This window comes from Podarcis liolepis (genome assembly GCF_965112155.1).
Source record: "Podarcis liolepis genome assembly, chromosome: 3".
Taxonomy (NCBI): domain Eukaryota; kingdom Metazoa; phylum Chordata; class Lepidosauria; order Squamata; family Lacertidae; genus Podarcis; species Podarcis liolepis.
Window position 1 is genome coordinate 103,690,727 of NC_139557.1, and position 72,089 is coordinate 103,762,815.

Consider the following 72,089-nt stretch of genomic DNA (forward strand, 5'->3'; position numbering starts at 1 on the left):
TCAGGCGTGTGCAGTTACATATAACTGCAACAAGTTATGTGTAGGGCTGCCTCTGAAGATGGTTTGGAAACTTCAGCTGGTGCGGAATTTGGTGTCCAGGTTGCTCACCAAGCTGAGATGGTTTGAGCATATAAAGATGATCCTGGCCCAATTGCACTGGCTGCCAATTAGTTTCTGGGCCCAATTCAAAGTGCTGATTTTGATCTCTAAAGCCTTGAATGGCTCAGAACCCCAATACTTCAAGGAAGGGCCTCCTCTCTGTATATGAACCTACCCAGACCCTGCAATCATCATGTGAGGTTCTTCATCATGTGAGGTTCACTTCCACAAGTGGTCTGGAGGATGGCCACATGAGAATGGGCCTTTTCTGCAGTGGCTCCTCGTTTGTGGAATGGTCTCCCAAGGAAGGTTCACCCAGTGCCTTCATAATACACTTTTAGGCACCAGGCAAAAATGTTCCTCTTCAACTAGTCCTTGGGCTGACTAACATCCTATAGAGTATATCCTTTTAAATTTGTTTGTGGGAGGGGGTTAATGTTTGTTTTCTTTTTCTTTTTATTATGTGTTCTGTGTTTTCATCTTGTTGTTGTTTTTTGGGGAAATTCATTTATTTTATTTTTCAAATTAAAATTTTACAGAGATATATCAAACACAAATCATAAAAACAAGATTCCAAGGAATCTTCTGGACTTCCATCCTCCCCTTTGTAGGTCCTGTTATTAATCCTTTCCTCCCGCATTTTTTATGATAATCCAAATCTTTTACATCTCCATTATATCCAAAATTCAACCTTAAACTACAAGTGTCATTCCAGTCCTACCAACAATTTTAACTGTTTACAATAGCCTTTAAGATAAGTTATAAATTTTCGCCATCCCTTATTAAAATGTTGGTATTCCTGGTTTCTAACTCTTCTGGTCATTTTAGCCATTTCACCATAGTCCATTAACTTCATCTGCCATTCTTCTCTGGCAGGAACTTTATATTCTTTGCATCTCTGGGCCAGTAATATCTGTGCAGCTGTCATTGCGTACATAAATAGTCTTTTCTGCTTCTTTGGGATTTCGACACCTAGAATTCCTAAAAGGAAGGCTTCAGGCTTTTTAACAAGGGTTATTTTAAACATTTTTTTCCAACTCATTATATATCATTTCCCAAAATCCTTTTACTACTTTACAATTCCACCACATATGATAAAAGGTGCCTTTCCCGCCCTTACATTTCCAGCATACATTTGAGCATGTGTTATACATTTTTGCTAATATCCTAGGAGTTAAATGCCATCGGTACATCATTTTCATATAGTTTTCATTCAGCGTATAATATCTTGTTTTTTTATACTGTGAACCACACTGAGATCTTTGGATGATGAGTGGTGGTGAAGAAGAAGAAGAAGAAGAAGAAGAAGAAGAAGAAGAAGAAGAAGAAGAAGAAGAAGAAGAAGAAGAAGAAGAAATGACCCAGTAAATGACACCCCCCCAGTAGTGACCAGTTACCTCTTTAAATCTTCTAAGCTGGAACATAAAGACCACAGCCCGTCCCTTCTGTATGTCCTCATCATGAAGAATTCAGAGCTAGGGCAACTCTGAATCTGGAAGTTCCATTTTGCTGTGGTGGCAGATAGCTACTGATATACAATGACCGACCACAGCTCACTTGTCATTAAGCTATGGGAATTTTATTGGGGGTACAGCTCCACAGCAGAGGAAGAGCAGCGAAGTCAATAGAACAGATGCTCATATGTAATCTTATTTCAATGCACACCACAATGTGCCTGGAAATCTATTGTTTTATTATCAGCGTAATGGGATGAAATCAAGGCACGCTCACAGCAGTGTATCCTCATATAAAACATCTATAAAATTCCATATAGTACAATAATGAGAGGGAAGTATAAGCAGCCGCTGTTCAGCCCCTATCCCTGGCTTCTGAGACTGGCCACACCCTTTGCAATCAAAAGCACTGTTGTTGTTTAGTCGTGTCCGACTCTTCGTGACCCCATGAACCAGAGCACACCAGGCACTCCTGTCTTCCACTGCCTCCCACAGTTTGGTCATGCTGGTAGCTTCAAGAACACTATCCAACCATCTTGTCCTCTGTCATCCCCTTCTCCTTGTGCCCTCCATCTTTCCCAACATCAGGGTCTTTTCCAGGGAGTCTTCTCTTCTCATGAGGTGACCAAAGTATTGGACCCTCAGCTTCACGATCTGTCCTTCCAGTGAGCACTCAGGGCTGATTTCCTTAAGAATGGATAGGTTTGATCTTCTTGCAGTCCATGGGACTCTCCAGAGTCTCCTCCAGCCCCATAATTCAAAAGCATCAATTCTTTGACGATCAGCCTTCTTTATGGTCCAGCTCTCACTTCCATACATCACTACTGGGAAAACCATAGCTTTAACTATACAGACCTTTGTCAGCAAGGTGATGTCTCTGCTTTTTAAGATGCTGTCTAGGTTTGTCATTGCTTTTCTCCCAAGAAGCAGGCATCTTTTAATTTCATGACTTTTGACTTCTAGTCAAAAGGACTAGAAACTTGTAAACTTAAGATGTTCCACAGCAGTGGAAACGGTCCATTAGGCCCACTAACTTCAATCTGCCCTCAGCAAACTCCCACCTGTCTGCATTCTTGCTTACAACCAGTCCTGGGGATGGCACAGGCTGCCATACCTTTCCTCCTTATCCACAGCATTGCCCTTGTAGAACTCAGCACAGAGGATGAGGGAAAACTAGAATTTGTCAGCTCCGCCTGCCTGTTCAATGGCTCTGGCTCTACCTACTGTTAGACTCCCTGCCTTCTGCCCTACCAGTTCAAATAAACACCAGCCACCACTGATCCCTTGTTTAATCTGACTGGCAGCAGTTCTCCATGACCTCAAGGAAAGAATGGCTTTCCCCTCCTGACCCTCTTAAATTTGAGGTACCACGCAATGAACCCGAAACTTTCTTCATGCAAAGTATATGCTCTGCAACTGAGCTATGGTCCTTTTCCTGTGCCACACCCTTCCCTAGCCTGATGCCTTCCAGATCTTTGTAACTGTTTGTTCCATAATAATCATAGAAAAAGATATAAAAGGAGAATTCCTGGATGCCAAGATCCAAGCACCCTTTGGTGAGAGAACCCCATCAGAGATTTAAAGACACAAAACATGCAGCAAAATAAAGTGTAGAATTATAGGCTGTTAGACCTTTAAAATACAGTCATACCTCGGGTTACAGATACTTCAGGTTGGGTTTTTTCAGGTTACAGACCGCCAAAACCCAGAAGTACTGGAACGGGTTACTTCCGGGTTTCAGCAGAACCGCTAAATCGTGCTTTGTGCATGCACAGAAGTGCCGAGTCACAACCTGCACCTGCGCAGACATTCAGACGTGGGTTGCGAACGCTGCAGGTTGAGAATGCACATCCCGCATGGATCATGTTCGCAACCCGAGCATCCACTGTATGCCCTTTAAAGTGAGTTCCAAAGTTTCTCTCTTTCCCTCGAATAGACAAAGACTTTGGTAAGTTACAGATTGTTTACGTACAAACTCTCCAAAGGTCAGGTTCATGTGCTTTTTCCATACAGCATTCAGAAAAATGTTGCGCAGGCAGTTGTGATAGGAATTTTGAGCTCTTAGATATATGTTAAATGTTCATAAGTGTACTGTCAGGGAACTGACATCGGAGCTAGAGGCGGAGGGAAGGCTCTCAAATGATGCTGGAGAAGGGCCCAGCAGGGAGAGAGACAGCTCCGCAGATGGGGAAGCAAATCAGCGCAACACCAGGGATATAGAGGGGCTGATGGGGGAATCGGCGAGAGGGCTCCAGGACTCTTCACCGGACACCAGCGGGGAGAGCCCGGGTCCTCCGCTACCCACGCCCACCCTGTGCAGAAGACTTCTGCGCAGAGAGAGTAGGAGGTGACTGGGTGTCAAACAACTTTTATGTTGGAAAAGATTTAAGAAACACCCACTGACGGATTCTGCTAGCGACTGAGGCAGCCACGAAGTGAAGGGCTGCCCAGACTGAAAGGTTTAGCAAGGCAACAAAGCCTGGAGAGGTGGCAACTTACGCACGAGCAACCCATACACATAACATGTACCAACCAAGCACATACATAGATCAGCACAGGAAGACCGACCTGGAACCATTTTGATTTTCAAACTGTCCCAAATTGACCAAATGTTTTCTCTGCAAGGTCAAAGGAAAATGGAAAAGCCTCCCCATTGTCTTTTCCTTCACAAATCCTGTCTTAAGGGTATGTCTGTGTTTGAATAGGGAAAAGGGCAATTTTTGTTTACAACACAGTAAAGCTTAGTTTAGTTCCATAGTGCTTTAATACTTTTTGTAGACATGTCAGCAACAAACTAGAAAGCCAGTGTGGTGTAGTGGTTCAACTGTTGGACTAAGACTTAGAAGACCGGAGTTCGAATTCCCACTCAGCCATGAAGGTTTCACTGGCTGACGTTGGGCCACTCTCAGCCTCTAAGCAGAAACTACCTCACAGAGTTGTTGAGAGGATTAAACGAGGCGGGCGGACCCATATACACCACCTTGAGCTCGATGGAGAAAAATGTGATATATAAATGCAATAAATAAATGTAAATAATAAGAATGTGAATGTTAAGGACTTGTATATCGATGCGAATTGGTTTTAGCATGTCATCCCGCCCCCCCCTGCCCCCGCACACCATGTCTCATTTCTGACAGCCCCTTCTGTGCTCTGGGATTGAGTTACACAAGGCTGTGTGTGTAACAGATATCGGCCACAAGCTCCTTGCAGCCGTGAAAGCTCTCCCACCATACCCGGTCATACCTGTTTTCTTCTGAATAGAAACCAATGAAAGTTGTGCTTTGCTTTCCTTTTCCTTCTCCTGTTTTCGTTAAGTGCAGAACGGAGCCCCTTTGTTCTCCCTTAAGTCCCGGTTACAGGAGAAGGTTGGCTGTTTCGCCCAAGCGTGACTCAAAGGTGACCTGATCTTTCTGGGAAAGAACGGCCCCAGCCTCACCATCCCAGCCCAGCCCAACCAGGTCCAATCAAGCACGGGTCTGTGGCAAACAGCAGCAAGAGCCAATGTTGACACAGGGGCTTAAACTCCCATGCAATCAAAGAGTAAGTCTGAGTGGCACAGGGGGAATCAGCCTGATCCATGGGTCACATTGGGGGCTGGGTGGGTCCTGGCTGACGCAACTCTGGTTCTCTTCTTGTAAGTTGCAAAGTTCTGGTGTAGGTCTATGTCCTAGGGCAGGCTATTGTCCTGCTAGGATGTCATATCTGGAGCAGCGATGTAAGGATTCAAAGCCCCAATGTGCCACATAACTTACTTGCTGATCTTGGGGCAGACTCACTCTCTCCCTTTCCCCCACCCCCTTCTCTCTGCCTGATCAACTTTAACAGGATTGTTGTGAGGATCAAAGTGGTGGGGAAATTGTGTATGCTGCCTTGAGCTTCTTTGGGGAAATGTGGTATAAAACAGAAACAAGGGAGCTACCTTAAATGTATTCAGGCCACTTGCTCATCCAAGCCAGCAGCAGTCTCAGGGTCTCAGGCCAAAGACTTCATTGAACCTGGATGCAATACAAGGACATATGCATGATGTTCACACAGAACATGAGTGTTCTTTGTACTTCTCTTTATTAATAGTAGTAGTAGTAGTAGTAATAGCAATAGCAACATTTATTTATGTATGTATTTATGTATGTACACTTATTCCTGCCAACCTAGCAGTTCGAAAGCATGTCAAAGTGCAAGTAGATAAATAGGTACCACTCCGTCGGGAAGGTAAATGGTGTTTCTGTGCACTGCTCTGGTTTCACCAGAAGTGGCTTAGTCATGCTGGCCACATGACCCGGAAGCTGTATGCCGGCTCCCTCAGCCAATAAAGCAAGATGAGCGCCGCAAACCCAGAATCAGCCACGACTGGACCTAATGGTCAGGGGTCCCTTTACCTTTACACACACACACACACACACACACACACACACACACACAGCCCATCCGGCTGGATTGCCCCAACCACTCTGAGTGACTTCCAACACATATAAAAACACAAAGCAGTTTCTTGTTGAAGTGAATGGAAGCAGGCTGTGCATATAGGGGCTCCAGGCAGAGCTTTGGAGCAAGGCAACCCATCTGATGCCACCTGATTAAAAAAGAAAAACCCACTTTCTCCTACATGATCCTCCTGCCCATACATTTAGATAATCTTCAGAGGCTCCATTTCCTTTCTGACCAGATGTCAGGGACTGGGCAGAGGAGGAATGGTGGAGACCGCCTCCCCAGCCCGACCCCTCCAGAGAAGAAGGAGACAGTTCAGATTTACAACAGGTGTTTGAGGGAGATCACAGCTCAGAGGAAGATGAGGGGAGAAGTTGGGAAATAATGGGAGAGGAGGCAGAGCTGGAATAGTTGGCTGACACTTTATCACAAGAGAGCATTCCAGACCCTCCATCTCCCAGAACCTGGCAAGCCTTAAAAGTAGGAGAGCAAAGGGCTAAGAAGCAAAGGGCCCTCAGTGCCACCCATAGAAGGGATGACGAATGAGAAAGTGGGAGATAGGGGGAGGGGAGATTTACTTGGAGCAATGCCATTAATCCGAGATGATGCATTTCTAAGCCTCTCTCTGTGAATATCGAATAAAATGCTGTTGGTAAGAACTTTCCCTGGTCTTGTCCATTCCTGGCAACATGCCATGGGTTCTCAGCTACCTGACACCACCACTGGATATGCACTTAATAATAATAATAATTGCCGAAGAATTGATGCTTTTAAATTATGGTGCTGGAGGAGACTCTTGAGAGTCCCATGGACAGCAAGAAGATCAAACCTATCCGTTCTGAAGCCAATCAGCCCTGAGTGCTCAGTGGAAGGACAGATTGTGAAGCTGAGGCTCCAATACTTTGGCCACTTCATGAGAAGAGAAGACTCCCTGGAAAAGACCCTGATGTTGGGAAAGATGGAGGGCACAAGGAGAAGGGGATGACAGAGGACGAGATGGTTGGACAGTGTTCTCAAAGCTACCGGCATGAGTTTGACCAAACTGCGGAGGCAGTGGAAGACAGGAGTGCCTGGCGTGCTCTGGTCCATGGGGTCACGAAGAGTCGGACACGACTAAACGACTAAACAACAACAAAATAATAATAATTTTTAAATAATTTTTTATTTATACCCCACCCTCCCTGGCCAGAGCCGGGCTCAGGGCGGCTAACACCAGTAAAATTACAATGAAAACATAATAGGAAAAAATAGGGGGGACGGGACCAATTTAAAATACGGGTTAAAATACAATTTAAAATGCAGCCTCATTTTAATCGTAGCCCGTAGATCAAAACATAAGGGGAGGGAAGCATAAGGGTCAGACTGAGTGGGTATGCAGGACATGTCCTGCTCATCTGCAGCACCCAGACTTTGGAAATCCTTGCCACTCTTCAGCAAGCTCTTAAATATATATATATATATATATATTAAAAAACCTTCACCATGCTTATGGGTTTAAATAATGCCTTACCTACCTAAATTCTTGCTGCTATCTCTATTTTTGTTAATTTGTAATTGTGTTGCTTTGTTTTATCCATTATTTCCTTAATTGAGTTTAAGTTTGATTGTTCCATAGCCCAAAGTAGAGCAAAGCAAAGTGCATAGAGCTGTAATAACAATTATATTTGTTATATCCTTATATCTGCTCTTCCATTAGATTGCAGAGGTACATAGGAAGCTGTCTTATACTGAGTTAGTCCCTTGGTCCATCTAGGTTAGTATTGTCTACACTGACTGGCAGCACTGTGGCAGGTTTTAATTTTATTTACTACTTTTCAACTGGAGCCCTCAATATATGGATAGTGGTGTACTTCCAAAAAAATAATGTTATTCCAGGACATGGACTGCTTCACACTAAAAGGAAGAGAGACAAATTGTTCTGTTCAGTGCCTTTTGTTTGTTTGTTTTTAATTTAGTAAATTATAATTTTTGTTAAGGTTCAAACAAACGTTTTCAGTTTTGAAACAGAGAGTAATCACACACAGTGTTCTTTTGAGAATGCATGTCTCTGGAATTCCTAATAAGGCAACATATTCCTGAGTAACCATAGAATTGTAGAGTTGGAAGAGACCACGAGGGTCATCTAGCCCAACCCTCTGCAACAGGAATCTTTCAGACCCACAACCCTGGGATTTGGGGTCTCATGCTCTACCGACTGAGCCATTTGCTCTAATGCTACTGAACAGCCTAGAGCTTAGTTTTAAACCACTTACATGACACAGAAGCCATAGCCAGTTCACAAGGGCAGCTGAGAGTTTTCCCAAAGGATTATTTGCTTGTGAGACTGGGATCATCCCACTTTGTACTTGCAGGCGTGGTTTTCATATCACCGATGCCAACTCAATAAAGACAATTTGCAGATTCATTTGACAGACATCAAGTGTCAAGTTAACAATCAATCAGGTAAGGTAAAGGTAAAGGACCCCTGGATGGTTAACTCCAGTCAAATTCAACTGTGCAGTGAGGCACTCATCTCCGCTATCAGGCTGAGGGAGTTGGCATTTGTCTGCAGACAGCTTTTCTGGGTTATGTGGCCAGCATGACTAAAGTGCTTTTGGTGCAATGGGACACCGTGATGAGTGCCAGAGTGCATGAAAATGATGTTTACCTTCCCGCCACAGTGGTACCTATTTATCTACTTGCACTGGTATGGTTTTGAAGTGCAATCAAGCTGTGTTCATCCACATGTGAATCAGAGGTAAATACTCTTTCATACAAATATATATATATATATATATATATATATATATATATATATATATATTCCATTTTAATACATTTTTGATCCATAGAAACATTGGAAGTTACTTTATACTGAGCAGGACCACTGGTCCATCTAGCTCAATATCTAGCTCAAGAAATGTTTTTGCCTGGTGCCTAAACTCTTGTAATGGTGGCACCAGGTGAGCCTCCTCGGGGAGACCATTCCAGAAGTGCGGGGCCACCACTGAGAAGGCCTGTTCTTGTGTTGCCACCCTCCAGACCTTCTGTAGAGGTTACCCATAAAGAAGGGTGCCAGATGATTTGTTGTAGGGTTGAACCTGTGACCTTTTTCATGTAAAGCATATCCTCTACCAGTGAGTGCTTCCCAGCTCATCTTGCATGGAGCTCTGCTCTGAATTATTATTTTAATTTCTTCCCATCTTATTCCCCCAGCAATACTGTGACAAAGTGGAGAGGTGTGTTGGAGGCTTGACAATAATAATAATAATAATAATAATAATAATAATAATAGTAATAATAAAATTTATTTATACCCTGCCCTTCCTGGTTCAAAAACCGGACTCAGGGTGGCTAACAACAAATTTAAAACACTTAATTATAAAAGCAGCATAAAATACAGTATAAAAACATGAATAACAATAAAATTCAAAAATCAAAAATCAATTAGATAATCCCCAGGGCTAGCTGGCTGAATTTGGTCCTTCTTGGGTCAGCGAGGAGGCCAGGGGAGAATTAGATGTGGGGTCTCAGAGCGGGTGATCTTCATAAAAGGGGAGGGGGAGGGAAGGGATGGGAAATAAAAGATCAGGCTGAATTCAAATTAAAGGCCAGACGGAATAGCTCTGTTTTACAGACCCGACGGAAGAAGGTTAAATCCTGAAGGGCCCTAGTCTCATGGGACACAGCATTCCACCAGGTCGGAGCCATCACTGAAAAGGCCCTGGCCCTGGTGGAGGTTAGTCTGACTTCCTTAAGGCCTGGGACCTCTAAACTATGGTTGTTCATGGACCTTAAGGTCCTCTGCGGGGCATACCAGGAGAGGCGGTCCCATAGATACGAGGGCCCTAAGCCACAAAGGGCTTTAAAAGTCAAGACCAGCACCTTGAACCTGACCCTATACTCCACTGGGAGCCAGTGCAACTGGTAAAGCACTGGGTGAATATGCTCCCATAAGACCATAAGAAGAACCTGCTAGATCCAACCAGTGGTCGATCTAATCCAGCATCTTATGCTAGCAGTGGCCAACCAGATGTCCAGAAGCAATCTCCCCTCCCTCCCTTCCCTTCCAGCAGCTAGTATTCAGAAGCATTACTGCCACTTTGGCTAGCAGTCTTTTATAGCCTTATCTTCCATTAATTACTGTAATCCATCCAAATTGATGGTCCTCACTGCCTCCAGTAGGAGCAAGTTCCATAGTTTAAATACGTGCTGTGTGGTAAATACGGTATTTATCTCCTGTTTGTCCACCCAGGAGCTCCTCCTTTGTCTACAAAATTTCATTGGCCTTATCTTCTGAAGATTTGGCTGCACTTCCTAGCATACTTTCTCAGGAGTCAACCCCATAGAACGCAGTGGGTCTTACCTCTGTAGGATTGCACTGCTAGTTACCAGTCAAGAAGTATAGACTCAGATGGGTTACATCATGAATGGGGAATCTGCAAGCCAGGGAAGGAGAACTCTTGAGGTTGTGGGACTCCAGTTCCCACCAGCCCTAGCTAGCATGGTCAATGGTCAGGGATGATGGGAACTGTAGTCTAGCAGTATCTGGAGGCAGGGCCACGGTTTCCCTCGTCTTGCTCTAGTTGAAATTGTGACTCATCCCCTAGAGCAGTGTTGTCCAAACTTAGCTCTCCTTCTGTTTTTGGATTACAATTCCCACCATCCCTCACCGCTGGTCTTGCTAGCGAGGGATGATGGGAGCTGTTCAAAAATAAACGGGGACCCAAGATTGGGAAACCCTGCCCTAGAGTAGTGGTCAAGTATGGGGGCCCTGTGGGTCACGACCTGATCCAAGAAGGGTCACAACAGGAGCAATACCACCGTGCAAATACCTGCCCTAGAGGGCTATTTCACATTAATTGACAGAGATCAGAAACGTGTGGCCTGCGTATACCTGATGCAGATTCTATTTTCCGCTGCCGCAGGGAAGAATTTGTGGGAGACCAAAATGCCTTTTCCCCCCAGACATCTTCTTAACTGGTTTGTCTCTTGCGAGGAGGGATTTCTTAAGTTGGAAATTTAAGGATTTAATTATTAAAGCCTAGACTACTACGGGCAAACATTCCCAAGGTCGGATTTTACGCCCCTCCCCCGCCACAGAATTCACTGCTGATGAATCAGATCTTAATCCTTTAGAAATCCAAGATTAAGGACGTCACTTTCCGCATCTAAATTTTCTCTTACGAAACGCAGCGGCGTTTGCAGCGGATCAAACGCTTGTTTGTGTGCGGGGTTGCGGGTGCGGCTGAACTGCTTGTTTCAAAAACATAATTGCCAAGACAAGCGCGAGGTTGTCCTCAGTGAGTCGAAACATGTAGGGATTTTCGGCTTTTGCAACACAAAGGTGAAGGAGAAGCGGGAGGGGGGTGGAGAGAATTACGCGAAAATTTTGCATAACAAATTCTGCTATCCACCCTCACGTTTGCCTTCTTACATTGCGAAACCTGTCTACCTCGCTCTCTGGGTCGCAGCAACAACTCTTTCTGGATCTAGTTCACTGTCGGACGAGCCTTTCTAATCTGGACATCGCCCCTAGACATTCAACTAAAGCTATAAAATGCTTGCTTGCAGGTTTTCTTGGGGTTTTTTAGTGCTGTTGTGATTATTGTGAGCCACTTTGAGCTCAATATTTGTTGGAAAAGCGGGATACAAATATTAAATCCAATATAAGTTGTCATTATTATGATTATTGAGCGACGTAGTCTTCTGGCCACTTTCCCAAACCAGATCTCATCTTCTGTTCGTCCGACTATTGAAGCAGCCTCCATATTATTGAGGAGAAAGTTGAAAAATGTCTTGCTGGATCTGATTGAAGGTCTACATCTCCTCCAACCTCCAGTTTTCAGGAGATGGTATCTTCAGGAAACCCTTCCTTGCCAGGGGTGTCAACCTGAATAAAATAGGGGGGCTGCCCCGCCCCTCATAATCAGTCACATGACAGGCGCGCACACACCACACCATTTGAATGGCAAAGCCCATCAACTGGGGGTGGGGAGTAGGGACTCTTTGTAAAACTGCTAAAAATGCTAAAAAACAGAGGTCTCCATGACATATGGGGCGAAGAAAACCAGGGAGATACCAGCCACACATTCCAGTCCCGGCACCACGGCGCAGTGTCCAGACTAGATAGCATTCTGCTCACACAAGCCGTGATCCCCTTGGTTGAATCAATACAGTAACATTAAATCAATACAGTAACATTAAAATCACAGACCACGCTCCAGTAGAAGCTACCCTTAACATAGAAGAAGAAACACGAACCACCCCATCACGGTCCTTCAGCACCATCCTAACTTAGGGGGGGTCCGGCCCCCCTCAAATATTTTATTGAGGAGGGCGAAGACTCGTCGGCCCCTAGGAGTTGGCTCCTATGTCGCTTGCCGTTTGTCTCCAGCCCGTCCTATTTACAGGTGTACTGCCTATCGATAGGGAGGCTCCATTCATGAATCCCTTCCACGAATGAAGGGCAGTGGCTAATAGCTGTTGACAGATCTCTGTCTTGCTCTGAGCGTGTGTGTGTGTGGTCCTTTTCATCTTCATGGCATCTTAAGCCTGTTTCCCTCTGGGTTCCAGTTCCTCCTTGGAGTCCCTCGCAACGTCTGTACGTAACGTTGTTTGCCGCCCTGGGCTCCTTTGAGAGGGAAGGCGGCCCAAGCGGGATATAAAGGTAATATCAAATAAAATGGGGAAAGCGAGCATCCAAAAATCAAGGGGAAAACTGCGCGATGGAGTTTGGAGGATGTTCGATGGGGACTCAAAGAAGTGGACGAAATATTTAAATAAGTAAATCTCGCGTTCCTATTAAATCAGCCCATCTACCTAGGACATTTATGAAAGCCAGCCCTCTTCTCAACCCCCACCGAAATGAACGGGCGACATTTTCTCCCTTCTTCCACTCCACCGCCGCATTTGTTGCAAGGGCGATTGCGCCTTGAGATTCTGTATCCGCCCACACCGCGATGCTCACATTCAATCCCTTGAAAGTTAAGGACCATTATATAATCAAGGGAACTTTTCCGGAAAGGTATTGAGGAGAAATTCCATGAAGCAATCTAGATTTTCAGCGTCGAATGTTCGGTGGAAATGAAGGAGCAAGTTAGCAACAAATTATATTGATATCAGTGGCGGGGCCCGAGTGGCTTTCCACGGTATAGAGGAAAAATCTATTTGGGAACGCCTGGAAATATCACTGCAGTTCTAGTTACCTGCAAGGAAGCCCCATTGAACTATAGGATCCTGCTGTTGAGGTCTTTGCTGTTTCGGGTTTCAGCTGTTTAATTCAGGCATCCCCAAACTTGGCCCGCCATCTGTTTTGGGACTACAACTCCCATCATCCCTAGCTAACAGGACCAGTGGTCAGGGATGATGGGAATTGTAGTCTCAAAACATCTGGAGGGCCGAGTTTGCATATGCCTGGTTTAATTCATTCGAGTCAACGCTGCATCGCACGTAGCCTCGTTATAACTGCATTCCCTTTTATGGTGAATTATTGCCTCCTTTCACTCTACTTTCTACAACATACAGGCCAGCGTCTGGAACCTTAAAAAACATACCTTTAAAAACATTTTTTTTCAATGCTTTTAAGTAGCACTTTTCCTGGAGGGAGAGGAGGGAGAATCTGCTGGAAAGATAGCACGTCCAGACAGATAACTTGCCTGAGCTTTCTTTTTGTATGTAAATTAATAATAATAATAATTTAAAAATATCCTACCCAATGATTTAGTTCATGAACTGATTTGTTTATTATTATTTTTTTTAAAAGCAACCAAGAATCCACTGACGAACACTGCGAAGTTATTCTTCAGGATCCAATCTGACATATTTCTGTGAACCTTTCGATGGGGTAATTGCAAAAGGCAGCGAGAGCCGCTTCTAGCGCAGATCGCTTTCGCCGAAACGGTTCTGTCTCTCTCTTTAATTACAAAAGTGTTCAACTTCACGTCGGACACGAGCAGCCAGCCAGCCAAACCGACCATCAAGCACCCAAACGAGGCATTTCGGCCAGGACACACTGATTAGAGAATCCCGAATCTGAATTTTAAACTCGCTTGAGCTCCCTTGCGGATAGACCAGTTGGCACAGTAACAGCTGTGAAATACACATATTAAATTAAACCGCCCTCTGGAATCGTGGGGCCGCCATCTTCGGAGCTGACACGCCACCAAATATTGTTTTGAAATGCCGAAGCGTTTTGAATGGCAAATTCCTGGGGGTGAGGAAAATATCTCCATTAAGCACCGCGAGAAGCTAATAAGCTAATCTTATGCATGTTTACTCGGAAGTAAATCCGATCATTGAGGCTTAGCACGCAAACCTACGCACACACCCGGGAACAAGTCCAATTGAATTCAGTGGGGGGTTACTTCTGAGTAGGTATGTGTAGGAGTGCATCCTTACCCTCAGGTAAATGAGCACAGGGTTGCAGGAAGGAGGCACTGTCGTCTCAAGATCTCCGCAGGACAATTGATAGGGATCGGGAACCTGTGGCTCACCAGCTGTTAAGACTCCAACACCCATCATCCGTGGCCACTGGCCTTGCTGACTGAGACTGATAGGACAGGAGGCCAACCACTTTTGCAAAGCTACGGACTCCCCATCCTTGTAATATTATTATCTAACCGGCAGTGAGAGATTTTACTTTCTTGGGCTCCATGATCACTGCAGATGGTGACAGCAGTCACGAAATTAAAAGACGCCTGCTTCTTGGGAGAAAAGCAATGACAAAGCTAGACAACATCTTAAAAAGCAGAGACATCATCTTGCCAACAAAGGTCCGTATAGTAAAAGCCATGGTTTTCCCAGTAGTGATGTATGGAAGTGAGAGCTGGACCATAAAGAAGGCTGATCGCCGAAGAATTGATGCTTTTGAATTATGGTGCTGGAGGAGACTCTGGAGAGTCCCATGGACTGCAAGAAGATCAAACCTATCCATTCTTAAGGAAATTAGCCCTGAGTGGTCACTGGAAGGACAGGTCCTGAAGCTGAGGCTCCAATACTTTGGCCACCTCATGAGAAGAGAAGACTCCCTGGAAAAGACCCTGATGTTGGGAAAGATGGAGGGCACAAGGAGAAGGGGGCGACAGAGGACGAGATGGTTGGATAGTGTTCTCGAAGCTACCAGCATGAGTTTGAACAAACTGCGGGAGGCAGTGGAAGACAGGAGTGCCTGGCGTGCTCTGGTCCAGGGGGTCACTAGTCGGACAGGACTAAACAACAACTGTCAAGTGTCCTCATTTGGGTGGCAAAACCGAAGATGCCCTTTTCATTCGTGCCAGCTGACAGGGGTGCCAACTTGAATAAAATGGGGGGGGGGGCATGTAAGCCCTATCCTGCATGATCGATCACAAGGCGTGGCACACGTACACAATTTCAATGGCAATGCCCATCAACTTTGGGGGTCCCGGCCCCTCACATATTTTATTGGGTGGGGGCCGAAGAGACCTCAGCCCCTAGGAGTGGGCTCATACGCCAGCTGTAGTTCGACTACAACTCCCATCATCCTTGACCACTGGTCCTGTTAGCAAGGGATGATGGGAGTTGTATTCCAACTGGAGACACACGTTTGAGAAACACTGGGTGGAGGACTCCTAATCATAGCTGTTAACGTTTCCCTTTTTTAAAGGGAAATTCCCTTATTCCGAATAGGATTCCTCGCAAGAAAAGGGAAAAGATGACAGCTATGCTCTTAATCCGCATTAGGGTTTGGAAATACAGAAATGGAGTGGCAGTAGTAGTCACTATCCCGATTTAATGAATCCCGAGGAGAAGTAAACCTAACATTTTAACCTGTTGGGTAGCATGAGCTAGACTGGATGACCTCTGGATACTCTGACCTGCAAGCGAGATGCTGGTGTTTTGCCGCGTTTTGGCCCTGCGTGATCTCTCCACCGCCAAATGCGTCCGAATTCCACCTTGTCCTCAAAGGCACCGAGCAAGACACCGGCATCGATTTCTTCTGCAATCCACCCAAAGGAACACGGAGATCCTCTGCAAAGCCGGAATGCCCTTCCCTGTCCCGTGTATAAAACGATTCTGCTCCCGACACCCATGAAAGGAAAGGAAACGGAGCAGAGTCCCTGTTGAAGGAGGGGCGATTGCCTCCAAACATTGCCGCTTCACATCTTTAGCCAGGTCTCCTAGGTGACGACTGCGCCGCTTTGGTGCAGCTCGGATGCGGAGCTTGTGATTATTATCTGATTACAGTATGCGCACTATTACGTGCTCCTCTCTCAAAACCACCGGTACTGCTGGTTGTACGCGCGGATCGGGTACAAGAATGGTCTACTTACAGGCCGTTTACTTTATGAGGAATTTACGGAAGGACTGAGGCTTCATCATCAGCTTTAGTGAGTGGAAAAAATACGATTCATTCAGGGGTGCCCCCTTGAATAAAATATTGGAGAGGGGCAGGAAAGGCCCGCCCCGCATAACCGATCACATGACGCGGTGCATGCACAACCATTTGAATGGTAATGGCCATCAGATGGGGGGGGGCTGGCCCCCTCAAATATTCGTCCTATGGCCCCTATGGATCTATTAAACAGACTAACGTCAAAGGCGCAACCCCCTTTGCATTATTTTTTTAAACCAGAAAGCTGACTTCTGCTTGGAAGGATGCTATTAAAGGATATTGACTTATTTAAAAACAAGTGCTTTGCAGTTTGTGTCTTGTTTGTTTGTTTGTTTGTCTGTTCTGTTGTTGTTTGCTACTTAATCTCGAGTAAATACAAAGGGTGGATTGCAGCCTTAGAGGCTCAGCCTGCCCTATACTGTACTGTACATTTAAAGCAGCATCGCCCCACTTTAAGCAATTATGGCTTCCCCCAAAGGATCCTGGGAGCTGTAGTTTGTTAAGAGTGCCGAGAGTTCTTAGGACAGCCCCTCGTCTTCACCCCGCAGAGCTACAATTCTCAGAGTGGTTTAACAGTCAATTCCTCATCCCAGGGCACTCTGAAAACTAGCTGTGGGGTGGGAATAGGGGGTTCTCCTAAGAACCCTCAGCTTCCTTAACAAACTACAACTCCCAGGATTCTTTGAGGGATGTCATGGCTGTTTAAAGTCACATGACACTGCTTTAAATGTATTGTACCTATGAGGTCTCGTCTACTTTTAACGGGGAATCTAAACCACTTTCCCCTACTGAAATGACCTCCCTGTCGGAGAGGCAACCTCAGTTCCCGTCACTGCATTGGCCCCCAGCTGACCTTCGCTTCTTTCCCTGTCCTCTCCTTACCTTGTACTTGTTAGGTTGAGAAGCAGACACTTCCTTCATTATTCCCTCTGCTCCTGATGCTCAGGCTGTGAGTGCCGTTCATTATGTAGTAAAAATAAATAAATGCATTATCCACGCGCAGGTGGGACCCCACGTCTGGCTTGAGCGTGTGGGGGGATGCACAGGTTTTGCAGAAGGGCAAGAAGAATGAGTATTATGGAGGGGAAACAGAGTGTGTCCACTCGAAAACACCTGGACGAGGGCTCAGCATGTTCAGGGGCCACGCAAGCTGGGGAGGGTCGCAGAAAACGGGAGTGGGTATCTGAAGAAGTGTGCATGCACACGAAAGCTCATACCAAGAACTAACTTAGTTGGTCTTTAAGGTGCTACTGGAAGGAATTTTTTTTATTTTGACTATGGCAGACCAACACGGCTACCTATCTACTTCCGCAATATAAAGTTTGGTTACAAGTCCAGCTACTCTCAAGCAGTAACAGAATTTACAGTGGCCAATAAATAGATATTCCAAAAGAGATTCTAACTTTTCTTTTTTAAAAAAATCAAGCTTGATTATGAGCAGAAAGATAATCCCAGTATGATTAGCACGCCTCCATAATGAAATAAGCAGAAAGGGTTCTCGTTCACACGTGCATTTTTTATCAGCAAGCAACGTGCAAAAACGAATCCCTGCTTGTGAGCAGAGACTGAGCTCCACAGAACCGAGTTCCCACGTTGCCCGGTACAAGATCCCAACAGGACGTTCAGCTGTGGATCATCTAATGGTTAATCACATGCGCGTGTGTAAAAGTTGACAAGAAGCCCATATACATTGTCAGTTGCCCTCGCATAATTCTTAGACTTTTTGCGTTTCTGACAGTACCTAACGGACCCTAAATTGATGTGACGTTGTAGGCGCTTAAAGGGCACGTCTAGTTACAAGCTTGAAACAGTTGGACAGTCTTCTCAGGGCATCCTGGGTGAGGAGGGGGACACCTGTGCCCTCCCAGATGGCGTTGAACTACAGCTGCCATAGTGCCTGACCGTTAGTCATGCTGGCGAGGGATGATGGGAACTGGAGCCAACAACTTCTGGAGGCCACAAATGTCTCCCCCTGCCCTTCTCCCCACACATGTAGAGAAACCCCACCGCAAGGCTTCCTCGTGCTCCTTTCCTCTCAAAATCCTGTCCACCTACCGACATGACTGCACCGGGAAGTTCAGTAGGTACTGAAGAAACCTGATACAATGTCACAACATAGCCATCACTTCTACTCATGGGATGAAGGGTGTTGGGATCATAGATGTAGTATTTCTGCATCACCATCTACCAAGGTGACGGTGGTGGAAGGAGAGATACTTACACTTCAGCTCACCTGTTCCCTTCTCGCATCTTTGCGCTTGAGGTGTTGGAACCTGATGTGAATTATTGTGCTTCAAGAGTTGGAGAACAAGAAACAAAGTTCATGAGATGATATTCCCTCCCTTCAGAAGTTACGGAGATAAAGAACTACAGAACTTTTAGAAGACATCTGAAGGCAGCTTGTATTGGGAAGCTTTTAATGCTGGATATTTGATTATATATATATATATATATACGAAAGCAAATATATATATATATATATATATATATATATATATATATATATATATGCCACCCAGATCAAATGGGTGGGGTATAAATATCATGATGATGATGATGATGATGTAGTGGAGCAGGGACAACCACCACCGCTCCTTTCACAGCAGGGGGGGGGGAATCCAGCCAGATGGGCGGGGTATAAATAATAAATTATTATTATTTCTTGGGGTGCGATTTGCCAATCCTTTGCATGCCAAACAAGCTAGGCAAATAAGCTAAGCAGAGAGGCTGCGTTATTAGCAGAGAGGTTAAGTCTTAAAACTGTCTCTCTTACTTTGACAAATTCCAGGCTCCCTAGACTACGACCCAAGCTAATGTTCAACAGGTAGTGCGCAAGCTTCAGAGACCACCAGAGATCTTCCTTAGGCTGGATATTAAGGAAAGTGAGAGCGGGAAGTGACTATCCCCAAAAGCCGGTGTTGAAACCATAATTCTGTATTACTAAAAGAACAACAACAACTTTAAAAAGCGATGTTGCTGCATCGTCTCAGAAGGGGCGTGGCTAAAGGAGCTGTCACAAAGAGCTCCCCTACTTCAGAATCTAGCCCTAGACCTAAGAGAGGATTCCGTGCTCCCACCAGGCTGCATCTCCCAGGATTCCTTGCGGGGGCAGAGCAAGTCTGTTAGGGCCAGAAACAGGAAATAACAGAGCTAGAATTGACTAGCAACCGGCAGAAGCAGTGAAACGTACAAAGAACTCATTCTCTCAGGGACATTACTTGGAGGAGCGGGAAGAATCCAATCCTCTGCCTCTCCCCACCCTTTGCAAATGAAAATCAGGCGCAGTGTGATCAACCGATGTGATGGCCTTTAACCTTTGGGTAGATGTGTACCAAACAATATACCCCCCCCAGCTTCCTCTCAATCCTGCGCTAGGAGAGATCCCTTTTAAAACACACAAACACACACACCATTTTTCTTCCCTCAGCCGCGCTTCCTTTTCTACTGCACTGCCATCGCTTCCCTGCAACTCAATCCCCTCCTGTCCAACCATCTTCCTGCGTGTCCTTTCCCCTCTCCCCATCACTGCTGATTGTGCAAAGTGTACAGGTTGGAAGAACCCCCCCCCCAAAAAAACCCCAAAACAACGGCCCTCAAAACACCGCTACCGCAGAGATGCAGCTAAACAGATTACCAAGAGTGAAATCCAGCAAAACGTTTATTGCAAGAGGTGGTTGGGTAGGTTGGGGGTAATGTTGTAAAATCGTGTGTTTACAACAGTAGACGCAACAGAATGGATTTAACGTGCCGCACACGTCTGTGGTCTGCAGCCCGCCTATCAGATCCCTCAAAACCCTCCTTCCCCAAACTCTTCTCTTCTAAACTTTTGGATCCTCTGAAAGACTCTGCGGGATGCCACCTTTCCTGGGTTCCATCCGTATCTTCTCTGCATCTCTCACACATTTCTTCTTCTTTGCTAAACAGGTACATTTCTCTTCCCCTCTCCCGCTCCAGTCCACCCCTATTTCCCCAAATCTCCGGGCCCAACATAGGAAGCTGCCTTATACCGAGTTGGACAACTGGTCCATCTAGCCCACTATTGTCTACACTGACTGCCAGCAGCTCTCCAGGGTTTCGGACGGAGACTTTCCTTGTTTTACCCGGAGATGCAGATATTGAACTTGGGTCCTTCTGCATGCATGACATATGCTCTACCACTGAACAAGGGCCCTTCTCTCCAACCACTGCGGCTGCTGCCTGTATCCAACTGCATCTTTCTAAATCAACTCAATCATGTCCCTAACACAACCGGTACTTTCTTCGTTTTATCGTACCCCACACCGCAACAGTTTCTGAGTTCTTCGGGAGCTTCACACCACGCCACAATAAGCGATAGAGTCTCTTCTTTTCAAAGTGTGTGTGTGGGGGGGGGACTTTCGCCTCCTCCGCCCTCTCTCCCTCTTCTCAAGGAGGACTAGGAACTTGAGGAGTGGAAGTGGGATATGGGAAAACGCGCTGGTAAATAGATGGGAGAGGGAAATGATAGCTGTCAACTTAATACTCCAACATTCAGTTTTTAAGGCTAGTTCAGGTGATTGATTTTTTCTTTTTGTTTGTTTTACGAGTTTAGTTCAAGGATTGGTTAGGTAATTTTGAAGGAAACGGGCAGGTCCCGCCTAATTATTATTCCTGAACACGGGGTCAGAGAGGAGAGCTCTCCAGGAAAGCTTCAGTTGCTTACTTGTACTAAACCACAAGCGTCCACTTACACTGCCTAAACTGTCAAGACATCCCTGAAGATTTAGGGAAATGTATTTTTCGACTGTGGCACAATTGTCAGCTTGGATACCTTCGCCGCCTTTTGGAATTCTCATTCCCAGCAGAAGCTCCTTGAGAAAAGGCTGTGTGTGTGTGTGTGTGTGTGTGTGTGTGTGTGTGTGAATCCGTGACAGTTAAACCGGTTCCGGTTCATAGTGCAGACACGTATGCAATTATAACCAAAAGGGGGAAACGCGCCGGTTAAAAAGAAACCCAGGATCCCTTTGCACAGTAGGCTGGATTTCTCGATTTTATTATAAAATAGAAGCAGAAATATTATTATTTTTTCCAAATACCGTATTCACATAATATAAACAATACAGAGAAGTTGAGGGGGCCTCGCTGGCGCGTGATAACTTTCCTTGGGTTTCGATGAGCAGCAATGGCTTATTATAATATACACATATAGATAGGTAGAGATAGAGATATAACGCCTGCTCTTGGCCCTGTTATGATTTGAATGGGTGCCGTGGGCTCCAAGCGGGTCAGAGTCCGGGCCTGGCGCACAAGCCCGGACAATTCCGCACATTATCCTGGGTGGCCCCGCAGACTCCGAAGGGGAAGGAATAGAGGGGAATATTATTATTATGAATAAAAATATTATTAATAATAAGGGTGATATAGGCTATCTCAATGTTAAATGTGCAAAACGCTGTACAGTCTTTATCCTCACAAACAGCCCTGCGAGGTAGTTCGCCTTTGTTCCCATTTTACAGATGAGGGAACTGAAGCTGAAGAGCGTCCACTGAGTCGAGGAGCTCAACCCAGATCTCCCGGCTTCCAAGTCCAACTCTGGAGCCACTGGATCGACTTGAAGGCAAGTTCTGTGGCTTAAGCGATTTGTGGATCGCACCTTGCTTGTCCTTCACACCTAAAGAATGGCTTAAGGGAGGGGAACCACACGAAGAAGACGAAATAAGTCCCTCCCCTTCCCCACTTTCTTTGCCTAGCATCAGCTACAAAGGAGAAGAATAAGGGCTGGGATTCATAGCTGTCAATTTCCCCCTTTTCTTGCGAGGAATCCTATTCGGAATAAGGGAATTTCCCTTTAAAAACGGGAAAAGTCGACAGCTATGCTGGGGTTGCCTATACGGCAGCTGGCAGCTACTACAGCGCTGGAATTTCAGCTGCTACTCTCCTCACCAGCCTTCGGATCCAGCCCCACAATGCAACGTGCAGTCTGCCATTCTCAAGCTATGGTAGCCCCTTTACAATCAACAGAGTTGCTAGGCTGGAGTCCGATCCAAAAATCTGGGGCGGGGTGGGGGTGGGGGTTGAGGGGAGAAGCCTCCCGTTTGGAAAGAAGCCCCCCTGGTTTCAGCCAGACATTATTCCCGACCACGTTGTTTCCCAAGATTCAGAAGCAGGACAAACCCGGATGGGATGGAGTTGCCAACTTCGCAAGCAGCATCTGCGCTCGATTAATAGGCCTTCCCTCCACCCTCTGCGGCTTCAGATGCGGAAACGAGGAGGGCCAATGGCTTTAGAGATGGTTTTGAAAGGGGATTAGAACTAACTGGATGGACAATAGATGTACCAATCTAGAGGTCGCCAGCCGTGATGGCAATGGAAGCTTCCGGTCAGAGGCAGCGGACGCCTCTCTGAAGACCATGTTGCCGGAGAGCAATTGGCATTCAGAATGGGGTTCAGAACTGGGGAGTGGGGCAACTCTCTGCTTCCCAGAGGCCTCTGGTTGTCCATGGAGGAGGAGAGGGTGCTGCTGGTGCCTGGTGGACCTTTTGGTTTCTTCAAGGCCTACAAAGCTTCACTTGTTGCTGATCAGGGTTCAAGCGCAGCTCCAGAGGCCGGCTGAGAAGTTGGCAACCCCCAAACTGGACCTGATAAACTCCCATAGAGAGTGTGGAGGCTGAAGCTGCCAGCCACGTCCCTTCCTCTCCCAAGTGAGGGGCTGCCCTGACCTCCTTTGCTCCCCTTCCACCATCCCCACCCCTGCAAAACCACACACACAACAACAACTCCTAAGGAAGAGTCCACCAGCTTCGCCAAACCCTCTTAAGACTTGCCAGGGTCTTGAGGTTACAAGTACCTTCCCCAAAAGTCATTAGTCAGCCGACCAAGCATTGATCCAAAGCCAGACAACGGATCCGTGTGAAGGAGCTTGCTATCCCTTTCAATGTTTCAGGTAATAGGTATGAGTGTTTTGTTTCTTTAAAAAAAGAAATAATAATAAAAAGCCGAGTGGGAAGCATGGATTCAAGGGACATCATGGGTGCCACGAACGTCTTAAGAGCCCAGGTCGACCAGGTTGGAGGACATGGAGTTGAGGATGGAGTCTTGCAAACTGTGGTGGTGCAGAGGGTCCGCGCTGGGTACAGGAATGGCACTAGGACCCTGGGGGTGGCCCAAGCTGTGGAGCGGCTGCAAGCCTGGGTTCGAATTAAGCAGTAAAGCCGGGCTGGACGAAGAGTGATCCGGCGTCCCCGAGGGCGTTTTCTCGTCTTCGGAGCTGCCCAAAACCGCCTTGTTGCCGTTCAGGGAGGAGGAAAGCGGGTTGTGGCCGTTGGAACTGGAATTCTCGTTGTTTTCCCTAGAAGGGAGAAAAGGAAAAAAAAGAGAAAATTAGGCTGTAAAAGGGGACCAGTCTCTTCACTTTCCTTCCCGCCCACCCTTCATGCAGATGGTATCGACCGGATTGAACGCATGGTTCCCTGAAGCAAGTCCCGCTTGAGTCCGTGACCCAAGCACCGAGTCCAACCACAGGCATATATTTTCTCAGAAGTAAGTTCTGTTGCAATCAAGGGGACTTGCAGTGCAGTCCACGGCAGGACCCACCCATCCATGGTGAGGCAATCGCCTCGGGCAGCAGGATCCACAGGGGCAGTAGATCCCAATCTAGATCTTTATTCCCTCCTTGCTCCTGATATATTCACTCATCCTTTCGTCCCTGGCAGGACGAGGGGGCATTATTTTGTGGTTCACCTCAGGTGCCAAAATGTCCTGGGCCAGCACTAATCCATGGCCCATGTATTGTTTTTAATATTCAGTTGGAAGCCACCCAGAGTGGCTGGGAAAACCCAGCCAGATGGGCTGGGTATAAATAATAGATGATGATGATGATGATGATGATGATATAAAGCACATGCCCTCCAAAGAACTGTAGCTTATCCTTCACAGAGTTATGGTTGTTAGTAAGGTAAAAGGTAAAGGACTCCTGGACAGTTAGGTCCAGTCAAAGGTGACTATGGGGTGCAGTGCTAATTTTGCTTTCAGGCTAAGGGAGTCGCTGTTTGTCCCCAAACAGCTTTCCAGGTCATGTGGCCAGCATGACTAAACCGCTTCTGGTGCAACGAGACACTGTGACGGAAGCCAGAGTGCACGGAAATGCCTTTTATGTTCCCGCCACAGCAGTACCTATTTATCTACTTGCACTGGCGTGCTTTCAAACTGCTAGGTTGGCAGAAGCTGGGACAGAGCAACAGGAGCTCATCCCTATGGCGCAGATTCGAACTGCTGAGCTTCTGATCAGCAAGCCCAAGTGGCTCAGTGGTTTAGACCACAGCACCACCCACGTCCCTACGGTTGTTAGAGCCCTTAAGAAACTACAGTTCCCAGGATTCTTTGGGTGGGTGCTTTAAATGTGTGGTGTGTACACAGCTGGAAGTCCTATTAAATTCAGTGAGTCTTACTCCAAGGTAAGGGGTTAGAATTGCAGCCCTACTCCCTAGGAAGGGTTAGAGAGCTCTAATGCATTTCAGACTTCAACCATTCTAGATAAGCTTCTGGGGAAGGAAGTCCCCTTGAAATCACTGGAGAGTGAATGAACGTGGAAAGAGTTGAGTTGCACATCTGTCACTGACGAAGATGCTGATTCCATTTCTCCCTTTGGATCCTGAAACCTGACATCGTTGAGAGAAAGGGCCAAACCTCTGTGGTAGAGCATAAATGCACTTACCTGGACTCAACCACACACCTAGGGTTATTGTGAGAATAACATGGGAAAGGGGAAGAATCATAATCTATACAACTCCATGCAACACAGCCAGATAGGCGGGGTATAAATAATAAAATTGTTGTTGTTGTTGTTCACTATGACCTACTGATGGGCTCAGTAGTAGAGCATACAGGTAGGTAAAAAAAAAGTAAAAGACCCCGGACGGTTAAGTCCAGACAAAGGTGACTATGGGGCTGCGGCGCTCATCTCACTTTGTCTTGCATTTGTCCACAGACAGCTTTCTGGGTCATGTGGCCAGCATGACTAAACCACTTCTGGTGCAACAGAACACCATGACAGAAACTGAAATGCTGTTTACCTTCCCGCCAGAGCGGTACCTATTTATCTGCTTGCACTGGTGTGCTTTTGAACTGCTAGGTTGGAAGAAGTTGGGACAGAACAAAGGGAGCTCACCCCATCACACAGATTTGAACCGCCGACCTTCCGATCAGCAAGCCCAGGAGGCTCAGTGGTTTAGACCACAGTGCCATCCAGTCCCAAGTTTATCCTCAGACACATCCAGATAGGTTTGGCAAAGTCTTCTGCCTGAAAACTCTGGATAGTTGCTGATAGTCAGTGTTGACAATACTGATCTAGAGCTTCCTATGTTTCTGTGCTATATTACAGTTTCTCCCCCCAAAAAATGACTCAAAAGTTAAGTTTGTGTTCTTCCTACTACTCAAAATTTGGATTTTAGCTTATTTCATTCCCCTTTTTAAACGTTAGAATCACATGGTACAATTTCCCACAATCTGCAACCCACTGAGACATATTTAAGTGTGTTTCATCCCATTGAATGCTCATTGGATACACAGTCTTTGGAACCCAGGTTTAAATCCCCATTGACCTAGGTCTTCAGAATAGGCACCTCATATAAGTATTGTACTATACCAGGAACCAAGGTATGAGACCCTGCAGGCATGTCCAAAGTCCATTTCAGGGGCCTAATCTGGCCTGCCAGTCAATTTAACCTGTGGCAGTATATGTCCTGGGGCAAAACCAAAAAAAAAAGCTCGGTGGCGCTGTGGGTTAAACCACAGAGCCTAGGACTTGCCGATCAGAAGGTCGGCGGTTCGAATCCCCACGACAGGGTGAGCTCCCATTGTTCGGTCCCAGCTCCTGCCAACCTAGCAGTTCAAAAGCATGTCAAAGTACAAGTAGATAAATAGGTACTGCTCCGGTGGGAAGGTAAACGGTGTTTCCGTGCGCTGCTGTGGTTTGCCAGAAGCGGCTTAGTCATGCTGGCCACATGACCCGGAAGCTGTACGCTGGCTCCCTTGGCCAATAAAGCAAGATGAGGATCACAACCCCAGAGTCGGCCACGACTGGACCTAATGGTCAGGGGTCCCTTTACCTTTACCTTTACCTTTAACTTCAATCCTAAAAGAAAGCTCAACAACTTTGGTCGGCCCTCACAAATGTTCACTTCATCAAATCTGGCCCTCTTTGAAAAACGTTTGGGCATCCCTGCGGAAATCTTAATCTCTCCTGGGCAGCCTTCAGTTAGCCACTGTCTCTCAGACCCCACCTACCTCCCAGGATTGTTGTGAGGATAACAAACGGATCCAATGCATTTTAATCTTTACTCAAAAGTCAGCTCTCAGGGTATTGTCCTTATTTCAGCCGACTGACTTCCTGCTAGCTGCACACTTGCTGGAAAATACCGTATTTTTTGCTCTATAAGACTCACTTTTTCCCTCCTAAAAAGTAAGGGGAAATGTGTGTGCGTCTTATGGAACGAATGCAGGCTGCGCAGCTATCCCTGAAGCCAGAACAGCAAGAGGGATTGCTGCTTTCGCTGTGCAGCGATCCCTCTTGCTGTTCTGGCTTCTGGGATTCACAATATTTTTTTTCTTGTTTTCCTCCTCCAAAAACTAGGTGCGTCTTGTGGTCTGGTGCGTCTTATAGAGCAAAAAATACGGTATGTTTCATGGAGCTGAGCTTCACAACTGCTATCCTAAGGGCAGTTATGCCTTGAAGTGCACAGTCAATTCAGAGCAACCATGCTTGAGATGTGGGTGTGAAATCACCACTCTGATCTCCTTTGAGAGTATGAAAAGGTGTGATACACATCTCCAGTTTAGAGGAGAAGATGGGATTGCAGCAATTTTAAGGACATTCTGGTGGGAAACAAATCCCCCCAAAGTAGGGGTTCCAGGAAACCCCTTCCCCAGCCAGTGGTGTTGTGGGGGGGGGCATGGTCACAGGCACAAAATTCTGAGGGGGCACAACCAGGCACCCCATGTAGGCATCGGCTTCCACAGGGACCCACACCTCACCCTGGCAAAGATGGAAGCCCAGGTCCACTTTGCAACCAACAACAAGGTCTAGGTAACAATTGTTTTCTTCTTTGATGGGGCTGTTCCACCTTCACGACATCTGTGCTGCTGACTCTCGTACTTTTGTTGAAAAGCATACAACAAAAAAATTAATCAGTTTGAGTCATGCAACTAAAATTGGATTTACTAGGCCCAATTTTTTTAAGCAACATGGAGAAAAGTCACTTCTGGGGTCCCTCCAGGATTAGGTGCCTTGAAGCTTTATTAGTTTCATAGCATAGTATATCCACCCCTGACAGTAATACCTCAAGGGCTGGCTCTCCCCCTGTGAACCGATCTGGACCCTGTGATATCATCCAAGGCCCTCCCTTGTGTGCCTCCTCCACAAGAGATCTGTAGGGTGGCCACACGAGCATAGGCCTTTTCTATGGTGGAATGCTCTCCTAGCCTCTTGGTTACATATCTTTAGGCACCAGGCAAAAACATTCCTCTAATCCCAGGCCTTTGGCTAATTAAACAAGTGATGGCCTGTTTGTGGGGGGTATTGATTTTGCATGTTACTATGATATGCACTTTTGTGTATTTATATTGTAAACTGTCGTGTAATCCTTGAGAGGTATAGAAATTTAATTATCATCAACAACAACATTTTCATATTTGCAGGCATGATTACTCTGATTTGCTTTTTTCTCTTTTCCTCTAGTTCTATAGGGTATTTTAAATCGTTACATTCTTTGTGTTTGTTACATATTCTATGTGTGTTTCTAAAACAGACCACTGAAGAATGCAGAATTGTTTAGTTATGTTAAGGTTGATTTGATTAAAGAATAGTAAACTATAGTGACTGTATCACCAGATTTTTTCATTTGCTTGTTATAAAGTTTTTTCATATAACTAATTCGTACTTTTCTGTTTTGTGGCATTTTTTTATCATTGGATCCCAATTTGTTTTAGTTTTTTCTTTAAAACATTATATACCGGTATATATCTATAAACATAAAGGGGTCTCGACTGGTAGTGAGCAATTTGTATGACTCCAAGACCACCACTCCTATACCAGCTACCTCCTGCTAGAAACACTCAGGTTCTTTCCATCCCCGCTGTGGTGCCCTCAGAGCAGAACTGTGGGGGCCAAAGTCCAGGTAATTATCATATAAAGAGAGCCCCACCCTCAATAGTCAGAGCTTTGGCTGTCTAGATGCTGCTGACGCCCAACTCCCATCAGCCAGCAGGGCACCTGGACAAGGATGAAGGGAGTTGTAGTCTAACCTTCCCGGAACTGCAACACAAACATTTCTTTTCTTTTCTCAACTCACTGGGGCCTCTAGGATCTCGGCCTACGCCCTATTCCCTAGGCAGGAAATCTTGGGTGCAGCCATCTTCACAAGACCGCTCATTGCGCGCAATGCTTTGCGCATACTAACTTCCCATCCAAGGTGTCACATCCTGAAGCAGTCGCGTAAAGGCGCGAAAAGAGAGAGTTTGGCGTCCCCTTCGGGGATAGCACGTTTGGAAATAATGCCCCACTGATTTAGAATCGAGATGGCAATTATCTGACTTCTGCTTTAACCAGCTGTGGATGGGGAGGAGGAAAATAAAATTCGGGCTTCCACAGCCTCTGCCTGCCCTGCAACCCCCCAGGGCCTCGTTGAGTCGATCTCGGGTCTTGTAAACAGTTTGCGGCCGGCTCAGTAAAAAAGTGTGGTCTGATAAAAACGTTCCTCTCCTCCCTCTCTCTCCTGCAGAGATTAGGAAGCCTTTGGAGGGTGGGAGAAGCGGACGCGTTAGCACTTCAGTCCTCGGCCCAGAAAGGAAAAGCAGCGCATTCTGACAGCCGTTTGCTCCGGCTAAATCTAACATCGCAAATACGGGAATGGAAAAAATAAATCTGCGTTGGGGTCCCTTCCTCAGATCTCGGCTGGGACTAAACCCTTTTCCTCCCCGTCCATTCTGAAGCTCGAATGTGTGTGTCTATATATATTGAAATACATCCCAACCTACAGTAGCAAACGAGAGGCATTTTATTTTCTTGAATCAGGAGCGGAAATGCCCTCCTTGGCTCGTGGCACGCAAATATTTCCTTCATCCGGCAACACCTCGGTGGCTACACACACTACTGGGGCCGGAGGAGGGGAGCGGAATTAGCTTCACTTGCCCTGGCTTCCCAACAAATAAGACCGCGATCCTAAACCCGCTTATTTGAGCTCCATCGGAAGCGGGAAGGAAGCGAGGAGAAAATATCTACCTCTAAATAAGTATGCTGGCGTCATTTCGATGGAATCCGGGTAAACACGTTTAGGTTTGCAACCTAACACTTGGATGCTAAATTGCGCGATCCTAAATCCGTTGACTCAGAAGTACACCCCACCGCATTTCAAGAGAACTTTTTTTAGTAAGGGAGTTTAGGGTAGCGGCTGCAGTTTCTGAGAGGCTGGATTAAGTGCGAAAGCCACCGAGTTCCGATAAAGTTTGTTTAACAGAAGGAGATCGCTGTAAGGGAGTTTATTTGAAATAAATCAACAACCAGCCCCGATGATCCGCATGCGCGTTTGCTCAGAAGACGCTCCTGCGGAATTCACTGAGACTAAGCGTGCGCAAGACTGCCGCCGAAGAGTCTTGTGGCAACTGGAAGACTCGCAGTTCGCTTTTTCTGCAGCGTGGATAGGAGAGAGCATGTTTCCTTGGACGCAGGAAGCGGACGAATCGTCTTTACGCTGGACACTCCACGCCATCTAAGTAGCAGCTTCTCCGCGGCCGAAAATTAAGCCACCATAAAATGGTTAGGCTCCCAGGTGCCACAAGTCTCGGAAAGAAGCGGAGGAGGGTCGTCTTCTAGAATTGAGAACCAAAAGCGGCTTCCTTATTAGGGCAGAAAAGCGCCCCATCGAGGCTCCGCTAATACTTTATCTGAAATCCTGCACAGTGCTGTAGTTTTATCTGGTAGATTCTTAGCCCTAACAATTCAGTGGTATCACTAGCTCGTTAGGCTACTACTCCAACTCTAATCACCCTGAACGCATCCAAGGCCTGGAGAATATACTTTTTCTACCTATTTCTGCCGCAAGCCATTTTGCGGAAACCATCCCATTTTCACGAAGCGATGCAGTTCAGAGGGTTTTGGGGTCTCTCCCACCCCCGCACGGCTTCCTTTGCAACAAATGCATTTTAACCCCTTTCTTCAGTATTGCTGCCCCTCGATTTGGATAACGACCGAGCCCTGCAAGCACCCACCCCACTGAAGTCAACGGGGCTGCTGGGTTATGTGGATAGGTTGTGGGCCGCGTGTAAATATGTAGCATGCTGACCTTCTCCTTGGCAACATATTATCTTTAAATTGGGTTTTCCCGTTGCGATTCAGATCTTTTCACATGCATTAGATCGCTAATCCTGTAAGGCAGGTCACTACATTATCATTTCCATTTTACAGATTTGGGGGGTATGGATGGGTGAGGACTGAGATATATTGGTTTGCCTAAGACCAGCCAAATCCTACCGGGGAACTCCCAGGACTAGGCTCAAACCCACCGCTGTTAGGCTACGATCTATGCCTATTTACCTTGGAGCAAGCCACACTGCACCCGATGGCGTTTACTTCGGAGTAGACATGAGCAGAAACCTGCTGCTAAGCACTATCATGCGCCGGCCTTTCTTCACTTAAATGCAGCTAAAGGATTAAACAATGCACCTCGACGCATTTTGTATTGTACCTGGATATTTCAGAATACATAGGACACGCCTCTTGAAACATTATTTAATAAAGCTACGCGTTTATATAAATATAACCCTTTAAAAGCTCGATTTAAAACTCAAGATACATCCAAGCGTTTAAGCAGACTTGTTTCCAGTCAATGAGGAGACGTCGACTCATTGGGCTGCAATCCTGTTCACACTCGCGTGGGGAGACAGTTCCCACTGAATTCAATAGCTCTTACCACTGAGCAGACACATACAGGACGGCGCTGTTCATAAAGCACATGCGGGTGATTCAGTTTGGATGCGCAGCCTAATTATTTAAGAAAGCGGCACACCACTCCTAAGCAAAGTTTCGCAACAATCAGCAGTAATTGCTAATTGACAATAATTGCTGCTACCTTTATTTGCAAGCAAGACCTACTGTTCACCACATAAGAACGCAAGACGAGCCTGCAGGATCAGGCCAAAGGCCCATGTAATCCAGTATCGGGTTCTCACAGTGGCCAACCAGATGCCTATGGGAAACCAGGGAGCAGAACATGAGCAGAAGAGTAACTCCCTCCTTTCCAGCAACGGGTATTTGCAAGCAATGCTGCCAAGAACTGCGGAGGTAGAGCATAACCATTGTGGCTGGTAGCCCTCTCCACCAAATCTCCTTTTAAAGCCATCCAAGTTGGTGGTTCATCTCTGCCCCCCGGGGGAAGTGAATCCCATAGGATTGTCTGTGCGCTGCGTGAAGATGTGCTTTCCTTGATCTGTCCCAAATCTCCCAAAATTCAGCTTCATTGGATGTCAACCAGTTCCAGTTATGAGAGATGATTATTATTATTATTGGTTTATCCGCTTTCTTCATGCCATATGTAATTTTTTTAAAAGACGAACTCTGATCTCATGGCATGGTTTTGGTATTTTAATGTCTACTTTGATTTCATAAAATCATAGAAGGGACCCCGAGGATCATCAAGTCCAACCCCCTGCTATTCAGGAATAGGCAGCTGTCCCGTACCAGGATCGAACCAGCAACCTTTGCATTGTGAGCACCATGCTCTAACCAACTGAGCTATCCTGGTATGATGTTTTCTGGTTGCATGCTGTGAACACAGATGGTTCGGAATAAAAGTACAACTAGCTAATAAATAAAATGTGTACTCGGAGGTAAGTCCCGTCCAGGTCAGGATAGCTAACTCCCGGGGTAAGTGCCCAAAAGAAGGCTGCCTTACCTTCGGTCCAGTATATCTGAAGGAGCGTCTCCACCCCCATCGTTCTGCCCGGACACTGAGGTCCAGCTCCGAGGGCCTTCTGGCGGTTCCCTCACTGCGAGAGGCCAAGTTACAGGGAACCAGGCAGAGGGCCTTCTCGGTAGTGGCGCCCGCCCTGTGGAACGCCCTCCCATCAGATGTCAAGGCGATAAACAACTACCTGACATTCAGAAGGCATCTGAAGGCAGCCCTGTCCAGGGAAGTTTTTAATATGTGACATTTTAGTGTATTTTTCATCTTTGTTGGAAGCCACCCAGAGTGGCTGGGGAAACCCAGCCAGATGGGCGGGGTACAAATAATAAATTATTATTATTATTACTCCCAAGTAAGCCTTCACTCTTAAACACCTTCCATAGAGAGTTAATCTCACACTGAACCCAGTGGGACTGTCTTCTTAAAGACTGGTTTAAAATTGGGCTGTAAAATCATATTATGCCCACTGGCTGCAGCGGAATTAACTCTAGGACTGTTATCCTAAGCGTCACTTGTAATGATGGGAACGTTCTCTTCCAGGTAAAGGAAAATACGTTAAGGCCTGACATCAGCCTTCGCCAGTCCGGTGCCTTCCAGATGTTGTTGGATTATAACTCTCAGCCAGGACTGCGCAAGCATTGGGCACCAGGTTGAGGAAGGTTGTTAGCAGTCTCCATAGATAACCCAGTGGCGGAGGGCTTAATGCCCTGTGATCACACCTATAAGCGCGCAGCGTTACTCAGCTGGGAATAAAACTGCAGACGTCCAGGCGAAGCTAAAGCTATAGCTATGGGCATGGTAGGGTGGGGACATTTGTCCCATTTTCATCTGGAAAAACGGAGATCGCTCAGTAAGAGGGACCACCCTGCTTGCGGGACGCTGCCGTCTGTTAAGGAGGATTCAGTATCCTGTTCAAGATGCTAATTCTCTTCCACCTCAGCGAGAGAGAGCGCCTATGATGTGCTCCTCCGATTAGCAGTAAATGGGCATCTTTCATCTCACCAACCCTAGACTGGCCAGGCGATTCTCTCCGCTTTCCACCCGCGGGAGAAAATAAGCTTATGTCAACTAAGCGAAATGGATGGAGGCCGCGAACCGAGTCGAGTCAAACCGCCTGCCTTGAACTCCGCTGGGCTATTTTACCTGAGCCATTAACAGTTTCAAAATGTGTGTGTTTTCCACTGAGGCAGCAGCGTTATGAGAGTTAAGTCGCAAGGACTTAGAAGTCAGAGGGACTTATTTTCGACAGGGGGCAAGGGATCTAGGATCGGGTTAAACGTTCTGCGCAGAACGTCTAGCCCGATCCTAGACCTATTGACCCCCATCGAAAATAAGCGCACAAGTACTTGTCTTGTCCCGGACTTAAATTCCTCTCGGACCTCTAGATTGAACAGCTGCCAGTTACTCATATAAACACAATATTTGGGGAAAACTGCCTTCAAGGACACTGGCGTGCACGCGTTGCAGGCACCAGAAGCGCATTTTCTGCAGAAAGCGACCCTGAATTTTGGCATGGGAAAGAGATGTCACCTTTAGCAGGTTCTAGTAACATCAAGCTACTGGTTAGACGCTTTGGGAGACGGAGTTGCCCGGCGGCCTTGGTTTGGGGTGAGAATAAATTGCATTTTAATTCACAGAGGTTTACTAACAGCTGTCAGATTTGCAACCTGTCTCTCAGACAAGTGCCCAACGCCCCAAAGGCCGCTTATTCATTAGAAAGGGCAGAGCCCCCTGTCCCTAGATACCCGCGCAAAATGGCGATCCTCTTCCCAGTCAAGACCAGCAAAGGTAGATATTCTCAGAATTTGGACCCACGCAGTGACAAACGCGCGCTGCAGGAAGCTCCTTTCAACTCCGCGGGGCGGAAAGGATTGTCCCGCAGCTCCGAGCCCCGCCTGCAACCCAGGCAGAATCTGCCCAAGAGAAACTAGCGCCTTTTTTTTTTTTGCAACAGGTCGGTGCATAAATGATAAAAACAGACGACTTGGATTCAAAGCGTTTTTCAGCCCTGTTAAAGACAGCAGGGATTGAAATCACCTTGGCGCTTGGGTTTCAAGTACGCAGGAATTTGGATTTAAACCTTACGCCACCCCCGCTTCCCAAATGTTCGGGATCGTGGTGCTAATTTCGAATAAAAGCTGCGATCCCATCAATGCCCGCACTTATTGGGGAGTAAGCCCGGTGGTTGGGTGCCTCCCGGTGAAGGCACGCATGGGCTCCGGCTGCCTTTGGGTGGCCCTTATTGGACCTCCAGACCAAGTTCACTTTTGCATGCAAAATCCAGCCGGCCACCTCTAAAGTGGAACCCAGATTCTCCGGCGAGTCTTCCAAGAGAGTGGTTTCTGGATGGCCGCCTCAGAGTACAGTAGAAGGGAGAGAGAGCGCCGGTCCAACCAGATGCTTTATTAGGCCCACATGTGGGTGGAAGCAGAGGGAGCCGCGACTATGTTTTGGATTTTCTACCAACGCTAGCTCACCAGAAAATACCTTTGAACTCACTTATGGCGCAGGAGGGTGCCAAAAGTGAATTCAGCCGGCCCGCGGAAGGCTTGCACATCAAAGGTGCGCGTCCCGGTCCTCCCGGTATTCGGCTGCTTGGCTCTTTCACACGTGTTAATTGTACAAGGGCTGACACTTGCCCTCTCTGGCTGTGTGAGTGGGTTTCGAAATTGTTGCGAGCTTTCTGTTGCGAGGAATTAGATTGTGCTTTCTCGGCTCACCCGTCCTTCTAGACCCGTTAACTGGCCTCCGTATTTGTTTTTAAAGCCATGTTATATTCTCCATTTCAAGCCGGTTTAACAAGGTTCTGAAGTTATTTTCCGTCGGCTCCCCTAACCCAGTTTCTAAATATGTTTTTTTTTTTGGGGGGGGAACCCTCTCAAGTTAGTTAGTTACACAATGGGAGATTAGGAAAAGTGCCCCTCAGCAAAACAAGAGACTCCCTCGAAATCAGAGGGGATGACTGCTCGGCCAAAGAGTTTAGGGTCGCGGTGCGCGGCTGCAACGCACAAGCGCCCGCTCGGGAGCACTGACAGCCCCACGGCTTCACAAGAGAATTTACTGAGAAATCCATCCTGTTCGATGGGACCCATGTCCCGGTACGAACTACAAGGGAGGGATGAGAAGACGCTAGTAGCGGTGGGTGGCTTCCCGAAACTCCAAACAACCACCCACTTACTCCAGAGTAGTACTATCTGAGTTGCTAGGCTATCACCACAACGTGGGCTTCATTAATCCGCCGACAGAGCTAACAATACCGTGGCGGCTCGGGTGCTGCTGGCGAGTCCACGTTAAACAGGCTTCCTATAATGCGTTTAAGGCCTAAGCTAGCAGTGCCCAACTTTTCGGCTCTTCTCTCTGGCGTCGAGATTCTATTCGATTCTGTCTCAATGTGGTTCAATGCCTGCAGCCTTCAGAATCCCCTTGGAGCCAGTTCGGTTCGTTTTCCACCACTAATTTCATATGTTTCAAATGGACAAACCTTTACGGGTTTGTATACGAGGCTGATTTACTCAGGGAGAGAATCCATGCTGTTAGGAGCAGCCCAACTGCGTGTGTATTTATTTACTCAGAGTTAAGGCCCCCAGGTCGGACTGATCCGACATAGGGCCTCAGTTTCGGACCTGTGCTACCATCGAAAAGCTGCCCATTTATTCTAGGATAGCCCTCTCTTAACGCCAATTCGTTGCTCTTTAAGAGTCAGCTACTGAACAACTATTTCCATCTCGGAAGATAGTTTCATAAGAGGAATTAAAACATAATGCAACATCCGCCGATTTTTCTTCTAGATCATAGTGTTCTGACTTATACGAACACTCTCGTGTTCACAGCTTATTAGTAACTGATGGGACGCGTTTGCATTGATTAATATGAAATTATTATAGCATATTTCTGTCCCACGGTTCATTATTATCCTTCCATCTACTATCTGGAATCTGCCCCATCCCTCTTACTTTCACTGAAGCAATGGAATGAAAGGGAACTTGTATCCGGATAGATAAGCAGCCACTTTAACGTGAACGGAAACTCCTGAGATTTATTTCCCTTGAAAATGTGCAGTTTCTGAATGTGGAGTACGTCTGTGTGTTCCTGGCCCAACGCATTTTGAAAACCCTGGCTTTCTCTTCAGCTGGTATCCTAAGTGAATTCAAAGGCTTGTCAAAGTGAGAAAGAGATTTACAGCTGGCCGCAGGAAACGTGTTAATTGTGATCATCACCAAGGGTTAAAATCACTGATGATTGTGGCTTTAGCCACACACTCACCGGCCCCAGGGGCAAAGAAGTTCGCTTTTATAGAGTTGGGGGCCTACTGGGACCATTCTACAAGCGAGCAGCTTTTTCCAACAGTGCTGCGCGAAGTTTCTTACTACCTTTCCTCCACTTTAAACTACTACACTGGTGTGGAGTCCCATCGTAAAGAGTAGAATTGCCGGCAACAGCGCGGAAACTCGGGCTGGGTAGGAAGAATTTAACTCATGCAGCTCAATCCCACGCGCTGGAAGTTGAGGAGCACCGATTCGAATGCGACTTACACCCAGGTAAGTGAATTTAGGATTGCAGCTTTTAATTTTGATTCCCACCAGGAGTTCGTGTGTTCGGGATGGGGTATTAAACGTGGTTAATTTTGCTGGCGAGGAAGGACCTGATGGTCTTGTAAAGTGTTCAGGTGTATTTGTTCAATATGCATTAGAGATTTTTACTAGCAGAATTAATATCTCCCCCTTTTTTTAGTATTGTTTGAGTGCTTTCTTCCTTTACGGAGAAACGGCTCACTCAACACGTTTCTGTTACATAAATATGTAGCCAAGATTGCAGTCCAACACTGATGCATTAACGTATTCCCTATTTCATTCAATGGCACTTACTTCACAGTACATAAGGATGGGGCCGCGAAGTAAATTAAAGTTGAGAAAACTACATATATTTTCCCGGGAAGCGGAAAAGAGTTAGTCAGAATAGGAAATTGGCCTGATGTGAAAAGGAACGAAGGAAGATCCAGTTTTCTCCTGTTCCATTTACTTTAAAACTCTGTTCCAGTTCTTCCAAATCAAGTTTTCAGAGGAAGTGGCCTGGGAGAGAAGCCGAAGCAAAGCGATTTAGCTTTGGCGGGGCAACCCAGGGTTGCTCTCGAGTAAAACTAGTTCCTTGGGGGGCGGGCGCAGGGAGTCAACTGGTTGGGACCTGTGTGTTCCTGCTTTTCCGATAGCATTATATGAAAGAAACGGCGAAAAGTTAAGATTGCTGTTTTACAAAGAGAATAAAGCGCCACGTTCTCGTTTCATTGCCATCTCCCTTCGCCTTTCCCCGCCTTAGATGAACCTCAAGGCCGGTGGCGCTTTCCGCCGCGGCCTGATCCTCTGCGCGTTTACTCGGGAGCAAGTGCTCGCTAAATTCAAGCCTGCTTACGCGACAAAAGCGCCTTTGTGCGCGTCTCAGCGCCGCGCAGTTTGGCCTGGAATGGTTAAGCAAACCTAGGAAGAGTCCGGCACCCCACCGCCCCTCCCCTGGTCCCCAAATCAGAAATCTTTTTCAGCTGGGGATGGGGGGGGGGTCGAAAGAGGGAGCCAGGAGGAAGTACTTACTCGTACCTTTCTTTGGCCTCGGCCGCCCGGTCCCTCTGCCTCCGGTTCTTGAACCAGTTGCTGACTTGCGTGGTGGTCAGCCCGGTGGCTTCGGCCAGCTCCCTCTTCTCCCGAGGGGACGGGTAAGGGTTGTGCGCGTACCATTCCCGCAGCACGCTGCGGCTCTTCTCCTTGAAGCAGTAGCTGGTCTCCTCGCCGTCCCAGATGGAGCGGGGCAAGGGGAACTTGCGGCGGACCCGGTACTTGCCGACCGCCCCTAGGGGTCGCCCCCGCAGCTTCTCGGCCTCGATGTAGTGCGCCTTGAGCCACAGTTGCTGCAGCTTGGGGTGGTTGTGCGCCGAGAACTGGTGGCTCTCCAGGATCTTGTAGAGCTCGCGGAAGTTGCCCCGGTGGAAAGCCACCACGGCCTTGGCCTTCAGCACGCTCTCGTTCTTGTGCAGGTGCTCGCAAGCCGGCAGCGACCACAGGAAGCGGCCCAGCCTCTCGATGTTGCCACCTTGCTGGAGAACCTCGCAGACGCACGCCACTTGCTCCTGGGTGAAGCCAAACGTGGGCAGCATGGACATGGTGGCGGGCGCCCGGGAGAGGCCCTGCTCCTCCTGCCACCGCCGCCTCTTAGCGCATCTGCCCTGGCCGAAAGGGGGCAGCCACTCGGGGTGGGGTAGGGTGGGTGGGTGGTTCGGGGGCGACGCGGTCGAGCGCCCCGCAGGCACCGCCTGGGGGGCAGAACTGGCGGCGGCGGGTCGTGCGGGGGAGGGGGGTGTCCGGGACGCGCGCGCGCGACAGCCGGCACCAATGGAGAGAGGGCTTCGCAAGGGGCCAGCCAACCACAGAGCGCCGGGGCTAACTTACTTACAAATGGAGCCCTCGGGCTTAGGTCAGCGCTGGCGGGGCCGCTGCGCCGGCGCCCCTGGAGCTTAGAGAATCTTCGCGCGCGGGGGAGGATCAAAGGCAGAGCGAGGCGAGCGCTCACTTTCACCTCTTCTCGCTTGCTCTGCTCCTGCCTCTTCGGCTTTTGACCGCCCGCTTGGTTTGTAAGTCCCGGAGTTCCGATCAGCAAACTTTGCGGCTCTATTGTGTGAGAGGCTGCGGCGCTCGCAACAGTGGAACTTTCGCTCTCCCCACCCCCTGGCCGGGCTTGCGAGTTCCACTCTCCTCTCTCCGCTCCTCTCTTCCACCCTCCCCCCTCCCCGCTTTCAGCGATAGGATCTCTTACATGTAATCCAGTACTTTAAAAAGTCCTGCTCCCCTCTTCCTCCTTCCTCCTCTTCTTCGTCTCCTCGCTCTCCTCCTCTTCTCTTCTTGCCGGGTCTTCTCTCTCCCTCTCTCTTTTTTTCCTTTTCTTCCTCCTTCCCCTCCCCCTCTTCTTCCCCTCCCTCTCTCTTCCCCTCTCTCCCTCTCTTTCCTCCCCCCTCTCCAAATAATATTATTCTAAACTGGCATGAAAAAGTGATTAGCCGCGCTGTGATTGGTCCAGTTATTTGACCCGGGGACTGCCAAGGAGAAGACAATTGTTTTAATCAAATTATTTGCCATGGTGACGCTGTCAATCAAATGTAACCCGATCTGTTTTGAGGTGGCTCCCCGGCTCGGTTGACAGATTGCTTTGAGCCACTCGGAGGAGGGCTTTTTTAGAGTTGGGATATTACTAAGAAGTGGAAGGTGCCTAGTTGGGGGGGGGGGGAGGGAGAAAAAGCAGAGCGGGTGGGGAGAGAAATAAATGTCTGCTGTGATTGACGTTGCAAAACACGGAAAGAGGGGGGAGAGTCCCACCCAGGCCTGACCGCTGACTGACAGCGGGGGCGCTACAACACCGACAGGTCTCCCAATCCTACCGTTTCGACTTCTAGTTTGATGCTTTCCACTTCGAAACCATCTCAAATTTGGAGGAGAGGGTGTGTGTGTGTGTGTGTGTGTGCATAGCCTCTTAAAATTTTGGAAAATCTTACTGGAAGCTTTCGTGTGGATGAAGAGTTCCAAACTTTTGCAGCGGTCATCTTTCCTACGGTCCCTCCACCCTGTAGTAAGTTATGAAAACGAAAGTATCAACAGTATTCAAAGCGTTTACACTGCCTCTTCCTTGATCCTAGAACATTCATTGGGAGTAATTGAACTGCATTTTTTAAAAAATCAAACGCCCAGGCTTATAACCCGTTCGCTTTTACCAGTCACTGACTGTCCTGCCTTACTCTTTTTTCAAATTCAGTGTAAAAGACTTAATGCTCGGGTTTTAAGGGAAATTTAATTCGCTATCACCCCAACTGCAGCTTAACTGGAATGTTGATGCATCTGTAGCGGGGCGCATCCATTCTTAATGACGCACATTTCTTTTATTGAATGAAGCAGATTGACCCGATGACAAGCAGATTTAATTTCAGTGTAATTTTCTTCTTAGGAGGGGAGGTATGCAGCCGAACACGGAAACTCTAAAACCGATTTACGCTCTAGTCCTGTGTCCACTTAACTTGGCAAGTATTTAGTACAGCTCTCTGCCGGGGGCTGTGGAGGGGGAGCTTAGAGGGAGTGACTTGGTGAATAAGTTTAAACAGAAAACACACTTTATTGGGAAATAGCCTCCTGTGTTTAGAACCGGGGTGCCTGTTATAGTTAGAAAAAGTATATTTTGGTTATATCTTAATATTGCAGATTTGCCTCCCCCCCTCCACCTCCCGATCTATCTGTCTACCCCATCGTAGATAGAAGAATCTCACCGAAGTCAAAACACCTAGTTTATAGAATAGGGATTCTATCCAGGCACACTTTGCTTATAATCGGCGGGCCGTTTATTAAGATAGAGAGGTATGAGCATCCTCATACCTCTCCCTCTTTTATTCCTCGGCATCTGTTAATTTCACCTCTTCGCTCCAAATAGAAAATGTAGTGAAGGCGATAGAGAGAGGGAGATCAAGAGGAAAGGAGAGCGGCAGCCGTGTTCGGCTTCACGTGTGCGCCAGAGGCAGTTTCAATGAACAAGAGGTGCCTGAGGCTCAAAGTTCCGGGTGCCTTTTGGGGTCGCATTTTGCCCGAGATCTGCAGCTCGCATTAGTTCGTCCCATCTCAGCCAGGCCAGCCCTCAGCCCCGCAAAACGCTCCGCAAATTATCCTCGGTCTCCTACAAGGAGGGTCAACTTTCCCTCATCCTGACTAGTGCAGATGGAAGCAGATCTATAGTGCTCAGTCTTCAAAACCGTAAGAGCCTGCCTCGAAGCCGCATTCTCTGGATTGCCAAGGCCTTAGCCGCGTGCACAGTTGGTCACAATTACCGGTGGAGGGAAAAGTATTCTGCGTATGCTCCACGGAACTCTTGTCAAATAACTGTAGGATCGAAAGCAGGTGAAGACCGGCGAGGAGCTATCGTACATTCACAGGATCACCAGTTCTGAACCCATTGAGCTATTACCCCTTTCTTTTTCCAGCCCGGACCGTGGGAAACCCAACGACCCCTCTCAGAAGCGCCGGGGCATCCCCTGTGCCGTGATCCTACACAGCACGAGCGGCAACACAGCAAGTTTCATCCTGCGGGTCTCTCCGAAGCGCTTTCTCAGCGAGACAACAGCGTGAGGCCTCCGGCGCGCACACGCCTCCAGAACTCTGGGTCAAGTTGGGAGGAGGAGAGATCAGCTCGGCGCTGGTGCCTCGCGGGAAAGTGGCCACTTGGGAACTCCGGAGTTCTGCTGGAAGTGGAACTGAGAGGAATCCTCAGGATCCGCGGCTGGGAAGCCCGGTCTTCGCGCGGAGGAGCTTGAATGGGGCGTGGATGGAACGTTGCTCAGAAGAGGAAAAGAAGTGGAACCTTCGTTCGTTCATTCATTGACTGATTTCACCAACAGCTTGAGATTTTCTTTCTCGCGGTTCTTCTCATCTTCTTTCTTCTTTCTCAGGGTATAAACTACGCTAGACCTGTGAAAGAGTTTTAGATCTTGCTGGGAAAACTCGACTTTTTTGAAGAGCTCAGTAACCCCGGAAGGCTACAATAAAAACAAAAACAGGGGAGTGATTTTTTTCTGACTGCAGCAGAAACGGAGGACTAAATCGGTGGCTCGCTCGGTTTAAAACCTACTGTTTGTTGTTCTCTGCAGTCCTTAGAGCCAGACCAACTTCTGGCTGGTAATTATCTCGCTGACTTAACGGGATTTCTTCTGGCATGACTGCTGCCTGCGCCCCCAACGGTGTGCGGTCAGTACCTTGACCCTGAACGCAAATTCCCTCCAAAGGTCATGTCGATTTCAGAGCGATATACCTTATCTAAATAATGGATTTCAGATCTGGGTGCAGGAAGTGCGCGCAGAGGAAGCTGAAGTACGCAACCCGCTTCCCGTTGATCCGTGGTGCGGGTGGGGGAATTTTCAAAACAAAAACATCTCGCTGTGTCTCTAATAAATCTAGATTGCAAGCCTCATTGCAGCGCAAACACGGGATTCGGTGAGCTTTACTTCCAAGTAAGTGTGCATAGGATAGCAGCCTAACAGTCCAGAACTATACAGTGTTACTCAGGTGTCAGGCCTCTGAAATTCCTCTGGGCTTGCCCTCGAGTAAATAGGTATAGGACTGCAGTCGAAGGCTTTCACTTTGTCCTGAGAGGACTTAGCAGCCAAATAAACATGCGTAAACTGGGCTGGAATTTGAATGTAGACCAAGTCAAAAAAAGAAAAGGGATTTTTTTTAAAGAGATAGAGAGAGAGGGAAAGATTGGACATTTATCCTAAATGCGTTTCTATATGCGACGTTATAACAACTGGCTGGTTCCTATTCTGCAAGCTCAGTACCCGGTTCCACCATATATTATGACAGATGTTCCCTGACACAGCATTAATGGAAAGATGTGGCCAAGGCACGTTTCCATGGGCACTTTTGAATAAAGATGTTTAAATGGGTCATGAGGCACGTCTCATGAAAATCCAGGAGACTATTTTTATTATTATTATTTGTGAAACATTTCTGTCTTGCCTTTCCCAAACTGGAGACGGCTTACCGAAAACAACAGCCGGCCACTAAAAATGAGTTTAAATACAATCAATAAATTCAAGAAGACGAAACAAAGAGCCTTCGTGTTCCTCCGACTGCACTTTGATTTTGAGTAAATCGGGCTGCTAAGCCAAAAATGAAGGGTGGGCCCTATATTACATTACATTAATGAGTTGAATGGGGCATGTGTTAATATACAGGACTTCAGCCTAAGCTAGGAATCAGGAAGTCCCCGGTTGCAATCTGCCCTCTGCGATGAGTTTGCTACGAGGTGGCCTTAGCTAGGCCTGCCAAGCAACTCTGCTTTAGCCCCAGCAGTCTATCTGCCGTCTGGGGGTAATAACATCCACCTTACAGGGTTGTTTGTAAGGATTTGGAAAATGGGAATGTGAGCGAATTGCTTTGAGCAGTTGAATCCATGATAGAAATGCTGTTTTTGTTGTTATTGTTGCTTTTATTTATTCATTTGTTATTTTTTAAATAGCAGAGCTCCTAGTTGAAGCAGGATGCCCTCTGAGCGAAAGGACATGTCTTTTAGGAATTGTTGTTAAAACTGTGGTTAATGGTCCAGGAAGGAATGTCTCTCACACCCCTTGTAGATTACTTGGATCGAGCCGAACCTTGTTCGAATCTGAAAACCTCAGCAGCTGGAAACGGGAACCCGAGTAGATCGGGTTGGGGGTTGGGTTGAAAACAGCAGCTGCTGGCCTCTGCCGGAAGGAGACGTCAGGACCTGTTCTGAGGACTGGTCTAAGGATCTCTCTCCTCCAGCACCCTGGGAAAAACCTGAGTCCGCAAAACGAGGCCAGGGGAAGAAAAGTTTTGGACATATCTTTACACTTAAGCCTGACAGAGCTCTCTCTCTCCCCCCCCCCCTTGGTGAAGTTCAGAACTTTGGTGTAAGCCTAAGAGTCAATAAAGTCATCCTAGCATAGACTGGCTGGGAGCAGAAACGAATTGGTGACTGAGAGGCACGCCGCTGGTTTTGGAGGGGCCTGCAGAAAATGTCCATAAGGGAGGAAATCTGCATGGATAGATGATGGAAAGATCGTTCCTTAGGGGCTTTCTTCTGGTTCTGGGCTTTCAACAGAAGCAAGTCTAAAATCCTCATATTTCTGTTGCAACTGAAGTTGTTGACAGGGAGCTAGATCCCGGAGCAAGATTCTAGATGACTTAGGCTCCAAGTTGTAAACTAGGGAGGGAGTGCATTGAACTCATTGGGCCTCATGTTACTTTTGAGTAAACACCCTTAGGACCATTCTGTTAAGCTGCAACCAAAGATCCATTAAGTTGGAGCGAGAAGTGAAAAGGCCTCACTTCCCTCCAATCGCAGCTAACAGTAGGTCTCCAGTGGTGTGCTTTTGAGGGTCGGCAGGGACACTTCCCAGTACCCCGAATGCAGCACAGCTATGTTTACTCGAGTTCACTTGACTTCCATTGGTACACCCGCCATCCTCTGTCAGTCTGGGTTTCGCTTTGGAAGCAGGGCTTCGATTTCCAGCTATCACTCTTACCGTGCGTGCTCTGGGGCAGATTCAGCGCTGCATTGCTTACACTAGACAAGGTGTGAACGGGGAGCCAGTGGAGGGCAGCTTTCCCCTTATTAAGTAGTCTCGATAAGAAAAGTATGGTCTGGTGTGGAACAGAAGTTGGTCCCAGAACTGCTCCGGTGAAAGACTTTCAGTGCAGGAAATACAGGAAAAGTTTGGCACGCCTTAAAAGCCCAATTGAAACCAAGGGGATTTGAAACGCGCTAGAGACCCTTTGAATCCAGTTGGATATAAGTGGCACGCAGCTTTCCCCTACGTCTACTTTAAGGTAGGATCGCATCCGCCTTTCTGCTGCCCAGGCGGCCTACATGAAGTATCCAAGCTGTGTTTCATATCCAGAACTTAGACTGGCTGCTCGGCTTCCATCACGTACCTTCCGACCACGCCCAGCAGCCCTTCCTCCGACATCATAGAAGCGAAGAGTTGGGAAGGGACCCCAAGAGTCATCTAGTCCAACCCCCTGCAATTCAGAGATCTCAACTAAAGCATCCCTGACAGATGGCCTGCAGCCTTAACTGGAGACAAACCCTACTGACATCAATCAGCGTTACCTCCAAAGAAAAAGGCATAGGATCATGCCTGAATACGTCTGTGTATTTGTTGGCAGAACTGAGGTTATGAACAATGGGAGCATAAGGAACTGCCTTATACAGAGTCAGGCTGTTGGTCCATCTAGCTCAGTGTTGTCTTCACGGACTGGTAGAGGCTGCCCAGGGGTTCAGACAGGGTCTCTCTCAGCTCTACCTAGGGAAGCCAGGGACTGAAGCTGAGTCCTTCTGTATGCAGAGCAGACGCTCTGCCAGTGACCTACGATCCTTCCTGGTTGGGATTCTAGGTTGCATTTAAACATCCCTTGCGAACTTTATGCGGTTGTTTTAGAAAAGGGAAATTAAGATTTTTGCACGACCCCCCCCACCCCCGGTCGCCACCCAAAAAAGGGGGAAATCATGTATCGTAGAAGCCAGAACCATCAGGTCCTTTGAGTCGTTCCATCGATCTGCTTACCTCTTTAACAAAATATATTATTCACAACTCTGAAACGCGCTTTGAAGTTCTGTGCATCCTCTACCTGCTTGGAGATGGTTATACAATTACATTCTCGTATCTCCTACCTTTTGTGCTGATTGCTCGAGAGCCGGTCCGGGAGTCAGGCCGGAACCTGGATTCTAATCCTTGCTCACTTACGGCCAGCGCTGGAGGTCCTTGGAACGATTATGATCTGTGAGGCTAGCCTACCTCACGGGGTTGTTGTGAGGATAAGCCAAAGGGAGGACAAGTATGCAAATATTGATCCTGGTCCTCGGTGGAAAGACGAGAGGCAAGGATGTAGAGGCTGTACGAAAACCTATATAATTCATTAGAATGCAGAGTCCTTGTAGCTCTCAAGAGGTACAAAAAAGGACCGATTCTACTAAATCCCAACGGGGGGGAAAGTGCAGCTTTAACTTTAGTAACAGCCCAGACACAATATTACTTAGTCAAGAGTAATGCTGCTTGTTGCTAATGGTGAGACTGCAAGCACCACAAACAGTGCCATTGCCACTCACCGTAGTTGCACGATTTTAAATTACAGTCAGTCAACAAGCACTGTTGTTGAACTGTAGTGCAACTGGCACCTGTGCTCAGCATTGCTCGACCCTAACTTAGCGGTGTTCGCTTAGAAAGAGGCTCCATTGAGTTCCAGTGGGGCTCTACACGAGGCTAATGCTGGGATCCTAGGCGCGCTTGAGAATGAATAGGGATTTATCCTCAAGCGGAAAAAATGCAGTTTGGGGATCGGAGAGGGACAATAACCAAGGCGAGTTCGTCGACTCCCCGCACCTATTAAGCAAATTAAGGACGGGGAAGTTTTAAAAGCATCCTCCCTAAAGGGCATCGTGCACGCAGACAGACACCCCCCCACACACACACTTCCATGGCATTTTAAAATATAAAAAGTACGACCCCATTTTTCAAAGGCTGTTCCTCTGGAAAGGTATTGTGTAGGAGGAGCGCTGGAAACGGATGCTCCAGGTGATAAAGAATCGGCTGTAGCTCACCCCAACCCCCACCTCCCCACAGGAAGAGGACAGCCTCTGGGGGCTGATCCCAGAGCCATCCTTTAACCTCCCGCCCAAGCCGCTTGCACCAGCGCCAGTCTCTTTGAAAGCCAATGGGATTGTTCCCGAGATGGCGGCCAGTTGGGGAATGTGGTTGATCATCTCCCCAAGCATCTCCCGCACTTGGGTGGGCAAGTCTTGCCAGTGTGATTTCCCCACCCCCCTGCCGAATCTGCCCCTCCCTCAAACGCAAAGCCTTGGATCAGTGTTTGGGTCCTGAGTTCAAGTGAGGAGTCAGACGCTGTGTGTGTGTGGTTGAGGACCAGCGACTTAGTGCCTCATTCTGTGCGCCTTTGTATTTTAATTTAGGAGACTTTCAAAGCCTCCTTTGCCTCGCGGTGGGCCCTGTTTCTCCAGGGAGGGATGCTGGGAGGGCGGGGCTGGAGCTGAGGTGGGGGGAGATTTCAGATAATGTAGCGGCTAACTCGATTATGCTAACAAACTTGGCTTGAAAGCAAATACTGTGCTAGGCAGGGATGCTATGGAGGTGGGGGGGCTGCAAATGTATTCAGATTCTTCAGGCAAGGAGGGCTGCAATCTGTGGCACGATGAGACGAGTCCCTCCAGCCTTCGGAGTGCATTTATTCAGATGTTGTTGTGTTTTTCGCTTTTGTTTTTTTAAAAAACGCTTCCTTTCTCCTTCTACCTTTCCCGGTCCTCCTTGGTCCCCTTTGGCGCGTCACCGACGTGTTTAGGGACCCGATCTCGATTCTGGGAGTTGTAGGTCGCCATTGCAACTTCTACATCCAGCTAGGCATATGGAGTGGGATTGTGCTCTTCCGCATGATTGAGCTGCTCCCCAAGCGCCCTAACGCGGGAATAAAGCCTCGCTGGGCTCAGGAGGGTTTACTTCCGAGTAAACCTGCGTGCGCTTTTGCTGCAGAAAATCCCAGGGATGTCAAGGGTGTCAGTGTTGTCTGGCTCCTCAACACATGGAGTCTCAGGTGGGCTTTTTGGGGTTGCAGCCCGAGGGACGGTGACTATATGGTATGATAGGAGTACATTTAAGTTGAAAGAAAGGCTAAGATCCTGTTCCTTTCCAGCAAGCCCTAAGCAACGCAATAGAACTTCCTTCCGAGTTTTTTCTTAATGGCTAGAATCAGGTCCTCCACTTGTACGGTTTCGTTGTCTCCTTCCGAAAACGAGTATCCACTTGCGAGATTTCGAACGGCCTGATCCACACGATCCAGTTAAACCGAAGCGCTTCGACTCCTTTCATTTATGTATCTCAAGCCTAAATAGTTTTTCTCTGCTCGCCACACGATTTTTGGGGCGCAATCCAATAGCGAAGTCACTCCCGAAGGGGCATGAGAAGTAGTCTGTCCGTTAGTTTCTAAAGAACCACCAGCACAGACCATCAGATTTAGAGCTGCGATCCTACACGAATCGCCTTTGGGTGCAATCCTATACAAGCATTCCTGGGAACGAGCCTCGCTGAGCGCAATGGGAGCTTACGTCCGAGTAAACATTCGTGGGGTTATGGTGTTTGACTTGGCGATCACTTTGCAACGAAATCCGAGAAACGCCCTACAGAACAGAGGATAAATGCCGGATAAATTCGGGCACATTTCACCTCCGTGGGTTTTAGTGGGAAAACCGAGCAGGCGCTTAAAAGTGACTTTCTTTGCAGAGGTGCTGGAACGACTTCAGTAACAGTAGAAACCCCTATGTAGTAGATACAACAACGTGTGATCGCTAGAGGTGCAATCTTAACCCCACTGAGGACTTACTTCTGAGTAGACATGGTTAGGCTGTTAGAACCTTTCTGTTTGTTTTACGACTGTATATTTCTTAATTTTATAAGGCTATCCGTCATTCGATGGTGCTGTCCCGTTCGGTCAAGAACTTTGGTCAAATCCAAGACAATCCAACGTCTTATTTGATTTGAAGCTTCAAGGCGGCAGCTCTATGCGCAATTCATCTGAGAGCGACTTCTAATTATTATTTTATTATTATTCATGGGCGTAGCTAAGGGGGGCAGGGAGGGACAGCTGCTCCCCAATCGATAAAAATCAATAAAAATACATAACTGAGGTTCTGCCCCCCTAACAAAGGGCCTGCCCCCCAGGCAAAAATCCTGGCTACGCCCATGTTATTATTTATTAAATTTGTATACCGCCCTATACCCGCAGATCTCAGGGCGGTTCACAGTGGGGCTAACTTCCGAGTAAACATGTTTGGGGGGGAGGAAGATCTTTAAATAAAAAAATAATCAGTGGGGGCAAAGACGTCTGTCCCCACCAGAGTTGATGGTGTACAGATTTTAACCCTAATTTGAGTTCATTAGGATCAATAGCTTCTTTACTCAGAAGTCAGCCCCACTGTGTTCACTTTCAGGTAAGCGCGCTTGGAACTGCAGCCACCCACCCGGGAAACGTGCAAGTACATCTACTTGGCGGTAAATTAAATCGGGGCGGAGGTTCTTAAGCACTCAATGGAACCGTGGGATCCCGACTGTTTAGGACTCGCGCGTAGTTTGGTCTCCAAGCGTTCCCGTATGAAGTGGATTGGCGATAGGGCTATAGTTTTTAGGGTGAAGTGGGTGAGGGGATCGGGATCTCCAGCAGAGGGTCCTTCAGTAGGAGACAGGCGGCTGGCGGGGGGAGCACACCAGGGAAGGGACGGCGCGAGGAGAAAGCGCAGCTCCCTCTCCTGAAACGAGATTCCCGTGCGCCGGGCGCTGTGGGTCCTCTATTATTTGCCAAGGCAGAGTCAACCTCCCCTGCCTCCCGCTCTCCCTCCCTTTCTCCGCCAGCAACCCGATAGCCTCCAGGTTAATGGGGCCACCCTTGATTGCCTTTGTAGTGTCCCCTTGAAAACCTAGATGGAAACATGGGAGCGCCAGGGGGGTCCTGGTTATATTAGAGGAGTTCTCTTCCAGGAGAGGTGCAGCGCAGCCAGTTAATTGGGAAAGAAACGGGGGGGGGGCGGCGCAGGGGGGGGGAGGGATGAGCAGCAATATCCGCCTGGTTTCATTGATTAAACAAATCCTGCCTTATTTGTGATTGGAGAAATAACGTTTCCATGAGACGAGGCACTTGACAAGTTATGTAACCTAAAAGCAGACAAAATAATTTGTCTCTGATGTGGGCAGCAGAATAGGGTTTTTTTGGGGGGGCGTTATACCCTATTTTAGTCAATAGCTTTCTAATATATAATTTTAACGCTGTCCCTTCCCAGTAAGCGTCAGTAGTGTGTACACACACACACACACACACACACACACAAAATAATGGTTTACTTGTCATACTGGGCATTGGATTGCAATTTAATAATCCGCTCCTATCTTAAATTAAGCACAATTTGTCCTATTCATTTCAAATTAGCATGCTTTTCGCTACTTACTTGGGAGTAAGCCCAGTCCCATGGTACTCCATGGGGTTTGCTCCCGAGTGTACGTGGAGAGGTATCTCAGCCAGCTGTAAATCTCACTGAAATACTTTGAGTTTTAAAGTGTGCTTAACTTTGGCTGGATCGTGTCTTATCCGTGTGTATTAGTATGTGCATATATTTTTTTAGCTTGAATAAAATGGGGTGGGGAGATCCTCTTAATATTCCTGTCTTCAATAAGGTGATAGTTCTTTTTTAAAGTCAGGAAAACAGTCACAGAATTGTAGGGCTGAAAAGGACCCCCCTGGGGTGGGGTCACCTAGTCCAGTTAAACCGAATTAATTGTATCAACCGATTCTTCCCGTTTCGTAGGGAAATGTTGGGCTTTGTATTAAATAGTCGCTGACATTCCAGCTTTGGGGTGTGTGTATTGAAATCCAGATCATTTCGACGTAATTAGCGCCACAGTTCTATACACCCTTTGCTTGGGCACTCTGAATGAATTTGAGTAAAGGGGCAGGATGAGGTCGCGTGCAACAGGATGCGCGGCATCTTCACCTTTGCCTACCTGATTCAGAATCGACCAGGTAGCACGAACCATTTGAACTGGAAGAGATTGAAGAGGGAGGAAGAGAGAGCCGTGGGACTGCAGGTCTCTAAAGCTGGGTATCTTCGGTTTTAAATACCTAATTAAACTGGCGCCTCGGCAGAATTAAAGAACACATTCGGAATAAATGAATGCGGGCCTTGACGTGAGGTGGTCTCGGCAGAAGAATCCCTTTCCCCCCACCACTAGGGCTACTTCAGAGCAAGCAGGAGGGGACTCATAGCCAAAAGAGGAGCCTGATAAAATTCTGCCCCTCTCAGACTGATTCACTACCCAGAGATGTAAGCGTTTTAAACCGGTTTTCTCCTCTCCCTCCCTTCCTCTGCCATACTGCATTTAGAAAGCGGTGAATCATCGCCGGCAGAAACGTGTTCGGAATCCGATCCTATGAATATCCGAACCTGATGTTCCTTATGTTGGCGTTTGGCGTTAAAGCACATCAGTAAGAAGTTGAATTTACAGTAATGCTGAATGGCTGTTGGAGCAGCGTACTTGACCCTGGATATAATGACGCAGAGACTCTGGATTTAGGCAAATAAGAAAGCTACGTTTATTACTGGAAATACAACTTGATAGGGAAGATCTTAGCGCATCTCCACCTTAGTTAAATAGAATTGAGACTTGCTTGCTTCTGCATCTCAGCATGTATCCTCTCCCGAGTTGAGGACGAAGAAGAAAAAAGAAGCAGGAAATGAGGTCAGCGACCCTAAGAGTATCATTCTAGCACCTGAGGGAAGGCCAATACAGGTTAGGTTAAAAAAAAAGGACAGTCTAGGAAACTTGGAGGTTCCTCTCTCTATCTAATCTTCCCATGAAGGCTCATCTATCTCCCTCTAATGCAAGCTGAGTTTCATCCCAACACTTACAACACTTTACTCCCAAATCAGTGACATAAGGAGTTCAGATTAGGGTTGCAATCCGGCTGAATTAAAATAAATGGGAGTTAATCTTGGAGCAGGATTGCATCTATATTTGGAAGGAAGTCGGCCCACGACACCCATGGTATATGCAATAAAAGCTTTTTGTTTGTTTAAGGATAGAGGCTCTGGTCCATTATAAACTGAAAGAAACAAGTTTACTCTGAAAGGGGCATTTTTGTTGGGACACATTTGTAGTTTAAAGAGCAACCCTCTATTCATTTGATTTGAATGCTATTTACTTCTGAGCAAGCAGGGAGGCGCTGTAAGGGTGCTTAGGGATCCAGTCTATGAAAGTATCCTAAAAACTAAGCTACAGTACTATCTTTTAACCAGCTCGCTCTCACTCACTCACTCTCACTCTCACACACATCCCTACCTGAAACACTAAGCCTCCAATTCTATATACATTTATATACGGGAGTAAAGGATCCCATTGAAACTAGCAAACGTGGATAGGATCCCAAGCGGCTACGGTACTGGTCTGATTGCTGATCTCGATCAACCACAGCAAAAGCAGCCCTCACACCCGCGCGCCTCCAGACATACCCACAAATTACTTTGCTTAAACTCTTAAGAAGCAGTTTGCAAGTTCGGAGCCTGAACATTTCCCCCTTCCAGAAAGTTTCTCTCTGTGTCCACCCCAGCCTCCCAAACACTCCGGTTCTCTGCATTCTCAAAACCCTAGACAAGACAACAAGTACAAACAACAACAAGGGAGTAAAGAGAAACAGATGGTTGGAATAAGGAGCGAGAGCCGTTTGCCTTGGGGGATTGGCAGTAACCAGCCGAGCTCAGGCAGGGCACGAAATCCTAAATTGGGAGGGTGGGGTGGGGGAAGAGAGAGAGATGGGGTGGGCTTTTTTGTGGGGGGGGGGCGGACTGGGCTAGGTTTCCCCCTCCAGGCTTGATCGCCGCCGCCGCGATCAATTTGAAAATACTTGTTGTGACCGTCGCCTTTTTCCTGGATCAGAGATGCAGGCCAAGCCGGTGGCAGCCAGAGCGCAGAGCGGAGGGTCCCATTCCATCCTCCTCGTCCTCATCTTCTTCCTCCTCGTCTTGATGAATAGCGATCAGGTTTCCCCGAATGGCTGCCCGCTATTTTCACAGCCTCCCACCACCACTAACCCGAGAGCCTGTTCCCCCGACCTCAGTTAATGCCACTGATTATTCCAAGATGGCGAGGGAGGCAGGAGGCGCGCTGGCTGGGCCCGCTGATTCAGAGCAGTTGCCTTATTACCAGCGACATCCTCCCCGGCTCAGGCAGGCGAACCCGGGCGGGCGCGCGGGGGGAGGAAGAGGATAATCTTACAGCAGCACGACCCGGAGAAGGGGCAGCTTGAGTGACAGCTGGGAAAAGGCCATCTTGCCGGGAGCTCCCCAACCCAGATCGAAGGCTTGAGGGACTGCGAGCCACGCTTACTTGGGAGTAAGGCCCATGTCAAACGGGTTCAGAGGAGATGTGCATAAATCTCTGGATTGCAATGGGAAACAGGCGCATGCGCTCCGTGGCGATTGATAATCTTGTGTTTAATGAGTAGTAACAGTAAGCAACCCTATTGTGGTTGTTGTTGTTGTTTTGTACCCCGCCCATCTGACTGGGTTGCCCCAGCCACTCTGGGCTGTTCACAGCATATATGAAAACATAAAGGTAAAGGGACCCCTGACCATTAGGTCCAGTCGCAGCCGACTCTGGGGTTGCGGCGCTCATCTCGCTCTACTGGCTGAGGGAGCCGGCGTACAGCTTCTGGGTCATGTGGCCAGCATGACAAAGCCGCTTCTGGCGAACCAGAGCAGCGCACGGAAACGCCGTTTACCTTCCCACCGGAGTGGTATCTATTTATCTACTTGCACCTTGTGCTTTTGAACTGCTAGGTTGGAAGGAGCATGGACCGAGCAACGGGAGCTCACCCCGTCGCGGGGATTCGAACCCCCGACCTTCTGATTGGCTCTGTGGTTTAACCCACAGCGCCACCGCGTCCTTATATGAAAACATATATACTATGTTTTCATGAAAACATAGTAAAGCATTAAACTTTAAAAAGCTTCCCTTAACAAGGCTGCCTTCAGACGTTTCCTAAATGTTATATAATTACTCCTTTCCTTAACATCTGATGGGAGGGCATTCCACAGGGTGGGCACCGAGGAGACCCTCTGCCTGGTTATTAATTTTTATTATTTCTTACCAACTCATCACTGTAAGCTCCCATAACAAGTTACACACACACACACACACAGAGAGAGAGAGAGAGAGAGAGAGAGAGAGAGAGAGAGAGAGAAGCAGAATATAAATACAAGTAAATACAATTAAAGGGGTGTAACTGGAGTGTTCCTGATCAGGAATGGCATTCTTCAGGAGCCATCCTGGAAAACAACAACTCCTCTGTCTGTCTATTGAGATTCCAGAGGCAGCTTACATAAAGTACAGCATTAGGATTGCTTTTACCTCCTCCTCAGGGGAAGCAGATTTGTATTCCCAAAACCTAGTTCCCATGAGGCCATCAGGACTGTTTCCACCACTTGACATCTTTTCCTGTTCTCCTCACTCCTGGCAGATAGGTGGTCTCTTATGGAGTTCAGTGGTCCTTACTCTCTTTCCTCCAGAACTGTAGGTACTTATTTTCATTGCCCCAAGCGCAGAGAGACAGGAGCTAACTGCAGTAGTAACTATGTTTCAGTGGATGTTCCCTTGCTGGGTTGTGAGGACTTTGGACCTACTCTTTCAGGGAGAGGGCAATTCTATTCAAGGTCATTGTCACTGCCATTAACAACGCTTAGTATTTATAGTATTCAACACACATACACATTTTTACCCTGCCCATCCTCCCAAAGGAGTCCAGGGCAGCATTATCTTAACAATCCTCACAGGAACCCTGTAACATAGGACAGTATTATTATCCTCAAACTATGGGCCGGACAAGTGAGGCTCAAAGAGCAAGACTAGTCTAAGGCCACCTAAGTGAACAGTAGGTGACATTTGAATTGCAGATCTTGTAGCTCATGGTTCGTACTCTCAGCCACTACAGCTGTTCTTTTGCCATTAATCCCACATTAGCAAGATGGCATCACAGCACAAATGGCATGAGAAATGTTCAAGGCACACTTTTTTCTTTTTCTTTTTTGCCACTTGCATGAAAACAGTCTCAGCTAAAATTGCAGGTGCTTAGAAGCCTCCAAGATCAAGATAGATGGCAGGCCCCCATGGTGTAGGTCTATCCCACAATTTAATGTAGTAACACAGTCCTAGAAGAAGCATTAAGTGATCCATATGAAGATTATTATATGGATGAAGAGGATACATTGTTTTGATATTATCTCTCCTCACTCACACTAATAAGTAAACAGAAGAGCACATTCCCTTTGCAACTTACTGGAAGTTTGGCTTGTCCAGTCTGGATTGTTCCTGGTAAGTTTCCCCTTTATTTCCCTCTTAAAGAAGACTGCGTTGTGTTATTATTATTTTAAGAGTAAGAATAAAGTTTTTCTCACATTCAGTTCACAGCAGTAATCTGAAGGCAGGCTTCATCTTGTGGTTATAGTGAAAAGAAGTTTGAGCTACATCTCAGACTTTCTGCTTGTGGGGTCGATCTTATGTGAAGGGTGAGCCATGCGCTGGCTAGGAGAGGAAGAGTCCATGAGGAACAGGAAGAGTCCAAGAGAGAGATGGTTGTGTGGCAAGCCCTTTTATCTGGACAGCTAGGGTCACGCCCATCTACCTGGTCACACATAGCGGGAGGAAGCTCCAGAGAAGGTATGACAGGAAGTCCTCCCTGTCTGGAGCCACATTCCCCTGTATGTCCATTCTAGGCAACAGGAAAATGCTGCACTTGACTGCTCTAGTAATAATACATCCCACATTATGTTAGAAGGAAGAAAGTTTCCTTTCATTATTTGGAGGCTGATGGTTTGTGCTTTCTTCAACTCAGAAGCTCACAATTGCAATTTGACAGGACTGCACCAAATAGAAACATCATGTTCATACAAAAGGAATGTTCAGATGACAGAAAAGCCTTAGGACAGGGATAAATCAAAGGTGTGGTGTCTGAAACCAAAGCCATCATTCATATTCAAAGGTTATTTGTTATAGTCCTGTAGAATTGTAATGATTTCTAATAACAAGTGCTAATCACCTTATAATGATGAATCAAAATATATCCTGGATTCATTGGATTCATTTTATTTTTCTTAAAGTACTGACACCAACTTTCTAGTCAAAGATAATTGAAAGTCCAAACAGTGCCAGAAACTTTTGTACACAAATCTGTTTAATGCACTCAGTTTTGTTTTATGTTGTCATTCTCTTGCCAGCCTTTTAGGATGTACACAGTATAGAAAAGTTGGGCACAATCCTGCAGAAAATGACATACTTCTGAGGCCCATTGACTGCAGTGGGAGATTATCGACATGGGCTTAACTGTCCCATTCAACTCAGTGGGACTTTAATATTTCATAACTTTGTCTAGATGGTGCCCATTGTTGACCAAAAATAAACAGTGGGCATTTCCCCCTCACAAATGTGATTGTCATGATTTGTGAACTGCCAGGTGATATATTTTTTCCTTGTGAATAGACAACATTTATTTCTTCAATGGGGCTTTTAAAAAGGTTGACCCTTGCTTCACTCCTCCCTGCTCCCTGTTAAATCTCCACACTTTCTCCATGTAACTGATATTCCTGAGTTGCAATGAGCTGCCTTTGGAAAAATGTGGAATTTGCAAGCAAGCTGCAGATAAATAGTATTGCACTCATTCTGTGTAACGGTGGAGGTGTTTGAGGTGGGACGAGAGGAAAGGAGGTCATACTTGGTAATCTCCTTATAAATAGACTGTTTATCCCACGCTTGTTCCATTTACTTCAGAGTAGTCTTAAGGAAGGGAGGTTAAATGCCAAATAGACAAATCCTGCCAAGAATATGCATTGTAATGGTAAGAAAGCTACACAGTAGGGCAGTTGCTGTAGTGGCTGCTGCCCATTGGGACTGGTAGGGTGGAAGCCAGGGAATTCAACAGTAGGTTGCACATGGTGATATTGCATGGTGATAGAGAGCCAGTGTGGTGTAGTGGATAAGAGCGTTAGACTCGTAATCTGGGGAACCGGGTTCGCGTCTCCGCTCCTCCACATGCAGCTGCTGGGTGACCTTGGGCCAGTCACACTTCTTTGAAGTCTCTCAGCCCCACTCACCTCACAGAGTGTTTGTTGTGGGGGAGGAAGGGAAAGGAGAATGTTAGCCACTTTGAGACTCCCGAGGGTAGTGATAAAGCGGAATATCAAATCCAAACTCTTCTTCTTCTTCTGCTCCTGTTGTGACCCATCTTGGATCAGGTCGTGATCCACTAACAGGGAGGCCCCATACCAGTTGAAGACAGTGGCGTAGCGTGGGGGGTGCAGGGGGGGCCGGCCGCACCGGCCGCAACATCTGGGGGTTAGGGTTAGGGTTAGGGGGCACAAATCCACGGCTTAGGGGGCGCAAATTACTTGCCTTGCCCCGGGTGCTGACAACCCACCCTACGCCACTGGTTGAAGACCAGTGCCTAGGGCAGGGTTTCCCAGACTTGAGTCTCCAGCTGTTTTTGGACGACAACTTCCACCATCCCTAGCTAGCAGGACCAATGGTCAGGGATGATGGGAGTTGTAGTCCAAAACCAGCTGGTGACCCAAATTTGGGAAACACTAGTCTAGGTCAAACCCAATGTGACATGGCTCAACCCCTCCAGCACCCCCTCTTTCTTCCTGCTGTTCCTTTTGATCCCCGACTTTATATCCGGGAGACGCAGACAGAAGGTCAACAAGGATCCCAGCCGAATGCCTGGAGTGAGGCCAGTTACCTCAGACCTCGGCTGGAATCCTGACACTGACATCCAAAGCTCCTTGGCCAGCTAACTTTCCCCCCCTTCAAACAGATTTTTTAAAATTAAAACTTTAAAGCAGCTTTAATTGCATCAAACTGCCCTTCAAGTATAGACAACTCCAGTTAATGCATGCATTAAAATTAAAACAAAAATCTCTCAGAATTTCAAAAAAGATCAGCTTTTTTAATTAAAAAACATTTTATTAAAGATTTTTTTAGTTTACAAAAATACGTGCGTTGTCTCTTTTTTCAAGTTGCGTTTTCCACAGATCAGTTTCTTCAAACAGATTTTGATTCTCTCTGCATTTTGTTTTTCAGCATTTCCCCCTTAGTTCCATACAAGGGAAGGGCTCAGTAATAGAGCATCTGCTTTGCTTGCAGAAGGTTCCAGCTTCAGTCTTCAGCATCTCCCGGGAAGACTGGGAATGTCCCCTGCCTGAAACTCTGGAGACTATTGCTAGTCTTCTCTTTCTTCCACTGTTGGCTCTTTTCTTCTTAGTACCAGAGACAGCCCAGGGTATTTTGGCACCGAGGTAGAGAATTAAAATGCACAACAATGGCATATACAAATGAAATGATTTCCAATTGGTTGCTTCTTAATAGTGTCCTCAGACCTGCTGCCATAGGCAAGCCACCTTGCTAATGTTGGCTCTAGGATTGTGGAAACCAGCAAGGCAGGGATACTTAGTCTGGGAAAGGACAGGATGTGGAAATGGAGAGTTTTCTCATACCGCCGCTGAGCTTGCTACTTGCAAAATAAAAATGGCATAGCTGTTCAGGCAAGTGGGTCCTTTGCTAATCTTGGAAACTCGGTGAAAAATCCGACACCACCACCCACTGCATGGGATTTATTACCACCCACAATGGTGGGACCAGCCCTGCTTAACATACGGTGTCCCTATTCCTTCAGCCACTTTCCCTCTGGACTGTCTTCCTATTCAGCTTTCACAGAATTCAGCCTGTCACTCAATACTCTGGCAAACACACACACACAGAGAGAGAGAGAGAGAGAGAGAGAGAGAGAGAGAGAGAGAGAGAGAGACCGAGACCCCAGCCCCTTTTGGATCCAGACCATGTGTGATGATTTTCCAAGGCAGATGGACCTTTCACCTCCCTCACAGAACTTGCATGGTTTGTCAGTATTCCATTGCTAGCAAGTTTCTCCCTGAACACTTCAATTATTTGTCAACATTCCATGCTGACAGCAGCTCAGCCAATGGCTGGAGAGGAAGTGAGAGCTCCTGAGTAACAGGAGATAGGTAGTATCTAGGCAACAGTCCATTTTTAGCCTATTGCATAGCATGAGATTTCGACAAGATATTTCTAGGTGCAGGAGTTACTTCTTGAATTGTTTGCACATCCTTACTTTGGAATATGGGAAGCAGTAGCAGCAATGGGGCTGATTATTTTGGCCCAGGGATCTCATTCCATAAGATAGTAGCTAGGAGTAGAAGAATATTTCGATTTCAGTTCTCTCTGTTTCTCATTTTTCTAATCTTAAATCCACCTCTCCAGATTTCTGCAGCAAATTGCAATTCTTTTTTTTTATCCTCATGAAAATTCATCAGCATTTTAGTACAAATTTCTCCCAATAAACACACTATTATATACAGTTTTGCCTAATGTGTAGATTTTTTTTACAAGCATGCAACTATATTATTTCACAAATATATTCATCTTTATGCACACTTTCCCTAATATATGCATTTTTGTGAGCACTCTGGTTGGAGGACTGGGTTGCAGAATTTGGATAAGTGAACGTTCCAAAGGATGGCTATGTTTCGGTTCTCATATTGTTTCAGAAAGAGTGAATTTGACAAATTTGGCTTTACATGGAAACTGAACTGAATATCTCCCCATTCCCTAACTGCGACTCGTATCATTTAGCATGTTCTTCTCTTTTGGATGCAGTGCCTTGTGAGTTATTCTCTGCCATAGGCTATTCCTTAATTTAAATCCAGCTCTTTGGTGAATTAGCATCAACAAAAACAATCACGACTGTCTCCTTCATGTTAAAATCCATTCTCCACTCCTTCTTAGCTTAAGTTGTAGATTCCTGATGCATTTGGCTACCCTTCTACAGCCAGTAAACAGCATCGGAGAAAGGTTGTTAGATTAATGATGCTTCTCCAGGGGATTTCCTTGCCTAAAACCCATATCTCCTTTCCTGGGATTGTTAGCTATCCAGCAAAGAAACTCAGCAACTCAGTTAAGAAATTGGCACCTTCCTCCTAACATGAGTTAAGGCTTAAATAAGAGATGGGGAAGCTGTGGCTCTTCAGTTGTTGGACTCCATCTCCCATAAGCCTCATGGTCTAGGATGATGGGAGTTGTAGTCTGATGGGAAGGCCAAAACTTCCTCATCCCTGGTTTAAACCAAGCAGCCAGGGTTTGAGCTCCTTCTGGTCCCAGTCTTCACAATATTCCTTTCCTCTTTTTATCCCTTTGCTAGCTCTATCCCATACACATCCTATCCACACCAAGAGCCCATCCATATGATATGACTGTAGATCTGCTCACTGGGTCATATGAGGCTCCTGTAGGTAGGACTGGGAGATAAATTCAATTCAGTTTGCATTTAAAGTCGAATTCACCAAATTCATACTTTCCAAAACATTGCACAAACCAAAACTCTGCCATCCTTTGAAATTAAAATTTTTCCAAAGTCTGTAGTGCAGTTCTGCAACCGACTGATGTACAGTACAGTGGTACCTCTGGTTACATACTTAATTTGTTCCGGAGGTCCATTCTTAACCTGAAACTGCTCTTAACCTGAAGCACCACTTTAGCTAATGGGGCCTCCTGCTGCTGCCGTGCCGCTGGAGCCCGATTTCTGTTCTCATCCTGAAGCAAAGTTCTTAACCTGAAGCACTATTTCTGGGTTAGCGGAGTCTGTAACCTGAAGCGTATGTAACCTGAAGCATATGTAACCCGAAGTACCACTGTATACCCCAAATGCATAGATTAGGGAGAAGCATGTGCACAGATGCATATACCAGTGAACATAACATGCTAAACACACCCAACACCGGTGGAAATTGCTTGCAAATGTATGTATATTTGTCAAAACCATGTACAAAGATGTGTTTAGTAGGAGAAATTCATGCTAAAACATTGACGAACCTTTGTGAGGATTTCATTTCCTGCCAAACCGCTGCAGAAATGTCAAGAAACTGAACTTATGATAGGAAAAAGAGAAGAGAACCCTTGACTATAAGTCACTGGGTATCGCAGTGGCATGGCCTGTGTATTAAAACTGCAGGTCACAACGAATTTCTATACTAAGTGAGTGACAGTGCAGGCAGGATGGGTGAAAATAAACCACTTGAATGCTTTTTGCCTGAAATGCTTCAACTCTAGAGCTGCTATATGTTCGGGGGGGGGTAGATATATATGTCCGCTTCACTTCCGCATGGGGAGGGGTTGCGGTGGACCGCGTGGCCACCCACTCTCCTCCGGGGGGTGGGGGACGTAGTCACATGTTGCCTGGGGGATCCCAGCCACGTCAGCAACTGGCCAGCTAATCTGCTGGCCGGGGGGGGCGTGGCCAGGACCATTTAAACAGAGGTGTGAGCCGGAGGCGTTCCTCTTTGGCTCGCTTCCTCAATCACCTGCCCTCCCTCCCTATTTTGCAGGTTTTAGTCATTGGCCTTGCTATGGACCTTGGTTGGTCGCTGTTGAGGGGCCCGCTAGGAATTTTTCCACTTGGCAAATTGGCACGGGCAATTTGGTTTTCGCTCACCTCGTAGCAATCGTCACAACTTTGTTAGGGTTGCGGTTAGGCATTGTTTGACCTTATGATGGGGGAGGGGAGGTGTGGCCATCACCTGCCCCTCCAAGCTTAAGGGTATTCTGTTAAAGGAATCTGGGGGTGTGGATCTTGTCCGGAGCCTGGGTGGGGCAGGGCTAGGGCCATGACATGACCCCGACGGGAACACCAGCTTGAGTTGGTCTGCATCGACGGGGCTCCCCCTTCCGGTGGTTTACCCTTACCGGACTCCTTGCACAGCGGGCAGGGGTCAGATATAGTCGGGTCCATTCAATGCCTAAGCCAATGCCACTCACATTCTGTAATCAATAAAGTTGTGGCCAAATTTTGCCCAATAACATTAACTTAATACTTGTGTCCTTGTGTGTGTTATTTCTCAACGAGGGGGTGGCTTCGGGGTCTCGACACACAAATATATTTCTGGAAGGCAGTTGTTTGTCCTGGATCTTAGGTAAGTAAACTTTTTTTTTGGGGGGGTGTCTTTCAGCCCAAGTAGAGCACATTATAGCGGCCTAAACTGGATGCAACGAAGGCACATGTGTAACTGTGGCAGCTGCGGTTCCCCCTTGCAGAGGGAGGGAGGAATGGCTATTGAACTGGTGGTAGAGCTATGGCCAACACATTATTATTACTACCAAAGAATGTAGCTAGACCCTGATGCATAGTGTTGCCAAAGAAGTCAATATGAATACCAATGGCTCCAGTGGGTTTGAACTGGGAGGGGGTCCCCCTGGCTGGGAAGCCGCAACTGGCTACAGATGCCAAGTTCTGAGATAGCACATACGGTGCGGGGGATGGCGAGGAAGAGATCATCCATGAAAGGTTTGGCACGAAACCATAAGAGGGTGAGTCTGTGTATGTTTCAGAAGGAGGGGGAAATGTCTACATGCAAAAATTCAAAATCCTTTTGATAGCGCTCGAGTCAAAACTTCCCTCAAGGCATCTTTAAACTCAGCAGTTGGTACATTTCATGGCATATATAATCCACGCACAGACACCCATCTTGGCAGAAGTACAGGGCTAATATTTTCACAAGGGCGAATTGTTCTTGACCAGTTGCACAAACAGTCTCACCCACAGCTCCAGCCCCAGCCCATGCGCTCTCAGCGGGCAAGTTTACATTCTAATTGTTGTTATTGTTTCTAACTGCAGAGACCGTCATCCTCCAGGATGCAGCAAAACCACAAATCTCACTTCGCATCTAATAACCATCTCTTGAAATGCCGTGTTCTGCCATACAGAGAAGAAAGACGCAGCAATCTTTGTCCATGTTTCTCTCTCTCTCTTGCAACACTCTGTACATTTCTAAGAAGGGGCTGTGCATAAATCAAGCTTCCTCAAGGCAGCACACATTGCTGCTGCAAGTGGATTGAAAAGGTGAATAAGAAATGCTAGCAGGCCTTTGGGAGGGGTAGGTTATATTTAAGATGAAGGGGTTTTTTTTAGACTTGGGGAGCCTCCAGACTGTCAGTATTTGGGGGGAGGAATTCAAGAACTTGCCAGGGAAAATAGGCTTGTGTCAGGCTCCTGTCCCCCAAAACACCACAAACCCCTGTGTTTCAAAGAGAACGTCAGCAATGTCTAGGCAACACGATGACCATATACATACGCAATAGACAATCTTTATAGAATTCCTTCAAACCATAACAAGTACAAAATGAAATCTTTAGTCTCAAAGTCTCTGAAAATCTTTAAATGAAGCGAGGTAACAGGCTTTGTACGATGAAAGACAAGCTGTGAAGCTTTGTGTATTCAGCAAATATGATGTTCAACATTGAACAGTGATTCCGGATATTGACTGTTTCGTAGAATTCTTCGACAGCGTGGTGGGAGGATATAGAATTGCTTCATAAACCCATCTTATTTTGAATGAATGTATGTAAATGAAAATATCAAATGCTGTGGAACAGTGTAATAATGTAGTCACTGCTAAAGAGCCCTTTATTCAGGCTAAGAGCATCCCAGGCTCAGCAGCAAGAACAAGGTCCAGAAGTCATAACCAAGCAGAAGCTATGAAGATGCCCACCAGTTGACACACCTCTTCTGCCCAAGCTCTTAAATATGAGGTACGGGGAGCTCATCCACAGGACTCCTTCACCCTAAAAGTCTGTTGTGCGAGCACATGAGTCCTCCATCTGGATGGGTGTGTCTGATTCCACCTACAAAGGTGTCACTTGGTTCTAGATGACGTGTCCTGCCCCTCTGTCTCCAGCTCTGCACTACCTCATCCTGCTCAGCCTGTATCTCTGGCTGGATGAAGTCCTCCCCTCTCCATGAGACTCTGCGCTCTTTTGGACAGGTGGAACAGAGAGCAGGCAGAGCTGCTTTTCCCTCTCTGACATCCAGGGTTGGAGGAAGGGGCACCTTTTGCAGACCTTTTGCAGTTGGGGAAATAACTAGGAAATGCAGAGTCTAAAATCATAAATATCATCCAAAAGATGTTAAGCATAACCTTTAAAGCCCTATACGGCCTAGGACCCTTGTACCTACGGGACCGCCTCTCCTGGTATGTCCCACAGAGGACTTTACAGTCTTTAAACAAAAACATATTGGAGGTCCCAGGCCACAGGGAGGTTAGGCTGGCCTCAACCAGAGCCCAGGGCTTTTTCGGCTGTGGCCCCGATCTAGTGGAACACTCTGTCACAAGAGATTAGGGCCTGCAAGACAGAGCTGTTCCACCAGGCCTTTAACCAAGGCACAGTCTGACCCCCTCCTTCTGTAATCCTCATAGAACTCTAGCCCAATAGTTGCCATTAATTTGACTCTGAATTGATTTTAGAATGAATTGATTTTAGAATTTATTTCAATTAATTGATTTTGATTTTATGTAAATTGTGTTATTTTTACTGTTGTTAGCCAATCTGAGCCCGGCTTCGGCTGGAGAGGGCAGGATATAAATAAATTATTATTATTATTATTATTATTATTATTATTATTATTATTAGAGTTTATTCAAATACAGAAATTTTTGGACTTCTTCTTTGAAGTGAGGATAGGAGCTGGCTCTTAGCTTGACTTGCAGACACAGCTTTGATTGGCAGACAGAGTCATAAACATGGCCCTCACATATTTCATCTGTTGCCATGCATAGTTCCAATCATAAATTATATCTAGCAACATTATTGAATGGCAATCTTGGGCTTCTTTCTTAGATCCATGGTTTCCTTTTTTTTTATTTTTCTTACCTTACCTGAGTTTAATCATATGAGAATGTTGATGCATACTATGTATGCTAGGCCTCCAAAAAAAGAAATTATCTGCACATGCTCAGAGATAGTCTCAAAGGCATCACTTCCACTTGTTGCAGAGAAAAATTCTAGAGATAAAAGCTAGTCAGCTCTATCTATAATCAAGCAGCTTCCCCCCAAAAAACTTCTGATAATGTTAAAGAATACTACCCAATGGACCTGGCTAATTAAGTATGAACATTGACATGGGAGTTAATGATCTATAGCTGTCAACTTTTCCCTTTTCTTGCGAGGAATCCTATTTGGAATAAGGGAATTTCCCTTAAAAAAAGGGAAAAGTTGACAGCTATGAGTTAATCCCATTGAACTAAGTGGGACTTCTTTGGAGCAGATCTGTAGTGTAACTAGCTGTTTTCTGAACCTCTAGGCAGCTAGAATAGGAAAGCTATGAGCGGAGAAGCAAGGGAAAAAGTGAGAAAGGGAAATTGTCCGCACAGCCAGGCCATTCTTCTGTGTGGTTTCCTTATTTTGACATATGGAGATTAAGAATCTCTCCTTTGCTCAGGCATACAGGAAGCATCTTCCAGAGTGCCAGGGAAGTTTCAATAACAGGGTGATCATATTGGGTCAAGTGTGCTGAGCTCGGCATTTCCATGTCATAGGCTGTATAAATAGCTAGTTCCTGTGAATGGTATAGAAGTGATGGGGGTGGGTATTGTTGAATTGTGTAAGCAAGCAGAGGGAGCCAAGCAAGCAAGCTTGTACATTATTATGGCTAGTGCTATTCAATAAGAAAGGATCAGCAGTTATTATCACACTAGGTAACAAAGCAGCCAGATGTTACACTCTGCTCACCTCAATGAAAAAGAATGCTTTTGGGTTTACCAACTAGCAATAGTTGAATTTGGTTTCTCGTTTCCCCCCAAACTTCACTTCAATTCTTCACATTTCCACGTCAAATATATCTATATATGTCTGTCTGTCTGTCTGTCTGTCTGTCTGTCTGTCTGTCTGTCTGTCTATCTATCTATCTATCTATCTATCTATCTATCTATCTATCTATATCTCTATCTATCTATCTATCTATCTATCTATCTATCTATCTATCTATCTATCTGCCTACCTATCTATCCATCTATCCTCATGAAAATTCACCAGCATTTTAGTTTACCAAAAAAATACATTTTTGTAAGCAGTATTCCTAAAATAATGCATTTTTTGCATATTATTTGCACTAATGTGCATTTTTATGCACACTTTACCCAAGGAAATGTGGTTTTTTACACATCACTTGGCTGGAGAACTGCATTGCAAAATTCAGGGAAGTGCAAATTTCAAAGCATAGCTGCATTTCACTTTGCATATTGCTTCAGGAAGTGCAAATTAAGCAAGTTTGTCTTAAATGAGCAACTGAACCAAATTTCTCCTCCATCACTCTTAACAGCACAGTCATGGAGCTCACTCCTAGCTGCAATCCTGTACATATGCCTGCCTAGGAGCAAGTTCCTTTTAATCCAACAGGTCTTATGTCTGAGTAGACATATGTAAGATTGAACTGTAAGAGACTGCATTTTTGGTCTATATTTTGCAAGTATCTCATCTCATTAATACACTCCAAAACTAATACAAGTTTAATAAAATTATTAGATAATGATGCAACATATAAAAAAAGAAAATAAATGAATTTCCCTTACTGGGAATTTATTGAACTTTGCAAGCCAACTGTTGTGAGTTTGGAGGAGGCGTATTTCCCCCCCGATGGCCTGCACTTATGTAAAGCATATTCGCTATTCCCTGACCATCACTGAGCAGATAATGACTCCACATCAAGCTACACACCCACCCACTCACCCACTTTCTTGGATATAGTTTTCTTGGCTATATCACAAAGCTATATGTTCATGGAAGACAATCTTATTAGGCTACGAGTGATCACCAAAGAAGAAGGCGGCATTCGGGGTGGAATTCACCATGTGCAGAGTGCCAGCATCAGGCTTATGTTCCACTTGAGTCCCACTTAAGCTCTTCAGAAAAGTATTAAAGGGATTTGAGTGCTGAGCGGAATATGTTGCATCTGGACTCTACTGTAAGGGAACAATCCACAGACTACCCATCTGGAGTTGAAACAAGTTTCATTGGGGCTCATGCCACATAGTCAGAATACATACCCTAAGTAGCAATACACAGAGCAGTCTCCTAAGTTCTTACTGTGTATGTTATTTGTGTCCACAGTAGCACCTTGCGGGTGCTATCCACCCCCTCATAAATAAAGAAAAAAAATTGCAGACATGCATTTAACACAGGGATGGGGCCCTCCAGATGTTGTTGGATTACAGCTTCTTTCATCCTGGACCAGTGGTCATGCTGGATGAGGCTGATGGGAACTGGAGCTCAACAAAATCTTGAGGGGCACAATTCCCCACCCATGATTTAACATATTATCTAGGGTGGTTGTTTGTTTGTTTGTTTGTTTAAAAGAAGCATTTATATACTGCTTGCTAGGTTCATCCACTTTCAATGTGGTTTACAAAATTTGAAACGATGCCGTCTCAAAGTGTTACAGTTGCCACCTCAAGCCCAAGCAACCAATCAACTAATCAGGCAAAGAGAGCGCATTCTTTGGCCCAAGCCATGCTTGTACTTAGACATTTTTGGCAGCTGAAACAAAAAAACTGCATGGCACCATTAGAAGCAGTTGATGCTCCCCACCACCAACTGCAATGTAACCAGAGAGATGGTTCAAATCGCCACCCATCCATGGAGCTCATTGAACAACCTAGAGAGCTCCACTGGATCAGACAAAAGACCCATCTAATCAAGCATCCTGTCTCTCACATTGGCCAACCAAATGGCTCATGGGAAGGCAACAAGCAGAGCATGAGAGCAACAGCTTAATTCCACTGCTTTTTCTCAGTACCTGGTACTCAGAAGCATACTGCCAGGGCAAGCAGCATGAGGCCATTGCCTGAGGCAGTGGGTGTGGTGTAGTAGTGCCCCCATGGCCCTTCCTCAGAATGTCAGTCAGTCAGTTTTATTGCACATAGCCAAAGGCTGCCGCAATGTACACAGAATCATTCAACAATTAAAAGAAAATATACTGGATTAATACAAAAAACTTAAAACATTTATATTATCAAGACATTACCTACTCTAAACAGAGCCAAAATAAAGGTAAAAAAGGTAAAGGACCCCTGGATGGTTAAGTCCAGTCGAAGGCGACTATGGGGTTGCAGCGCTCATCTCGCTTTCAGGTTGAGGGAGCCGGCGTTTGTCCACAGTCATGTGACCAGCAGGACTAAACCATTTCTGGCACAACAGAACACCGTGACGGAAACCAGAGCACATGGAAATGCCATTTACCTTCCCGCCACAGCGGTACCTATTTATCTACTCACGCTGGTGTGCTTCGAACTGCTAGGTTGGCAGGAGCAACGGGAGCTCATCCCATCACAGGGATTCAAACCACCAACCTATTGATCAGCAAGCCCAAGAGGCTCAGTGGTTTAGACCACAGCACCACCCGTGTCCAAAATAAGCAGGGAGGGGGAGGAATGGCAGGGGGGAAGTGGAGGGCCACTGCCACTGCTGTGAAGAGGAGGGTGGGGTGGTGACAAGAAGAAGACACCTCAGTGCACCTCAGGCAGCACAATCCCTTGAGCTCTTGGAACCTTCAGTGCTGGTGGTAGCAGACAACTATCATGTCTAGTAGTCACTGATAGTCTTATCCTTCCTTTTTGGCAGAAAGGCAGGGTTCACATGTGGTTGGCAAAAGAGCCCACTCTCATTCCAAATGGCGGTATCTCCCTGCCTGTGGTGAGCAATCCGTCTCATTTCCTACCACCCCCACCAGTTGCGCTGGCGTTGCACAGGTTCCCTATTCATGCGGATAACTTCTGAGACTGAACGGTTAGGAAACAAAAAGAATATAAGAGTCATGTGCTTCACATGTGTGCTGGTCTCGGTTCTACATGGTGCGTTCAAAGGCTACAATGAAAGCACACACACGATGTAGCAGATTATGCAACCTGCTCTTGATGAGTCCCAGCAACAGGCCCCTCTGCTACTTTTCTCAAGTGCCATATCATTTCTCTAAAGGAATTCCTGAAAAGAGTGATTAAGCGCTCACAGAAGTGATGCTGAGTAGGGAGCTCATCCCGGAGGAAGCGAGCACTTTTGAAATCATTGTGCAATTAGACTTGCTAATAAAGCACTGTTTGAAATACTCAAGGTCAAACGACATGTGAGGATCAGTCATATGTAGTCCTCCTTTGAGTATTATGATGATCATTATCTATATAATGCAGCCACGGAAAGAGTGAAAGACCCAAATGGGAGGAAGCCTTCTGAACACTTCCTCCCACTAGATCTTCTGCAATAAAGATAGGGTTCCCATTAATTTGTACTATACTCATTTCAATGAGATACACATTGACATCCACATCTAAATGTGTATCCTTGCTGAAATGTTCTCAGGAGCTGCTATAGCTGTGTGTACCTCCCTCCTGTGGTGAACTTCTCCATGGCCAGATGGCAGCTTAATAGTGAAGTACAGTGGTACCTCAGGTTAAGAACTTAATTCGTTCTGGAGGTCCATTCTTAACCTGAAACTGTTCTTAATCTGAGATACCACTTTAGGTAATGGGGCCTTCCACTGCTGCCATGCGGCCGCTGTGTAATTTCTGTTCTCATCCTGAAGCAAGTTCTTAACCCAAGGTACTATTTCTGGGTTAGCGGAGTCTGTAACCTGAAGTGTCTGTAACCTGAGGTACCACTGTACCTTCCAGTCATAGGTGGAGTCTGTCATTCCAGGCTGGTCACTGGACCCATGCTGGGCAAGGTGACTTTCTGTTCCAGTTTGTCTTCTGCAAGCAACCAAGTTTTTTTGAGGTCTGGTGCATTCCCACAGCTTTGGTTGCTCTTTGGTCTTGCTTCCTGGCTTGCTCCCTGACCCATGCTTCTAGTGGATAGTTTCATGAACAGGTCTGGCAACTGTGAAAAAGGTGGATGCTAAGTTAGGGATAATTTGGAAACATGCTGAAAAGTAAAGCAAATGCCTTTATACAAATCTACACACAACCACACTTGGAAGTACTGTGAAAGGTTCTGGATGCAACACTCCCAAAAGGTATAGGAGAAATGGAAAAGGGGTACAAAAAGGACAATCAAAAGTGAAATAAGGCTTTTATCCCTTAATGAAGCTGAATGGTGAGAAATTCTGGACAGACAAAAGAAAGGATTTCTCTATGGAATTGGTCACTAGCTTAAAGGTAAAGAGACCCCTGATCGTTAGGTCCAGCTGTGGATGACTCTGGGGTTGCGGCGCTCATCTCGCTTTATTGGCTGAGGGAGCCAGCGTACAGCTTCCGGGTCATGTGGCCAGCATGACTAAGCTGCTTCTGGCGAACCAGAGCAGCACACGGAAATGCCGTTTACCTTCCCACCGGAGTGGTACCTATTTATCTACTTGCTCTTTGGTGTGCTTTCGAACTGCTAGGCTGGGACCGAGCAATGGGAGCTCATGACTAAGCCATTTCTGGAGAACCAGAGCAATGCACGGAAATGCTGTTTACCTTCCCGCTGGAGCGGTACCTATTTATCTACTTGCACTCGCGGGGATTCGAACCGCCGACCTTCTGATAGGCAAACCCTAGGCTCTGTGGTTTAACCCACAGCGCCACCCACGTCCCCAGCTTAGATTAGACAAATTCATGACAATGACTATTAGTCACATTATGCCTCTGAATACCACTTGCTTGGAACCACAAGTGAGGAAAAAGCATTGTTGCACACAGATCCTGCTTGTGAGCTTTTCCTGAGCATCTGGTTGGCCACTGCTAGAAGAGAATGCTGGAACAGATCAGCTCGCAAGCTCATGTGCCAGGGCTCTTCTTGCGTTTTTAACAGTGAATCATGTCCCATAGAAATCCAAAATAATTGTACAAGAGGCACCTAGTCACCCATACATCCCTTGAGGGCTCAGGGTGCCTATATGCCCAAGAACCAATTCCTGGTCTGTTTGGAACTCTGCAAAGATTGGATAAAGCCATTTGTTCAATGTATGGGCAGGTACAGAGCAGTAGCAGGTGATGTGTCTGGGCGGACATAAGAAGAGTGGAACATAATAAGTGTTGGGATACTGCCAGGGAGATAAAGTCCATCATGGCCCCCAAGCTGGCTTCTGGACGATCCATCAATCTCCCGTAGTCACGCAGTATGAGCGATTAGCGACACGAGTTTCCTGAAAATACCTTGCCACATTCCAGGGCTCATGCACACTCTTATCAGCAGATAATGCACAGCCAGAAGTCGCACTCAGGAGAGCATTATTTACAAGCTTTTATTCAGCGTTGATCAGAACAAAGAAAGACATGACTGTCTGCGTCAGTGTCTCCGACAGACAGAGAAAACGAAAGCAATAGGAACATAAACATCCTGTGAACAGGACATGCGCAGACTCTGTGACTCACAAAGCCTGCTCCCTTTTAAGGTGGAACGGAAATATCCTAACATAAGACATAAGAAGAGTGGAACATAATAAGAACCTGCTGGATCAGGCCAATGGCCCATCCAGCCCAGCATCCTGACCTACTTAGCAGGTGAGCCACTAGTGCTTACCAGGATGCAGAGTGGAAGGGGTGAGGTGGCAGCAAGGTCAGTGCGGTGCAAACGCAGGGGCCAAGTCGATCTAGCATTCTACCAATGCATTTGCACTACACCAACCTTGCCACTGCCTCACCCTTCTGGTTCCTGATAATCAGCAGCAATTCACCTGCTGTGAAGTGAGTGCCTCTGCCCCCAGCATACTGTCTGCTACTGGTACAGAGTACTGGCTCAAGGTTTAGTACTAGTGCAAAAGTACTACCAAAAGCTTAAAATGATGGCTAGATATGGAAGCTGGACTCTAGACACATATAAAAAACACTGTGAAAATGCTTTTCTTAAAAAGCGTTTTGAAAAATATATTGAATTTGCCATAAGCTCCCCATCACCATCTAGTGTCACATTTGTATAATACACTTAAAACACACTTAAAGTGTTATATTTGCAGCTGTATAGCTGAGTCTGAACTCTCTTCTTAGAATGCTGTCAAAGATAGTTTCAGGAAGGAAAGCTTTCAGGGCTGAGGCTTGCATGAGACCATAGGACCTGCTCTGGAATAAAGCCCTGTTATTTCAGATGGGGCAAGTTTCTTCTCAATAAGGAGAATGCAGTCTGTACATGTTATGGGATGTTTCATTGCTTCGAATGTGGTTCTCTAAAGAAAGGGCATGGACAAAAGTGGAAAGTGTTCTAAATGGGTGTGGTTAAATTAAGGGGTGGAGCTACAAGGCTAGGATCAATTGTACATGCAAGATATTTCTCTCCCTACACACACACATAAGAAGAAGAAGAAGAAGAAGAAGAAGAAGAAGAAGAAGAAGAAGAAGAAGAAGAGTAGTTGTAGTAGTAGTAGTAGTAGTTTGGATTTGATATCCCGCCTTTCACTCCCTTTAAGGAGTCTTAAAGCGGCTAACGTTCTCCTTTCCCTTCCTCCCCCACAACAAACACTCTGTGAGGTGAGTGGGGCTGAGAGACTTCAAAGAAGTGTGACTGGCCCAAGGTCACCCAGCAGCTGCATGTGGAGGAGAGGAGACGCGAACCCGGTTCCCCAGATTACGAGACTACCACTCTTAACCACTACACCACACTGGCTCTCAATACACACACACACACAACAGGGGAAATCCAGCAATAAATTTGAGTTTTCGCTTCCTTCTATCCCACCACTAGACCAAGAATCTTTAAAAAAAAAAAAAAAACAAATACATGAGCAGATTCGTCTCTAAACACAAACTTATTGTTTAGAACTGGAGCGTGAAATATTAAACGCCAAGTGGATTATACTCTCTTAATCTTTCACCATCAAAAATATAAAGGAGATTTAGTATGTTTTCATTTTAGAGTGCTTGGCAAGCAGCTGCCAGATGAATGAGCCTCACTGATTTCATTTGTACCTGCGCCAGATGTCA

At 46.6% G+C, this 72,089-nt stretch overlaps 1 protein-coding gene across 2 annotated transcripts; it reads right to left on the bottom strand.

Moving 5' to 3' along the window:
- Positions 1-21,292: 21,292 nt before the first annotated feature.
- SIX2 (SIX homeobox 2) lies at positions 21,293-39,199 on the bottom strand. 2 transcript variants are annotated; one of them, XM_083494796.1, is made up of 2 exons: positions 37,808-39,199; positions 21,293-23,617 (listed from the first exon to the last, which is right to left on the bottom strand). In XM_083494796.1, exons 1-2 carry the CDS (start codon positions 38,371-38,373, stop codon positions 23,314-23,316), a joined length of 870 nt encoding a protein of 289 aa, XP_083350922.1. In that variant the 5' UTR covers positions 38,374-39,199; the 3' UTR covers positions 21,293-23,313. The 2 variants fall into 2 exon arrangements, with proteins under 2 accessions (XP_083350922.1, XP_083350923.1); XM_083494797.1 differs by having other exon boundaries at positions 37,814-38,529.
- Positions 39,200-72,089: the final 32,890 nt, after the last annotated feature.

What these genes read in the sequence shown, in the direction of transcription:
- SIX2 (XM_083494796.1), bottom strand. Translation starts at nt 38,373, where the DNA reads ATGTCCATGCTGCCCACGTTTGGCTTCACCCAGGAGCAAGTGGCGTGC. An exon ending in GAGGCCAAAGAAAGGTACGA is followed by an intron (nt 23,618 to 37,807) that starts GTAAGTACTTCC and finishes TCTCCCTTCTAG; the next exon opens with GGAAAACAACGAGAATTCCA.